The sequence below is a fragment of the Rosa chinensis genome, chromosome 1 (genome assembly GCF_002994745.2).
Source record: "Rosa chinensis cultivar Old Blush chromosome 1, RchiOBHm-V2, whole genome shotgun sequence".
NCBI lineage: Eukaryota > Viridiplantae > Streptophyta > Magnoliopsida > Rosales > Rosaceae > Rosa > Rosa chinensis.
Genome location: NC_037088.1, coordinates 61118992 through 61185207, shown reverse-complemented (window position 1 = coordinate 61185207; position 66216 = coordinate 61118992). Strand labels below are relative to the sequence as shown.

At 40.1% G+C, this 66216-nt stretch overlaps 8 protein-coding genes, 1 long non-coding RNA gene and 1 pseudogene across 9 annotated transcripts; 2 read left to right on the top strand and 8 right to left on the bottom strand.

Annotated features, from left to right (window-relative positions):
* Positions 1 to 18467: 18467 nt before the first annotated feature.
* Positions 18468 to 19923, bottom strand: LOC112188514 (probable WRKY transcription factor 38). Its single transcript, XM_024327676.2, has 3 exons — positions 19650 to 19923; positions 19442 to 19546; positions 18468 to 18949 (listed from the first exon to the last, which is right to left on the bottom strand). Exons 1-3 carry the CDS (start codon positions 19895 to 19897, stop codon positions 18676 to 18678), a joined length of 627 nt encoding a protein of 208 aa, XP_024183444.1. The 5' UTR covers positions 19898 to 19923; the 3' UTR covers positions 18468 to 18675.
* On the bottom strand, positions 19915 to 21047 carry LOC112171273 (disease resistance protein RPP2B; the record flags this gene model as incomplete). Its single annotated transcript, XM_024308482.2, has 2 exons — positions 20499 to 21047; positions 19915 to 20400 (listed from the first exon to the last, which is right to left on the bottom strand). Coding segments are annotated over exons 1-2 (576 nt in total), but the record flags the coding sequence as incomplete, so codon positions are not given.
* Positions 21048 to 29676: 8629 nt separating this feature from the next.
* Positions 29677 to 38774, bottom strand: LOC112188339 (annotated as a pseudogene).
* Positions 38775 to 38868: 94 nt separating this feature from the next.
* Positions 38869 to 45680, bottom strand: LOC112188115 (TMV resistance protein N). Its single transcript, XM_024327195.2, has 9 exons — positions 45288 to 45680; positions 44040 to 44524; positions 42401 to 43490; positions 41973 to 42320; positions 40844 to 41872; positions 40027 to 40748; positions 39824 to 39925; positions 39374 to 39505; positions 38869 to 39279 (listed from the first exon to the last, which is right to left on the bottom strand). The coding sequence occupies exons 2-9, from the start codon at positions 44522 to 44524 to the stop codon at positions 39120 to 39122; spliced, it is 4068 nt and encodes a 1355-aa protein (XP_024182963.1). The 5' UTR covers positions 45288 to 45680; the 3' UTR covers positions 38869 to 39119.
* Positions 45681 to 45813: 133 nt separating this feature from the next.
* On the top strand, positions 45814 to 46418 carry LOC112188653. Its single transcript, XM_024327850.2, has one exon. It carries the CDS (start codon positions 45840 to 45842, stop codon positions 46329 to 46331), a length of 492 nt encoding a protein of 163 aa, XP_024183618.1. The 5' UTR covers positions 45814 to 45839; the 3' UTR covers positions 46332 to 46418.
* Positions 46419 to 46607: 189 nt separating this feature from the next.
* Positions 46608 to 49021, bottom strand: LOC112188421 (transcription elongation factor TFIIS). Its single transcript, XM_024327569.2, has 2 exons — positions 48472 to 49021; positions 46608 to 47843 (listed from the first exon to the last, which is right to left on the bottom strand). The coding sequence occupies exons 1-2, from the start codon at positions 48625 to 48627 to the stop codon at positions 46872 to 46874; spliced, it is 1128 nt and encodes a 375-aa protein (XP_024183337.1). The 5' UTR covers positions 48628 to 49021; the 3' UTR covers positions 46608 to 46871.
* A 1693-nt stretch (positions 49022 to 50714) lies between these two features.
* On the bottom strand, positions 50715 to 52707 carry LOC112187000. The gene is made up of 2 exons (XR_002930958.2): positions 52257 to 52707; positions 50715 to 51011 (listed from the first exon to the last, which is right to left on the bottom strand). It is a non-coding gene; the product is annotated as an uncharacterized LOC112187000 (long non-coding RNA).
* A 538-nt stretch (positions 52708 to 53245) lies between these two features.
* On the bottom strand, positions 53246 to 56119 carry LOC112187908 (rhodanese-like domain-containing protein 7). The gene is made up of 5 exons (XM_024326907.2): positions 55682 to 56119; positions 55050 to 55301; positions 54854 to 54952; positions 53956 to 54249; positions 53246 to 53860 (listed from the first exon to the last, which is right to left on the bottom strand). Exons 1-5 carry the CDS (start codon positions 56054 to 56056, stop codon positions 53495 to 53497), a joined length of 1386 nt encoding a protein of 461 aa, XP_024182675.1. The 5' UTR covers positions 56057 to 56119; the 3' UTR covers positions 53246 to 53494.
* A 2704-nt stretch (positions 56120 to 58823) lies between these two features.
* On the top strand, positions 58824 to 60839 carry LOC112187818 (probable WRKY transcription factor 70). The gene is made up of 3 exons (XM_024326798.2): positions 58824 to 59354; positions 59495 to 59596; positions 60143 to 60839. The coding sequence occupies exons 1-3, from the start codon at positions 58963 to 58965 to the stop codon at positions 60699 to 60701; spliced, it is 1053 nt and encodes a 350-aa protein (XP_024182566.1). The 5' UTR covers positions 58824 to 58962; the 3' UTR covers positions 60702 to 60839.
* A 716-nt stretch (positions 60840 to 61555) lies between these two features.
* Positions 61556 to 64310, bottom strand: LOC112177052 (WRKY transcription factor 55). Its single transcript, XM_024315235.2, has 3 exons — positions 63554 to 64310; positions 63088 to 63219; positions 61556 to 62288 (listed from the first exon to the last, which is right to left on the bottom strand). The coding sequence occupies exons 1-3, from the start codon at positions 64102 to 64104 to the stop codon at positions 61823 to 61825; spliced, it is 1149 nt and encodes a 382-aa protein (XP_024171003.1). The 5' UTR covers positions 64105 to 64310; the 3' UTR covers positions 61556 to 61822.
* Positions 64311 to 66216: the final 1906 nt, after the last annotated feature.

The window sequence follows — 66216 nt, the reverse complement described above, 5'->3', positions numbered from 1 at the left end:
ATTGACCTTGCCTAAAAGATTGCTACGACAGAGTCAATCTATTATTGCTTACGATAGTTATCAAAACTATTAAGAGTTTTGATTTGATTCAAGGCCAATAACTGTGGCCTAAAATATAGTATTTCATTCATATTTGGAAAGTGAATCTGCAGCAGCCTATATATAGAGGCTAAAGACGATACAGAAGAGACCTCTCTCTAATCAATCAATCCCAGCGATTACAAAGCATCCCCGGAGCAAACCTTCAACCTCGTTGAAACCCGGTGACCGCCCGCCAGTCCTAGTCTCCTCGCGAGCCAACTGTCAGCATCACCAGATCAACCCGGCGACCGTGCTTCCAGTCCTAGTCTCCTCGCGAGCCGACTGCCAGTACTACTGCCACCGACACACCCAGCGAAGCAAGGGTAACGCCCTCGCAACCCAGCGAAGCTAAAGTCACGCTTTAGCAAAACACGTGCTTTCTCCAACTTCCCAGTGATTGCTCTGCTCAGCCTTCAACGTTGAGTATCGATACGGTGAACGCAAAGAGACCACAACCAAATCCCTTACCCGCGTAAGGCAAGAAGTCCTTTTCCGAAAGGCAAGAGAAGAACCCTGTGACGAGGTTGGTGCTCTCCTCGTCCACAGCGCTTGAAGAAGAAGTCAGGTCAAGGGACTACCCCAACGACTGCACCCCGCGGTGCTGGCACGCCTGCGCAATCACACGCTCAAAAGAGACTGTTTGCACACCAACTGATTTTGGAGCCAAACATTTTGGCACGCCCAGTGGGACCAAGCTAGAGTCTTTTGTGTTCACCATCATTGGGATGCCAGGGGAAAATATTTACCAAAGGAGATTCCTAAAGTGAAAAGATGGCCAATGTTGCCACCAATGATGACACTACAACAAGAGAGGCTTTCGTTGCGAAGCCTATTCCAGAGGGAGCGACATTCGAGGAAAGGTGCGCGATTATCATGGAAAATATCGAGAACCATCACAAGAAGATGGATGCTGATTTTGCCAGAGAAACTACGAAGACGAATCGGCTCACACGCGAATTGGACGAGAATGCTCAGAAAGCTAAAGAGCAAAGGGAGCAGCGCGATCGAGAAGCTGAACAACGCAATCGAGAGCTTACCCAGCGGAGGAAACAGGAAGACCAAGAGTGGGAAAGACAATATCAGCATATCCTGGATTGTATAGCGATCTCACGCAAGGAAGATTCCATCTTGGCTACTCAGGTCAGTTCGCATCAAAGCGAATTGGAACCCGCATGCAAAGAGGTGGTTTTTGAGACTGAATTGCCTATAAGTGGCAATCAACCTAAGGGTCTCACTGGTGAATCACAGCCTTACATAGAGGCTGTGCATGGAGAAGATGATCCACGAGATTGTTCTTCTGACAATGTAATTGTCTCATAACAAACATATGATTTCTCCACTGATCAAGCCAAATACGTGGCTACTGATCAGATGCATGGGGGGCAAGATGAAGCCCAGGTTCACCCCCTTGATAGCCAGAAGCAGATGCATAATCAATTTAATTATGGTTATGCTACTGGACGTCATCATAACCAAGGTGGTAATCAAGAACATGACCCACTCAATTATGACCATGTAGGGGATCAATTAAAGCATGGCCCACCTTGCTATCATCAATTAAGCCTTGGCCATGCTTCTGGACGTCATGGTAAGAGTGATCATAATCATGGCCAACTTAATTATCAATTAAGTTGTGGTCTTGAAAAGCCAATCTATGGCTTTATTAATCAATTCTACTTCAATTTCTTCATCAGTGCTTCAAGGCCAAGAGGTGGCTTTGATATATGTGGAGGATACATCTGCGACCCACCTTGCAAGAATGGCCAGAATAATTATTCTAGTGGCCAATTTGTCCTTCGCGACTGTAAGTTTGAGTATTATCAATACAAGTTAACTCTTGTTTACAGTTATTCAAATTTCTTGCAAAAGAAATTTTTCTATGATGATACTAAACAGTCCATTGAGGCGTCTCAATATGATGCCTGGAAGGAAAATAGAGGCAAACAAATATTTGATATGCCTATTTTTGAAGAAGAGATCGATTCATCAAATTTTGGTGATTCTAAATATGATCTCAACATGGAGCCAATATATGATGAGTATGATGATAATTATAATTTAATTATTGGTTCCAAAAGTCATATGCAGGAGTTCAAGTTCTTTGAAGCTCTTTATATGGAGAATTTAGACCAACAAGTGGTCGAATCCAAAAGCCAATTTGTGGCTTATTCTAGAGACACCATGTTCTATGACATGGTAGTTGGCGACAAAGCCGATCTTAGGACACCGTCATCTCCAAAATTGCAATTGAAGATCATGCTTCGTCAACCAAAAAAGATACTTGGGGGGCAATATTACTCCTTCTACGAGCCAAATTTCTTTCAAGTGTTCGACGCGAAGTATCTTTGTTTTTTTCTTACAAGCTCCCGCGAGAGGGATTTTCGTGCCATAAATTTTGATGCATCAGAGCTTGGAGTGAAGCATAGATGGCCTCCCCCGTGGCCTTCTAGAGGTTAGCCAAACGCACTGATGCTAGCTTCTTTATTTGCTTCTAATTTTTAGTTTGCATCTTTCTTTTAGTTAGTTTTAAAAAAAAAAATAGAAAAAAGAAAATACAAAAAGAGAGTTATGCGGCGCATAAGCGAGCGACCGCTAAGCGAGTGGCCGCGAGCGAAAGCAAGCGACCGCGAAGAGCGACTGGCCGCGAGCGAAAGCAAGCGACCGCGAAGAGCGACTGGCCGCGAGCAAGTGACAGCTGAGGAATGGCCGCGAGCGAAGAAAGGGCCGCGAGCGAAAGCGACTGGCCGCGAGAGCGAGTGGCTGTGAGCAAGTGACCGCGAAGCGAGTTCTAGAGAAGAATACTTCGCGAATGCTTTTCTAGCGAGCACTGATCAAGTGAAGCAAACGCTCGCAAGGAACATTATCACCAGAGGCAGAGCTCGCTGAGTGCACTTGGCCTAAGTCTCGTCAGCAAGATAAGATCCGGCGAAGCACTGCGCCAGAATTTTTCCAACAAGATTCACTCTGAAGCGAAGTCGATCTAAAGGCCAGCGAGTGGTCTTCAACGGACAACCTTCTGCCAATCACTGTGGCAGACGCTGAGGTAGAACCAAGCGGAAGGCTTTCAAGCGAATTCCGGAAGAGTTTCCTCTGGCAGCGAGACGAAGACAAAACCGAACTGTAAGGTACTCCATATCCAAGAGTTGATTGATGGTAACAGTCATCTTCTGGAGGCTATTCTCTTGAGCATTCGTCAAAAATATGAGAATCTGAAATATGCCCACCAAGTGTTTGATGGAATGCTTGAGAGAGATTCGGCTTCATGGGCTTCTACAATTGCGGGGTATGCGATGTAGCGCCCAGCTGGAGGTGCATCAGAGTTGTTGGGTTGATAAAATTTTAGAACGCAGCACTCGTTTTCAATACAGTTAAGCATGGTAGCAGCTAATTGTTTCTTCTCGCCAAGGCAGAATTCTGAATTGCAACGGTATAGTAATGGCTAGTTAATATAGGCCAACCCATGTGGCTTTTGAGTTTACTTGCTCATCAAGGGATTCATCTTCATTGTTATCAGAGACATGATGGAGAACTGTTCACATGGAGGAGACAAGTTGCAGGGGAGGAAGGCATGATTGATTGATATTTCTTCTTTGTCAAAGGGATGTGCATATGTAGTGAAGAGGTGATTTTTGGCTTCATGTGCTCAATATGTGGCTCACCTGTGGGTTATGTGTCGGCTAGTCAAGTTAGTGGTTAAAAGCTTTTAATCAAAGTCGTCAAACTCTTTGCTATTAAATAAAGATATGCAGGAATAGAGAGAAATGTAGACTTGATGGGGATTATTCTTGCCAGCTTGTGGCATAGAGGCAAAAGTTCTGTGAGGTCATCATGATTCATGGATATGATATGAAGCATTCTTCTCAGCAGCGAGAAGCAGTTTACAAAATATATGTTTCCTAACACTGGGGGGGGGGGGGGGGGCATAGCTGGTTGCCTCCATGCTGTATGAGATTGTGATTCATCCACATGACCTGAATGTGGTCTCCAATATTCAAGGCCAGTACATGTGGCCCTCTGTTGTCATGTCCAAGTTTTGAAGCTGTCAGAAATGCAAGTGTTCATACCAATGGTTACACAAGACCTTTTTGTGCAAGCATTTATTATTTTCTTCACAACCTTGAGAGGCAATTAGTGGAACTCCTACACATTTGGAAATTCATTAGAGATATTTCATAGCATCTATGGTCAAGCTATCATGGGCATGATCATGATGTTTGAGCCACATAATTATTCATGATCCATTCAGAGGCAACGAAGGAATTATGCTTCCCATCGTTTTTGATCAGTTCATCATTTCCTGGTGCCTGGGCACATATACAAGAGGCATTTAATATGCCTATTTGGGTATCAGTAATGGATGAGGCCAAGTTAACATTTTTGCCAATACTTGTGGCAAAAAAGTTGCAGAGAAGTGGTGTGGCCTCATGAATGAATGGTTTACGAAGGAAGATTGGTGATTAATACATGTATGTTTACGTATGTTACCAAGAAGAGAAGAGGCGATGCAATATACATATCAGCAGTAGTGGTGTGCATGTATTGTGATTCCTAAATATGTGGCCATAATTCATTTCGTCAGAAAGTACAATTGATGTATATCAATCTCCTGGTGATAAGAAGATGTTAGAGGGCCTGACTAACTTGGCCACGTATCAAGAAGTTGATAGCCATGATTCAGGCATGATCATCAGGCCATATATTTGGTATATATATTCGCTTTTTTGCTTCATAATCACCACCATGCTCTTCAGCGAGCAGTTCGCGGTCAAAAACAGCTAGCCTTATTCACTTGGGGGGCACGTTGATGTCCTGAGGTCCCATACTTTTCAGAGTTCGCCAACCCTTAGCTCACCTCGCTTCATTAAAGTTGGGGGGCACATAGCGCATGTTTGTGGCATGAGTTTAATGCCAAACTGTACAATTAAGACTTGTTTAAGTGTCTTAATCCCAACAAGGCCAATAACTGTGGCCTTTTATTGGTGAAAGCATCTCTGTTATCTTAACATAAGATGACATTCGTACTGCATGGCCTAATTAAGAGGCCTATACTTAATCAGTCAAGTGATTTCAGTTTTGTACTTATCAATTAAGCCAATTCAAGTGGCTTTAGAACAACTTAATTGCAAGATTAGTGTTGACTCAAGACCTCTTCAGTCAAGACGGGGAACTTTGACTTCGAGGTCTGGGGGGCAATGTTTGAACCCAAAATAACATTTTTTCCCGATAAGGGGGGACTCGAAGAAATCCGGGCTAATATCCGTGGCCCAAGCTATTTATTTGCGACAAGTTCGAAATATATTGTTTTGAGGCTAATGAAAGCCTACTTGGAGATCAAGCGATCTTGAGGCAAATATGGATATTCATTGATTTAGTATTAATTATCAAATATTTGATAATTAAGGAGATGTGTTGGCTTGATTACCAAGTATTGCCCAAGAAAAGAGGAGGTTTGACGTGCAAGCTGCCACTGGTAATTGAAAATAGTTGGTCTACATTGAAGGTTCGTAATGGACGTGGGCTAGCCTCATTGTGGATAGCAAATACGTTCGCAATTAAAACATTTGCGAAAGGATAGCGAAGCGTGGTGCAAGAATCAAGGCTACACATATATATTTCAATTAAGTCTTGCTCGCGAAGGTCAATAAATGAGATATATATATATATATATATATATATATATATACACATACATATATATATATGTATGTAAGTCAATTATGCAAGCTGCATGAGTATGTGGGCTATATATATATATATATATATATATATATATGCATGCAAGAAATTAAACATGTTGGACGTACAACATAGAAGGACATAATCATATATCCTTATTAGTTGTAACCATATATATATAGAAGTGCGCGGAGGATCATATATGTATATATGATGGGTATATGCAATTAAACATGGCAGACAAGTTGTCCTCTTCTACTTCGAGGTAGTCCACGCAATTAAGTCCTATAGTGGACCAATTAAGCAGAGAATCAAGGGCTCCCACATACGTGGCAATCAGGGAATGAAATTGGATGTACGTCAAATGGAAGGGACACCATCACCTCTTAATTGCAATAATATATATATATATCATTTCTGATTTGCATGCCGCCGCGGGCTACGAGAGTCCGCGCAAAGATATATGAACATATATACGTGCATATCTTACTGCATTTAAGAGGAAGATTATGTCCAGGACTCCAGAAGGTAATTGACCTTGCCTAAAAGATTGCTACGACAGAGTCAATCTATTATTGCTTACGATAGTTATCAAAACTATTAAGAGTTTTGATTTGATTCAAGGCCAATAACTGTGGCCTAAAATATAGTATTTCATTCATATTTGGAAAGTGAATCTGCAGCAGCCTATATATAGAGGCTAAAGACGATACAGAAGAGACCTCTCTCTAATCAATCAATCCCAGCGATTACAAAGCATCCCCGGAGCAAACCTTCAACCTCGTTGAAACCCGGTGACCGCCCGCCAGTCCTAGTCTCCTCGCGAGCCAACTGTCAGCATCACCAGATCAACCCGGCGACCGTGCTTCCAGTCCTAGTCTCCTCGCGAGCCGACTGCCAGTACTACTGCCACCGACACACCCAGCGAAGCAAGGGTAACGCCCTCGCAACCCAGCGAAGCTAAAGTCACGCTTTAGCAAAACACGTGCTTTCTCCAACTTCCCAGTGATTGCTCTGCTCAGCCTTCAACGTTGAGTATCGATACGGTGAACGCAAAGAGACCACAACCAAATCCCTTACCCGCGTAAGGCAAGAAGTCCTTTTCCGAAAGGCAAGAGAAGAACCTTGTGACGAGGTTGGTGCTCTCCTCGTCCACAGCGCTTGAAGAAGAAGTCAGGTCAATGGACTACCCCAACGACTGCACCCCGCGGTGCTGGCACGCCTGTGCAATCACACGCTCAAAAGAGACTGTTTGCACACCAACTGGTTTTGGAGCCAAACAATGAGTAAGAAACTCTGGACGAAATTTCTATGAATTGCTCCCGGAGTCCCAAGCATTAGAATACTAGAGATGGCAACTTCGCTGAAATGACTTAAATGAGTAAGAAACTCTGGACGATATTTCTATGATACTCCCAAGCATTAGAACTCTGGAGATGGCAACTATTAGATTACACAGTGTTTGCAGTGTGCCCCAGTCTCACCTAATAAACTAATCTATGATTTTGGACTCCGGAGCACATTAGACAACTTGAGCCTCTTCAAGTTTGAAGCAATGCAACCAGACACGTTCACTTACTAAGAATGGGAGAGAATGATTACGGTTTACGGGGTAAAAATATTATTGCGTTTACTAACACATAAAAGAATCGGAATGATTCCTGATAAAAGTATTCATCCGTTTACAAACACATGAAGGAATCGGAATAGGTGTAGGTCTCACCTCATTGTAAGGAATAGATTCCTGAATACTCTGGAATTTGATTACAAAGGAGGGAGATGGGTTTAGGAATCAAATCCTCCGGAATCAATACCAATTCTTTTCTTCTCTCATTCTAGTTGTCTCCGATTCATATTATTTTCCATTTCAAGTAAGTAAACGTGCCATCAATTTTTAATTTTTTTTCACCAACAGTGTCTAGACAATTATGGGACTTTTAAGATGATACATGAGCTTACAATGTTATCAACATAGTACCTTCGTTCAGTTTCGGTCACAGTGCCGTTAATCCGAACACATGTGACACACGTGAATCATTAAATGACGACAAAAAGACTGATTTGCCCTAAAAAAAAAACTTTTTCCTTTTTTAATCTCTCTCTCTCTCTCTCTCCATTTTTGTTTCTTTTTTCATCAGATGGGATTACAATTAACCACGTGAGACTTTTTTTCAATCAATGCAAAACTCAAATCAACTCCTAATCCAATTAACCAAATGGGACTAGGTTCCCTAAATATCCAGAAGTAAAATAAAATCCATTGCAATAAACAAAAAAAAGGTGAGAGGAGAATGCGCCTGCACTTGCTTGAGAGCAGAAACTAGTGTTTCCTTCATGTCCAGCGGCGTGCCCTTCCGCCGTCATCGGGCGGGCCATTGTTGTCTCCGTTGTGAGGCTTGTGCGAGACCGGATTCCACGATTGACGTTCTCGTTCTGGTCAAGGAGTTTGCAGTGGATGTCTGGGAGGTGAAGGAGGGGAGTTCACTGCAGTTGGCTGCAACTGGTTTGCTCCTCGATGGCATGGTCAACGGTTTGTATTGTAGGTTCGAAGGTGGCTGGGCAGTGACGCTTTAGGGGCAGCGCGGCCTGGGTATGATCGGAATGACCAGATCTGGTTTGGGTCGGACAATCTCGATCTAGGATCGGTGTTCTCCACGACATATTATGATTTTGTCGAGTGGACTTCCCTGTTGATCTAGGAATAGTAATGTTGATTTTCGATACGCACTGTTTCGTGCTTGTTAATGTTAGAAACTGAAGCTCTAATTAATGTTAGAGAAGAAAGAGTGAGAAAGAAATAGTAAAAAACACAAGACAGATAGTGGTTCATCTCCCACTTTGGGGGAGACTATATCCACTTGAAGCTTTTACTATGTGTTGGGCCTTGTGGCCCAAGTTGATTACAACATGTGGAGGATGTAATGGGATGGATGTTTAAGTGGGAGGAGTGGTCCCTTTTATAAGGGGATCCACTCTCCTTTACATTTTCTTCAATGTGAGACAAAGAGTCCCACTTCTAGTCTTCAAAGCATGTTGTGCATGCAAGTTGGCAAAGCGGGAAAGGTGGCTTCCCGGCTAGGTATTGGTTGCCTCCGACTACCGTGGCGTAGCTTGGACATCGGGCTACGGGATGCATGTCGCGGTGGGTCCCACCATGGCTTATGGGTCCCCCAAAGAGGGTGTTACATATGCTTGGTGACATAGTGAATCCTCTATAATAGTGGAGGTATGTACAGTGCTTAAGCTTGGTTTGTCTTCTTTTTTATCGTGCACATGTGCTGCACATGGCTATAGCAGATAGGGTTTTGTTGCTTAGAGTTTTCCTTTAATCATTCGATCACTGACAAGTGTCATGATTTGCTAGCTTCCATAGTAGTATAAATTGAAAATTGATGTAATGAGCAGCTATCTATGAAAAACCTTTTATTCCTTCTTCGTTTCAGTTTGCATTTCTTACATATTAATTGTTAGGGCTACTTCCCTAACAACTGGTATCAGAGCTCTCGATCTTGAGGGCGATGGTGAAGCAAAAGGGTGGCGGAGCTCATCCTGCAGTTTCAAGTGAACTTTCTCATGTCGAATTTGACCTACAAGTTCACAAAGATGAAACTACGGCTAGGATTGATGCACTGGCTAAGAATGAGCAAACGGGGGATTCCCCCGCCCCCGCCTCAAGTTTCCCCCGCACCCCCGTTCCCCATCTGGGGATATTTTCAAATGGGGGATTCCCCGCCCCGCCCCCGCATTTGCCATTTTCTCTATATGAACGTTTTTGGTTTTCTATTTTGAAAAAAAAAAAATTATGTCTTTTTAGATTTTTTTTTTCCTTTCCTTTTTTGACAAAAAAATAATTCACAAATCACAATTATACGACGATCCAACGGTCGGATCCTTACAGATCACCTAGAGGATCATCTTTACCAATTTATACGATGATCCAACGGTCGGATCCTCACGGATAGCCCTTAGGTTCATCCTCTCAAAATTATACGAAGATCGAGCTGTCAGATCCTCACAGATCACCTAGAGGATCATCTTTACCGATTTATACAATGATCCAACAGTCAGATCCTCACGGATCTCACTTAGGTTCATCCTCTCAAAATTATAAGAAGATCCAACGGTTGGATCGTCCCGGACCGCCCTTAGAATCATCCTCACAAAAATTATATGATGATCCAACGGTCAGATCCTCACGGATTGCCTTTTGAATCATCTTTTCACAATTATACGAAGATCTAACGGTCGGATCCTCACGAATTGCCCTTAGGATCATCCTCTCAAAATTATGTGAAGATCCAACGGTTGGATCATCCCAGATCGCCTTTAGAATTATCCTCACAAAATTATACGACGATCCAACGGTTGAATCCTCACGGATCTCCTTTTGAATCGTCTTTTCACAATTATACGAAGATCCAACTGTAGGATCCTCATAAGGAATAAGAAAAATTATAAAAATGCCCTGGTTGAAGAAAAAAATAATAATAATAATGGGGAACCCACATGGGTAATACGGGCCTTCAATGTGTTTGGAGGCCCGTACTTGATGCCTAATTCCCAACCATTGCATATGGCCATGGGGGCTTTAATGGAGGGGACCATTTTACTATGAGCTACTCAGGCCCCTTCTCATACACTCCAATTAATTTCAACAGTGTACCACAACCCCAAACTCTACCATTTGCCATCCCATATTACCAAAGTGATGCAACATTGGGTCATGCCCACCCCATATTTGCCACAACAACCACACCAGTACCACATAATACTCAGCCCCCAATGAATCCTCAAAATTACACACCTGTGCAACATCCTCATCTATACCCTCAACATCCTCTAGTCCAAATGAATGTTTATCCTCAATTGGCAATCTCCCTACAATGAAACAAATGAAGCTTGAGTTTGGGGTGTTCAGTAGAGGTGACCCGGTTGAATGGTTGAACAAAGCAGAACAATATTTCGAGTTTTATCAGATTCCGGAAGATAGGAAATTGGCCATTGCTACTATGCATTTGACTGAAAGGGCAACAGACAGGTGGTACATGTTTCGAGGTGAATTTCCAAACACTTGGCTGGGGCTATCCGATCTTCTTATGCTGGAATTTAGTGGCCACAATGTGGTGGACTATCAAGCGGATTTAGTAAGAATGTCACAAGTAGGGACTGTTGATCAATACATAGATCAATTCACCAAACTCTCTAGGAGAGCTCCAGGCTTCTCACAACAAGTATTACTGTCTTGTTTTTTAGGAGGGTTAAAGGATAATATCCGAGCTGATGTGAAGGCCCTGAAGCGAAGAACCTTGTATGATGCATGTGAGTTGGCCAAGGTTTATGAAAAAAGAGAGATGAACCACAGAAGCCATCCCAAGGGATCATTCGTCAACAGAAATGCCCCAACTGGCCCTCCTCGAACTAGCTACACAATCACGGGTGGTGGTGGACAGTTTCATAATAACCCACAAGCTATTCCAGCCAGGCCACCTGCTGCTCCTATGGTAGCAAATCAAGTAGGAGGGAACAGAAAAGAGGAGAGCCCGAAATCAATGTTTTTTCTATGACGATATATTCCGACCTGGCCACAACTGTAGGAGAGGCCAAGCTATGATGATTATGGAGCTTATGCAAGAAGAGTTAGCGATGCAGGATACAAATAACCTAGAAGAACATGACGAAGTGGTTTCGGAAGTGGGTGAAAATGCAGATCAAGAATTACATCTTCAAATGTTGGGGGACAACAACCTCAGCACCATGCAACTTAAAGGATGGTGCAACAAAAAGAAGGTACATTTGCTTATTGACTCGGGGGCCTCCCATAATTTCATGGACCCAAGTTTACTGAAAAATGTTCATGTCACGATTAAGAATATCAAGCCACTGAGGGTGAAGTTAGCCAATAGAGATATCCTACAAACTAGTAGGCAAGCCACTTTACAAATGGAGTTGCAAAAGTACACTTTCACTAGAGACTGCTATGTCTACCTATTTTAGGCTGTGAAGTTGTGTTAGGGGCTGTGTGGCTCAAAAGCTTGGGAGACATAATTTGGAATTTTGAGTTTATGACTATGAAGTTCTTCAGTTCAGGGCAGCAACACATGTTACAAGGAGAAACAGAAACTAAGACAGCTATGATAAGCTGCAAATCCATGACTAGATTATTAAGAAGGGAGAGAGAAGTGGTGATGGTGCAGCTTAGCTCCATAGCTGAAAGGGGGTCATCAACAGAGGTTCACCCGGATATTCAAGATCTAATTTGCAAATACTCTGAGGTATTCGAAGCTCCTACATAACTACCTCCTGCAAGAAGACAAGATCACAAGATTGAACTTCTTCCAAGCACAACTGCCATTAGTGTCGGACCCTATAGATACCCTCATTCACAAAAAGAAGAAATAGAAAGGATTATTTGTGAACTGTTGGATAATGGAATAATAAGACCTAGTGTAAGTCCATTCTCATCTCCTGTTTTGTTGGTCAAAAAGAAAGATGGGACATGTTGACTTTGTGTGGATTATAGATCCCTAAATGTTGCAACTGTGAAGGATAAATATCCCATTCCAGTTGTAGATGAGTTGATTGATGATGTTTATGAAGCTTCCATATTCACCAAGTTGGACTTGCGATTGTGGTACCATCAGATAAGAATAGATGAGAGAGATATCAACAAGACAACTTTTAGGACTCATTCAGGACACTATGAGTTCTTGGTCATGCCATTTGGCTTAACCAATGCCCCGTCAACTTTCCAATCGGTGATGAATGATGTTTTAAAGGATTATCTCCAGAAGTTTGTATTGGTATTCTTCGATGATATACTCGTTTACAGCTCCTCATTAGAAGAACACTTGAAGCATTTGGAATTGGTCTTCAAAATATTACAACAACATTCCTTGAAAGTCAAAAAGAGTAAGTGCAGCTTCGGAGTACACAAGGTTGAATATTTGGGACATGTGATCAGTGAAAATGGGGTGGATGTTGACCCTGCCAAAATTGATTGCATCAAGCATTGGCCTCAACCAAAAACTCTTAAAGAATTAAGAGGGTTTTTGGGGCTAGCAGGATACTATAGGAAATTTGTTAAGGGATTTGGAATGATCACAAAACCCTTAACTGATATGCTTAAAAAAGATGGCTTCCAATGGAGTGAAAAGGCTATAGCTGCTTTTGAAGAATTGAAGCAGACTTTGATCAGTACACCAGTGTTAGTAATTCCTGATTTTTCCAAAGAATTTATTGTTAAGTGTGATGCTTGTGATAGAGGTATAGGAGCTGTACTTTCTTAGGAAGGCCATCCTATTTCTTTCATGAGCAAAGCACTAGCTCAAAGGCACTTGGCTCTACCAGTGTATGATAAAGAAATGCTAGCTGTGGTCTCTGCTGTGCAACATTGGAGACCCTACCTCCTTGGCAATCATTTCAAAATTTTTACTGACCACAGGACTATTGACCATTTCCTAAATCAGAGGATTACTACTCCTGCACAACAAGAATGGCTTCTTAAATTATTGGGGTATGACTATACAATACACTACAAGGCTGGAAAGCATAATGCAGCCCCAGATGCACTTTCTAGAGGTGCTTGTTTAACAGCAGTCATTGGAGTCCCTCAACCTGTGCATGATTACATGCTAGAGATCAAACAGGCTTGTGAAAAAGATAGTGAAAGCCAGGAAATCATGCTGGCACTACAGCAGAACCCCACAGGTAAGAAGCATTTTTCTATCAACAACTCTCAGCTACTTTATAGGAATAGACTTTTTGTACCTCAAGTTAATGAGTGGAGAAAAAGAATAATAGCCGAGTTCCATGAAGGCTTGTTGGGAGGACACACAGGGAGGTCTAGAACTTACAAGAGAATACTAAGGACTTTTGCTTGGCCAAGAATGCACCATGACATCAAGGAGTTTGTGTCTGCATGTGAGGTGTGTCAGAGAAACCATTATGAGTCTACAAGACCTCCTGGGTTGCTGCAGCCATTACCCATCCCAGAGAAAGCATAGAGTGCTATCTTAATGGACTTCATTGATGCTTTACCAAAATCTGAAGGTAAAACGGCTATTTGGGTGATTGTTGACACCTTGACCAAATATGCACACTTCATCCCTCTTTCTCATCCATACACAACTGCTTCTTTAGCTAAGGTGTTTGTGCATGAGATTTTTAAATTGCATGGCATGCCCGAAAAGTTAATCTCTGATAGGGACCCCATATTTTTGAGCTTGTTTTGGGAAGCTTTTTACGAAATGCAGGGCTCCAAATTAAGCAAATCCTCAGCTTATCATCCCCAATCAGATGGTCAGACAGAAAATCTAAACAGGACACTTGAACAATATCTCCAGTGTGTGATTGGTGAGAAACCACATCAGTGAGTGCAAGCTCTTCCTTGGGCAGAATGGTGGTATAATACTACCTACCATTCTGCCATTGAGATGACTCCATTTGAGGCACTTTATGGCTACCCCCCTCCTACAATCATTCCCTATCTACCGGGCTCCACAGTTGTTGCACAGGTTGACCAACAATTGAGAGCAAGAGATGCACTGATGACTGTCCTAAAAAACAACTTGGTGAAAGCTCAGTCAAGGATGAAAGGGTTCTATGATAAAAAAAAAAATTATAAAAAAAACATTTTGAGAGAGCATTCGTGATGGGGGGGACTTAGTCTACCTCAAGCTGTAGCCTTACAAGCATAACTCAATGCACTCCTTCCACAAGTTATCTACTAGGTACTATGGTCCCTTTGAGGTCATTGAAAAGATTGGACAAGTGGTCTACAGACTAAAGTTGCCTCCTACCTCCAAAATTCATGATGTGTTTCATGTATCCTTGCTAAAAAAAGAAAGTGGGTGACTCTGTGAGGATTGAGGATCAGCTACCCTCTATCAGTGATCCAACAAGTACTAAATGGGAACCTACTGCTATCCTACAGACTAGAATGGTCAAAAAGAGAGGCTCTGCAGCTACTCAATGGCTAATTCAGTAGGTAGGGACCATGCCTAAGGAGGCCACATGGGAGTATGTTGAAGATATTATGCACAGGTACCCGGACTTTGATTGGAATGCATGAAACTTGAGGTCAAGTTTCTTTTGCAGAAAGGAGTAATGTTATGATTCTGCCGAGTGGACTTCCCTGTTGATCTAGGAATAGTAATGTTGATTTTCGATACGCACCGTTTCGTGCTTAAGCTTGGTTTGTCTTCTTTTTTATCGTGCACATGTGCTGCACGTGGCTATAGCAGATAGGGTTTTGTTGCTTAGGGTTTTCCTTTAATCATTCGATCACTGACAAGTGTCATGATCTGCTAGCTTCCATAGTAGTATAAATAGGAAACTGATGTAATGAGCAGCTATCTATGAAAAACCTTTTATTCCTTCTTCGTTTCAGTTTGCATTTCTTACATATTAATTGTTAGGGCTACTTCCCTAACACGACACTTCTCCTTGGCTTGAAGAAGTGTGTGCTTCTCCATGGTTTGAATGCTATCTATGATACTGTTTCTCTATAGCGTGAAGGCTATGACGGGTCGACGAAGGAGGTGGGGCAGAGAGGGTAGAGCGGCGCGGCGAAGGGATTGGCGATGGGTGTTGTGGTGGGCTGGGCCAAGTGTGGTTGGAAGTTGGTGGGCCTCCTCTCTCCTGGTTTACTACTTGGGTTTGGTCCTTTCTATTGGGCCCAGCCTAGGCTAGCTATTTTATTTATGTTTATTGTTTTATTTACATTAGTGGCTTATGTTTGTCGCGTCTTTGGTGTGTAATAAATCCTTGCATGCTTCTGATAGGGCTAGTGTGGTTGAATGCCTGTGTGTGCACTCTAAGTGCCTTATCTGGCCTAGAGAGACGGTGTTCCATTGTTAAATGGTCGCATCATCCTAGTGGCAGGATGAAACTGAGTGTCATCGAATTTCTTCATAGGCGGCAACATATATAGTGGGAAAGACGAGTTTTTGGTAATTATGCTTCGTTGTAATCAAGTTATCTTTCCGGTATATCACCGCTATGTCAAAGTAAATGGAGTAGTCAATAATGCACTCTTTGCTAATTGGTGCTTGTTTGAATACATGTATTTTATAGAGACTCGTGATATCATTTCGGGACGTACTCTAGATGCTTATTGTAATCAGGGGTTTAGGCTCAATGTCCCCCCCCTCCCTTTGTATTTAGCAGTTTCATTAATAGAGGCTTGTGAACAGCCGCACCGCACCAAATGGGACTTATTACCTCTCTTCTTTCTCTTTTTAATCAAGCTGCATTATCTCAATTGAACAATTGGAGAGGAAGATGAAAATGTTTGGGATTGTGGGATTGTGGGATGTCTTCATTGAACTGTGGATCTCATGTTATCGGTGCTCTGGACCTCGAGAGTGATGGGTTTTGATATTTGCTGGATACCAAGGCTAAGATCCTTGGAAGATGAGTGATGGAAGATGAAAACCCAATGTTTTCCGGGTTGAAGAACTATAACATAATTTATTTACGAACTCGTATTTAACATCAACTCACTCACCGCCGATCGTACTATAATTTCTCATTCTCCAAGTTCAAAAACTCATCCACTCTGCTCCTCCGCTCTGGCGCCACCGACCCATTAATCTTGTAGATCATCTTATGATTCTCTACACAAAACCATCATCAAAATCAACACCAAAACAATCCAACTGGGAGAACAAAAGACTGAAGCTTTTTTTTTGGGTCAATAAAGACCGAAGCTTTTAACAACCCCAAAACTCCGTCGTACCAAGCAGAGGAGCAGTATTGAGCTCGTTGTCGCCGACAAAAGGAGAAGAAAGTTTTCCATTTTTCACCTTGTCACGCCGCCGCATCTCGAGAAAAAGAGCGAGCACTTCGTCTATATCTTTGGCATTGACCACATTCGCGAAGCTTCTTTCCATTTAGTCTAATAAGTCCCAGCAAGCAATCAACACAGAGGTAGGAGAAGAGGACTCTCCTTAATTCTCGGCCCAAATTTCAAAAGGCCAATGAGCAACCGTGAATGGACTCAGCCCTCAGACTCGCAGCAGCGACGATGACTTAAGGTTTGGGTTGGCGACAACCCTCAGACCAGCCCACACAGCAGCTTCGGATTCAATTTCTGATATCATGTAGATTTTTTTTCCCGTAAAGTGTAATAAGACAATTTTGTCCTTAAAAACCAAGTCACATGCGTAGCATGTGCTTCTTTTGAACGGCTCTGTTATTGAAATTGGACAGAGATACAACGTTGATAAGGAAAAATAAGTTAAGGTTCATGTATCATCCTAAAAGTCTCACAAGTGTTCAAACACTGTTGATGAGAAAAACCGTATATAAGAAGAAGAAATAGAAATAAATCAATTATTGAAAACTTCAAAACTTAGATTCATTATAAAGCCATATGGGTCGAGCAACTATCAACTTCCTTTTCTAATGATATAACTCCGAGAAATGCTTAAAGCTGCAAAGCACTGCTCTCATTCATTTGTACTGGAAAACAACATCTTTCATTAGTTAAGACAGACTTCATCTCTCTCTATGGTTTTCTGAACAGGCAAAGGGGCTTTATATCATTAGTGAATGAAGAAGTTTTGAAACAAGACATACTCCGGGTCTAATATGGGATAAAAGCCACAACTTTCCAGAATTTTGGTTACATAGTGAAGATCCTAGAAGGAGCCTATAGGGGGGTGATAGGCTCACAACCAATTTTTTCATTCAAAAATTTCTCAGGGATTGCAAATAGATGATCAATCCTGAGTACTGATATTGAACAGAATGTATGTAAAATCAAACAAGCCAACTAAAGCAGTATAGAACACATGTTTTGTTGAAGCTGTAAAACTCTATCGAGGGAAAACATCTGCGTAACCTTTAACTCTCGAAAGACCATAACCAAATCACTAATGAAAAACATATTACAAGTTTACAACACAAGGATTGCACTGAACGCAGCAATCCTTCCTAGATTGACTCACTAGGCTGTGTGTAATCGCTCCTTGCTAAATGTTTATACTAGTGATATATTTAGAAATCTCAAGCTATGAACACAGCAAGTTCTTCTTGGAGATTTCACCTTTGAAGCTTGCAGAACCCAAATGACCTCATGGGATGCAAGAGATAAATAAGCATGAATGAGTGGTTTGTGTTTTTCAAATTGTTTTCAACATGGAATAGGACACTTTAAAAAATAGAAAACTCATTACTTTTGAGTAGCAAATGGATTAAAAACCAAAACTATTTTCAATACAAAAGAAGGAACAGAGTTTCAATATATATAGAGAAGGAAGAAAATCAGTTCACAGGAGGCTCCTTAAACTCAGTTGGAGTAGATAAAGCCACTCTCTTAATTTCATATTACAAAGGTAAACCCATACCCCTTAATTTCAATTCGAAAAACCAATTTTAGAAGCCAACCCCCAAATCTCTTAATCATGGCTGACACAAGAATGGAAGCCATTGAAAAAACCATAACTTTGTAACAAATTAGGACCAATAGATGCCATGCATGAGCTTAGTGTGAAGGACAACTTTTGTTCTTTAACCTTGATCTTCCACAGCAAGACAACCATAATAGAGGTCTTGGGCTTCAAATTTGGGCTTTTATGGGTAGAGTTGTTTTGTTAAAATAAAGGTATACTAACACATAGCCTCTGTACATTCCACTACAAAAGCATGCAATATCTGGGAATATGTCCTGTGAAGAATCCAATCCATCAAAGCCTGTTCTAATTAAGGTATTATGATCAACATACAATAACAGTTCTAAATCAGTGGCTATTTCACATGATAATGACGATAGATATTGCCCGAGTCTTCTTTTGGATAATGTGCATGGCTCATTCTTACATTAGTATAACTGCAGAACCACATGGATAAGTGACCGTCATATGACTCAACGTTGTTCCTCCTTACTCTTCTTTCTCCACCAGTCAGTGGAATCATCTACGATGAGCTAGAGAAATGACTACCCTGATGATCCTTCTTATTGTAATTTGTGATCGACCCAGCTTCTGAGCTAACAGTAGTTTGATGATTAGGTATCCACCAATATTTATGAGGGTCGGAGGCGCCCATGATAAGTTGTGGACCCTTGATTATGTCTCTGCATGTGTGGTTTCCATAATAGGTGGTTTTGTACATGGTGTCTTGGAGTTGTTGAACATGTTTGGTTGCCTTGCAACCCTGATCATACTTGTGGGTACACCTGAAGTAACATCTGCCAACCAAGACAAATTAGATAATGAATGTTAGATTGATAGATTCACTACTAAATTGTGTCTGACATAGTATATCACTCAATTGTCAGTAACAGTCCTTTTTAAGAAAAATAAAGGCTACAGCACGAGTACATCATAAATTACTCATGATATGTTGCAATATACAGAATCAGAGCGTACTAGTATTTATCCCTCCTAATTACAAAATTTTTACCATGTACATACTCCCATTTTTTTCAACCATTCTGCTCACATGTCGGAAGCATAAAAATCTCTCTGGGAGGGGGGGTGTTGGGAGTGAGAGCAAAACGCACCAGAACAACACAAACAACAATTAAGCAGAAAAACTCTATACCTCTGTAGTTGGAATGGACTTCCTACATTCATTAACTTCTTTAGGTTTGATTATACTTTAGCAGTGAAACAAGCCTAAAGAAGAAAAGACCAATTTATATTTATTTCCATTTTCTTGAAGAAAAAAATACACAAACCTAGGATGTCGAGAATTCAGATTCATCTTCTGGCCATATTTTCTCCAAGCCTGACCGTCGTCAGTTAGTTCAGGTGAGACCACTGTCCATGACTCTGAATTCTTTCTGCAAATCAAGAACACAAAACAAACAGCCAAACATTGAAATGACGGGAATATAGTGGTCGTGATCAATAATCAGTGATGGTGACAGAGTAACTATAATTGACCTTCTCTTGTAGGAATTGCTCTGATCCTTCAAACCTGGCCTCTTCTTGCTCTCGCTGGCAGAGCTCCGGTCCACTTTCGGGGGCCATTCCCACCTCGAGAATGCTTCTACCCCAGGAAGCATCACCAGTGCCAGAGACTCCTCCAACTGCACCCCAGCGCCCTCCTTTCCTGTCCTACTGACCGAAAGGATGTCACAGCTGTCATGATGAGATTTGGTTTCCGTGATGCTTACATTATGCTCCTCCATGTAATTACTATGAAAGAAACAAACTCCACAACTAGACAACTAGTGATGCAATGGCGGTTCATTACTGTCCCGAAAACATGTCTATCAACTCTATTTTCTACTACAATCTCAAATGTGGCCTCAGTGAAATACTGTTCATTGACCAGCTTTCCCTCTTCAGTGAAGCGATATTCAGACCATGGCAAATATGCCAGGAACATATGATCCGCCTCGAGGATTCTGTCAGTAGTGAAACCCCAATCAAGCAAAGTAAAACTGAAACTGCTCTCACCATGATTTCCTTTTAAGCCACAATGACATAGAGCGGATAGATCAGATGCATAATTCTGAGAACCCTTGAAGTCGCTAACAGCACATATAGCGAACCCCAAAAACTTATCATCGAACCAATTTGGGGGTAGCTGTACAGTTAGTGAGGATCCCCTACATTGATAATTGAACCAATCAGGAATTTCACTTCCGGGAAGAGACATATTAAAGGAAAGTGGACGTTGATAATTACCCTGAAACAGAGAAACAAGCAATGGTTTACTTGTTTAACGGTGCTTTTGTACATGTTAGTATGTGAGTCAATGGGTGTTTTTGAGTGGAAGATCGGAACCTGGTAATGAGAATGAGTTTCCACAATATCTCTGAATAGATTCGTTTGTACCAGCTGGAGGCAATTAGAAAATGTGAAGCAAAGATTCATAGAGCAACGAGTATTTGGTTTTGCAACGGTTTCCAATGCGCTGCAGTCATGAGCATCTATCTAATTTATAGTTGATGGAAGCTCTGGTACTGATTTCAGCCTCTTGCAAGCTTCCAATTCAAGACGCGTCAAACAGCGCAGTTGATTCATCGTTGCAGGTAAGCTCTCCAAGTTGGTTCCGCGCAGCTCTAAGGTTTTCAATGAGGACAATTGAGCAATACCATCCGATAATTCCCAAAGATTACTGTCACTTAAATCAAGATGTAGCAGACCAGAGTAACTACAATATTCTTCAATTGATGATGACCATGATGAAAAGGGCATCGTCATTTCTCTGCATCCATCACATGATAATGTTTTCAGCCTTTTCAAGCATAAGACAGAAACTGGGAGTTCTCTTATACCGCTTCCTTCTACTTCAAGGCATATCAAAGATTCTAAATTACCCAAGTTCTCAGGCAAATGATAGAGCTTTGAGCACCCAGAGAGAGTGAGATCTTTAAGATATACCAACTTGTTGTAGGAGAATAGAATTGTGTGTTATCATTGATAATAGGAGCCCTTTAAATAGGGAGTTACAAGGTACCCAAAAGGTAATCGAATCCGATTACAATTGAATACCTAAAACACATTCCTATTACAACTCTAAACCCTAGTTTGTAGAGGCACACATTATGTCGATATCCTTCAACACTCCCCCTTGTGCCGCTCAAACTTGGTGATGACGCTTTAATTGTTGCCTCGTTAAAAACCTTGCCAGGTAACAAAAACCCTGTGGGACAAAAATAACCCTGGTCGAAGGACAAAAAGAGCACAACACGTCCTTCACTCTTCGAGATCGAACATGTAGACATCATGCCTCCCCCTGATGTCAATATCTCCCCCTGATTGCTACAATCATGGGAGTTCGGATAACTTTCTCAATCCGATGCTCTTTACATGTTTCTCGAAAGTGGATTTTGGTAACGACTTAGTAAATAAGTCCGCTACATTATCCTCTGATCGGATTTGGTTCACTTCAATATTTAGAAATGCTTGTTGTCATTTCGATGGAGGGGAGGAGGAGCACGGAAGGTGGCATTTTGCCTTGTGGGGTCCGATCCCACACTTCCGTCGTCTCTTTTTCTGTAGGGATAGAACAAGCCCATATCAATCGTACCTCTCAAATATCGAAAGATTGTCTTTATACCATTCTAATGGAGTTGCGTTGGCGCGGGGCTATATCTAGCCAACAAGTTCATAATAATTGAGGTGTCCGGTCTTGTATTGTGCTAAGTACAATAATGCGCCTATTGTACATAAATAAGCACTTCTGCTATTAACACGTCTTCGTCATCATCCCTGGGACGAAATGGATCCCTTTTAGGGCCAAGACTACTGACGACCATGGTGCATCTTTGACTTTATCAAAAATGTCTCTTGACACGGTATACAAGTTCTGAATTTAGACAAAACCGTGTTCTCCCAAGGTCATTCCTCTCAAACTCGGATTTCAGGTGTTCAGCGGTTTCCCTAAACTCTCAAGGGTTCCAATTATGTTTATCAACATAAACAGCGACAATTGCAAATCCGGAACTTGTCATGGAAACGCGTGGGCATAGTTCATCATATCACTTCCCAATCAAGTAGTCATTTTAGTGAGCATTTCAACCTCGTTGCAAATGCGCTCCGTGGTCTAGAGCCACTTGACTTGGGTAAATAAAGTCCACAAGAACCTTAATTATATTCCGTATCTAGATCCCCATAGAGATACGTAGTGACCACATTCGTAAGCTGCATGTTCAGTTATTTGGAAACTACCAAACTGATAAGGTAGTGGAGTGCAATGACATCCATTACGAGAGAATATGTCTTATCGTAGTCGATTCCAGGGCGTTGTGAGAAACCTTGCACCATAAGGCGAGATTGCCATCTCTTTTTCTCATCACGCTATCTAACGAAGACCTGTTAATGTCAATAGATTTTATGTTAGGAGGTGTTGGCATCTCAGGCAGAAATCCTTCCTCTTCGTTAGTGAATCCAATTCAACCTGGATCGCATCTTTCCATTTAGGCCAAGTTTCTCTACGTTGGCATTCTTCAACGGAGTAAGGTTCGATGTCATTGGTCTCAATAATTCCACGTCCTCATGTACACTAGTGTAGTTCGTAGAGATCTCTATATTCTTAGGAATTGGTTCTAACATTGAGGCGTCCCCCAACGATGTCTCTTGGACATAACCACAATCCAAGATATTCTCATGAGACGGATTTTGAGTATCAATGATCAATGGATCAAGTTGTGCCAAACTCGCTCTCTTCTTAGGGCGAGAATCCATCGAACCTATGGGTCTCCTACTCTCTCTAGCGGAACCCATGGCCTATGACGCAATTATGCCACCTTTGTGGCGTCACCATACTACCATCCATGGTAGTGGTGCAGTACCCATCTTCTCTGGGTGGCACCATGTCCTCTTGTGAGGACATCAATCCTTGCAGGCATGTTTGCAGCAGGTATATGTGATCTCGTCACTTTTAGGGGATCAAGATGAGACATAGTGGGGACAGACCACGACAATTCCTGTCGTTCTTGTTAAACATTGACGTTCTAATCTCCCCCTAACGACGGGAAGACTGTCTCATCAAAGTGACAATTCGCAAATCCAGCGAAATAGAGATCGCCTGTCAAGGGTTCTACATAGCGGACTTATAGTTGGAGGCTCATGTCCAACAAATATATATATATATGCATTCGTTGCAATGACTCATGTTGATGCGCTGTGGCGACGCAATTGGCACATGAACTGCATACTCAAATATGCATAAATACGAGATATTAAACTCGAACCCAGTCACTAGCTGTAACGCAAATAAAAGTTGAGTGACTGCTATGAGTCGTAGACGAATTAGCGTAGCTGCATGCGTTATTGCATAACCCAAGCGGAAATATTGGCCGCATTACCAATGTCCGGGCTACCATTGTAGTCGTTTAATGGTGGCTTTTCCTCGAGACCAATTGGGTGTGTACATGGGAACATGATACTTGATATCAATACCCAATGATATGCAATAGTCATCGAAAACTGTCGATGTAAACTCTCTAGCATTATCAAGTCAAATTGACTGAATGAGATGATCTGGGTAGTGAGCCCATAGCCATATGTTATGTGCTAGGAGTGTAGTATAAGCAGCATTACGAGTGGATAATGGCACAACACGTGACCAGCGTGTTTGCGTATCAATCAACACCATATAACATCTATATGGTCCCCAAGTTGGTTGATCAAATCCATAGAATTCCCTTAGATTCTTTGTAAGAATGGAATTATTTCCTCAATTTCCTTTGCATAGGATGGTCTCAATCCTAAATAACAGGCTTTACAGAATGAAACATGGGCTTTATAATCAACCAATAAAGGTTTTGGTGAAGCCATAGTGTCACAATAGACTTGAGAAGTAGAGAGAGGAGTTTATGGCGTCAATGCCATGTATTTGCCGCAGGGGGTAGGCGGCACTGGCCATGTATGGCCTGTCTTTGCACAATCATGGCGCCATGAGGCGCATGTGCAGCTCCTCAAACCAATTCTTGGTTCTTACTTTTCTTCATTCTGAAAATGGATGTCCGTGTAAAGTCTTTAATACACGGGTCATCATGTCAAAGCTTATATGTGTCAAAATCTCATAAGTCGTCTCTCATGACATAGTTGGATTCAATAACTCAAATAGTGGTTGCATACAACCCACTAGAGCGACACATAAGTTTCTCTAATACTCGTTTATGTCCGTAGTCATTAGAGGTGATGCAAAGGAACTCTGTCCATTCTCATAATGTGTTTCCACATGAAAACCATTGGCTCTATAAAGTTCGAATTAAGGTATGTCCAAGACATTAAGTAAAAGAATTGACACTTTATTAATAGCCAATGATTACATCAAAGTTTCCAAAGTCTAATCCAAAATCAAATCAAAGTAAGACACATTGTAGTCACTCTATCCGTTTGGTAACTCCAATCAAATATGACCAGGAAAGTAGAGAGGGATGTTGGTGGAGCGAGGCTCTCTTAAGTACCAAGAATCTCAATGACTTTCCTAGACATCACATTTTATTGGGTCCGCCACATAAGAAAGAGTTTAAGACAATTGTCATTTATTGACTAAGGCAAATTGCCATTACAAAAGTTCTTGGAAAAATAAAAAGGACTAATCTAATCAAAGTCTGTTGCATCCATGTGCACTTCATCTTCAGCTTTGAAGTCCTCTATGGTGAGATTGACATCTCCACCATCTTCTTCTTCTGCAAGGTACACTTCTTGCTCTCTCATGTCCCTATATGCCTTGTAGCTTGCAGCTAGTACCTCACTTGCCTTACATTGCTTGAACCAATGCTCAATTGATCCACATCGATGACACTCATCATTGCGGTTGCCTCCCTTTAATTGAGGTGCACGTTGTGCACGTTGCGGGCGTTCCCTAGGAGGGTTGGTGCCACCACCACGACCCATTAAGCCACCATTACGACTAGGGATACCACGACCCCCTCTCCCACGTGTGGCATTACCACCACGTGTAATTACACCAAACTTGCGGTTTCCTTCCTGGTTAGGGCGGTTATATGGGCTCATACGTCCCTCATGTCCCCCATTCTTAGGGTACCGCTCCTTGCGCCCTCCTTTGGGTGCATTATAATTCGCCTCATGAACGCTCTTAGTTCCAATGGGCCTTGAATTATAATTCCTCACGAGTATGTTGTCATGTTTCTCAGCAACTGATATAATATTGATAAGTTGATGAAACCTCGTGATCCGTCTAGCATTGACTTCAGTACGGTATTGCTTTGATACCACAATGGCTGAAACGGGGAAGGTGGAGAGAGTTTTCTCAATTAGCTTTTGCTCTGTGACAGGTTGTCCACAAAACCTCAACATGGACTGTATGCGAAGAGCTTCTGAATTATATTCAGCAACAGACTTGAAGTCAGCAAAGCGCAGATTGCTCCATTGAACCTTCAAGTTAGGGAAGAGAGAATCTTGGACATTGCCAAAGCGCTCTTCTAGCGCTACCCATAGCTCTCTTGCATCCTTGATCGACATATACTCCAATCTGAGTGCCTTGTCCATATGGCGTCGCATCAAGATAACTGCTTGAGCATGCTTTGTAGATGTTCGGTTGAACATAAGATCCGGGTTAGGTGACAGGACCCGCCCCGGATTTCACCCTGAAATCTGAAGAGGCCCTGCGGGGCCCACCTTAGAAGAAATTCTACCAAAAATTTGACAGAAGTTCCCCTAAAAATGGACAACCCAAAACCTGTAGAAAAGCATTTACACTTCTAAATCATTCATCCTTATTCTCCTGGAGCCACCCTGCTCCCTATATCACAACATCTCCTATTTCACAAACAATTCTGATACTTAAGAATATTAATCTCAAGAGTTATCAGAGCAATCTATTTTTTAGGCGTACAAGAAGGTAGAATACAAGATAAACGACCAATACTTTTATAATGCGGAAGCTATGACAGCTATGCCTCAACCCCAAGTACGCTCGATCTCAAGCTAAACTGGCCTGCAAACTGGGCATTTAAAACCGAAGGGCCCAGGGAAAAACATTTAAAAACCGTTAGAGTGAGTAGACGAAAAATAAGTACTTTCGAATGTATAAGTAAAACATAATGCTTTCCCAAGTTATTCTCTAAAATCTCGCATGCAGTAACAATCTTGAAAACACTCTTAATCATCCTCTTTACTGAAATCTCAATCACGTAACAAGAACATCTTGAAATCTCTTAAAATCTCATCCTCAATCCTTATAAAAACATCATTTCCATGAGGCTCGTTTGATGACTAGAAAGGACTGCTGTCTAGTCATCTCATGCCATCTAGGAGGGACTGCCACCCAGATGACGCATCGGAAGGGACTGCCAACCGGAATAGGAGGCAGTGGATAGAAGGGACTGCCAACTAGCCACCGGTAGTAGACGGGACTACCGACTAACCACAGGTAGTAGACGGGACTGCCGACTAACTACCTCATGTCATCTGGAAGGGAATGCCAACCAGGTGACGCATCGGATGGGACTGCCAACCGGGCTGTAGTCTGGAAGGGACTGCCAACCAGACTATTACCTAGAAGGGACTGCCAACTAGGTAAGATACGCATGCGCCAAAACTGGCCTCCTTAATAAACTGAATAGCCTCCTCAAGAAACTGAAAATAACCTCAAAATCTCAATAAATCCTCGAAAGCGTCCTCGAAAGCATAAAATCAAATACCATGTAAATCAATAAATGCTTTCGGAAAGAAAACTCAATCTAACTTCAAGGTTGATAAGTACGGAGCTCAAAGCTCAATAAATTTCGATAATTCAATCATGCTAAAAAATTCAATGAAACATTTGTACTCGTGAATCCTCATAAAAACCGATATTCGAAATCCATAATTCTCATAATATTTTCTGAATCAGTCACTTCCCGAAAATCATTCCTCAACTCAATAACTCATGAATGACTATCTCAAAAATCTACTAAAAGCCCTCGGGAAGGAATTTCAATACTAATCTCGTAATCCATAAATAAATCTTGATAAACTAAATCTCATAAAACCATAAAACTCAATAATTCAAATTATAAATTAAATCTCAATCGGAAAAATGCTAATATACTGCATGCACAATTAATTTAAAATAAATGTCCACTCACAGTACTATTTAGGGGACCACGCTACCGGTTTCCTACGTCGAGCAGTAGCTCGGCACGTCGCCCTGTACACAATTATAATTCGCGAATAACAATCCAGAAATTAAATACAATTCCCACATCAAATCCTCATAAATCAACATTTTCATTTCTTCTCCAATTTAACCCAAACTTCACCATTAGTACCAATTCATTAATTGAAGGTTTCTAGGGCAAAGCTGAGAGAAATCCGATTGTGGAATTCTCATAAATCAATAACCAAACTATTGAACTTATTTCAGAAATTTCGATTAATATCCAAACCCCCTCCAATTTCCACCAAACACTTATCCATAAATTAGTAACAATATATACTATCCAATAGACCAAAACAACTCACCAGGAATGGCCGGACGCGCCCTCACGCGCCGCCACAGGCAGCTGCGCTGGGCCCCACGTGCCACCGGTCAACCACCATATCTGGCTACCAAATTTTACCAACATCATCAACTCAACATTCTAAGCGTCTTTCATAACTGTGGCCAAGTCAGAAAATACCTCTAAGTGGCCGAACAATTAAGCAAACCGAAGTAGTGTAAAATTTTCTAATTATGCTTTCTTCCTCCACGCTGCAAATCGCTTCAAGATATTTGGGGAGCTTCAAGTACGCCTCAAGACGCTTCTAAAAAGCCTGGCTTTGTCGCCGGAGGTGGCCGGAATTGTGGTCAACAGTCATTTGCTACAGTAAACTTCTCGGCCTTGGTTCGCCATTTTCCGACCAAGACTCGACGAGCTACCACCGCAGGCGTGTCCAGGAGGAGGAGAGGAAGCCAACGGTGGTCGCGGTTCGCTCCCAGGTGGCCGGAATTGAAACGTGGCCGGAGGTGCAGAGGAGAGAGAGAGAAACGGAGAGGAGAGAGAGAAAGTGGTAGAACTGATCTACCACAGTAAATTTTTAAATATATATACTAATTTACCATAAACAGTAATCTTATATTTTCACTTATAAGTTTCGCATACGAACTCCGATTTTTACGTACCACATATGCACGCGCTCGGTTTAACGTCCACTACAACTTTCATGAAGGAAATTTTCTCAAATTTTGACCCGAACAAAAAGTCAACTTTTAGGGCCCCCTAAAATGTCGAAACGAAGCCAAAAAGTAAATGTAAATGTCGTTTACCTATCGAAAGACTTGTAAACTGGTAAATTTAGGTTCGGGACGTTACATTTGGTGCCTGAATTATGGGTAATATTCCCTTGGAAGTGAGATGATTCTCAACATCGGTTACCCAACTGTGGTAATCCGAGCCTGTTGAGTCAAGCATAGGAAAGTCGAGTCTAGGTTCATTCGACATCCTGAAAATAAGAAGCGAAGATAAATTAGTTTCGGAGCTAAACTTCCACGAAAACTAAAATAATAAGATTTCCGAGCTATGCTACCAAGAAATCAATTTCCAAGAATCTCTTTTGGATTAGACCAACAATGATGTTTTAATATGGTCACAATTTGATGCTTACGGACGCTCTTAGTCCAAGCATTGTGAACGCTCTTAGTTCACATGAACACTCTTAGTTCGTTTAATTATGAACACTCTTAGTTCATACGAACACTCTTAGTTTGTTAAGCGTGAATCCCCACAATTCCGCTTTATTAAATACTCAAAAATCATTTGGCAACATATATTCCAATATTATGCAGAAAATAAAAGGAATTTAAATACAAGAAAGCAGCAACCTTAATTATAAAAACTTACGTGATTGTTCTTAGCTTGAAGACACGCGCGTGTTGATGCAGGCGTGTAGTTAGAATCTGGTCGAAAATTGGCAGTTGGTGGCTGCCCTTCTCCCTTCCCTTTTTTTTTCTTTTTCTTCCTCCTTTTTTGTCTTCCTTTTTTTTCTTTCCGGGCCCAAGCCCGCTCCTCCCCCTTTCCTTTCCCTTTTTTTTTTCTTCTTTTTTTTTTTTTTTTTGGCCGGGTCCCTCTTTTTTTTCGGTTTCTTCTTCTCTTTTCTTCTTCTGGTCTTCCTTTCTTCTGGTCTTCTTCTGGGTGCAGCGATGGGAGGTTTGCAGGTGAGGTCGCAGGGCGCTGGCAGATGGGGAGGCACGGAGGTGTAGGTGGGAAGCGCTGGAGTGGGCTGGTGCTGCAGGTGGGTCGAGATCGGGTCGGTGCTGTGGAGGCCTGGTGCCGGACGGATGTGCGGGGGGCTGCAGTGCTTGCGGCTTCTGCTGCTGGTCGGTGGCCTGGGCTGCTGCTTCTGCAGTTCGGTGGCCAGGGCTGCTGCTTCTGTAGTTCGGTGGCCTGGGTTGCTGCTGCTAGTCGGCCTCTCCTTTTTTTTTTTGTTTTTTTTTTTGTTTTGGGTTGGCGGCAGAGAGAAAAGTTTTTTTTTTTTCTGAAGCTAGGGTTAGAACTCGTACTGATAACGTGTTGTAGGAGAATAGAATTGTGTGTTATCATTGATAATAGGAGCCCTTTAAATAGAGAGTTACAAGGTACCCAAAAGGTAATAGAATCCGATTACAATTGAATACCTAAAACACATTCCTATTTTCAACACTACTTACATATATTGTCTGGAAGATGGACAAGGCTTCTACAGTTTCTCAAATGTAGTAATACAAGCCCCTGAAGTCGTTCAATTGATGATGGCAATTCTTCAATTGCAGTATCATTTAAATAAATTTCTGATAGGTCCTCCATGATCCCTGAAATCTCTGGAAACTTTACGAGACTTGAGCAGCCAGAAAGATTAAGAGACTTCAAACAAATGCTGCTTGGAAGACTCTTAAGTTCTTTGCATCCTCTTAGACACAAGAATACAAGGTTTTTAAGAGCTGAAATGGTTGAGTTAACATCAAGTAAACTCGAACAACCTTCAAGAACTAGTGTTTCAACATTTGTTGCTTCAGTGAAGTTGGGAGTTGTGGTAAGGTAATGAGAATGACTCAAATTGACGAATTTCAACTTTTTGAAGGGCTGCATGTTAGAACAACCAGGGAGAGCTATTCAATAATAATCATATATAAGAATCTGAAAATGTAATTACCATTTAAAAGATATGCAAATGATTACTGTACCTTGATTTCTTCCCAAAGTTGTTCAATATGGCTACAACGCATGTCAAGGTCAACAAGATTCTTCGGGTGAAAATTGGATGGCAAAGACTTCAGGGGGCATCCATACCACATGAGATACCTCAAGTCATGAGAAAGAAACTTTACGTCCCCGCTTACATGTTGTTTACACTCACCTCTTGGATGGTCCGACTGATTCGATTGAAAATCTTTCGCATTCAAGTCTGTGGAGTGGTTATAACCAATTCTGAGCAGTCTTAATTTCGTCATTCTAACAAAAGCTTCAGCATCTATGTAGACGTCTTTTGACTTTGACAAGTCTAGCATTATGCATTCAACTGCATCTGTAGCCTGGAAAAGCAAAAGTGGAAATTAAGTCAGTGAAATAGCCATAACCTTGAGAAAGAGCTAGAGGTTACAACTATATATCTCACCATATTTTGAGTTAATACACGAGCAACATCTTCATAAACCCACAACCTACTGCGCTTCCCAGGCTCTTTAATAGACTGTTGGCGGATAATCTCCCAACCCATATCCTTTATTAAATCATGCATTTCCAACCTATTGTCATCTGAAATAGTTACAAGAGCTCTATCAATTAGCACTCGCAATCCACTATGGGGATAGAAGCCACAACTTTCCAGAATTTTGGTCACATAGCCTTTGTCCATTCCTCTAAAGAAGCATGCAATATCTAGGAATATGTCCTTCTGTGAAGGATCCAGACCATCAAAACTTTTTTTAAGCACACCCTGAATTTCTACATGTGGGATTTCCTTTATTTTCTCTAGCTCATCTTTCACTCGCATATACTTTTGTTATCAAGAAAAGCTCCCAAAACTTTGAGTGCTAGAGGCAGACCATGAGCATATTCTATGGCACGCCTAGGGAGAGGATCATACTCTCTTGAAGGTTCGTTTGTTCTGAAGGCATACTGCATAAAGAGCTCAAGAGCTTCATCATCACTTAGAAACATGGGACTATATCTCGCATCAACTCCACTGAGTGATTGTATATCTCTAGTGGTTACAATGATTCTACTACCACCACCAAATGAATGCTGGTTTCCAAGTAACGCTTCAATTTGTGCAAGTTTTCTACATCATCAAGAACAAGCAGAACTTTTTTCTTACTCAGCCTTTCCATTATGATCTTGGATCCTTTACTCAAAGTGCCTAGACAGCGCACTCTTTTCTCAAATATTCTAGATAGGAGTTCTTCCTGCATGTGTATTGCACCATTGTTCTTGAAACCATCCTTGACATTTTCAAGAAAGCAATAGTGTTCAAATTGACAAACAATTTCGTCATAAACAGCTCTAGCAATAATGGTTGTTTTTCCTATACCAGGCATTCCACATACTCCAACAACACGAACATCATCCTCACCAAGACATAATAGCGAACACATTTTTTCTACGTGGGAATCCATTCCAACCAAGTCATTGACTTTATTAGACGAGATGTGGACCAATTTTTCAGAAATATCTTCTACAATTTTTTCAATAAACTTAGCATCATCCCTGCCATATTTGAAGAACAACATTCTAAAGGGTAAGAGCAAGACCCAACTCATTACAGTTGCTATATATAAATATACTTGGTGACATTAAACTAATCTAACAAGACCAATCTCTTAATGTACTAATGTACTATAGATGCTCTCCCACTTCATCTTTCATCTACTTATATTTTCTAATTCCTTATTGTTATTAATTATTATCAAGTACACATGTAGGTAGAAAGAAATGAATATAGTAGTTGCAGACTAGTTAACTACATTATGAACTGCGAAAGTCAGTTTGAGGTAAAGTTAACCTACAGTTTGTTTCAGCTTACTCCATTCACTGCAAAATACAAAATACTAAGGATTTGCAATTAATAAATCAGTCTGCTCAATGATAAATAATGAAAATTTTATGTAGCTTTATGTTTAAAGCTTTTCCATTTTAGTTTTTTTTCTTTATTTTAGTCATGAACAAAGTATTTACCAACTAATTAAAGCTTGGAGAAAATATCCCCATAAAAAAAATTAAATAAATAAAAAAGGAGGAAGAAGCTCAAAATTGAGAAGATTATAAAGAAGCATTACGTGTAATTTCGTGAATCCCAGCCAGATAGATTGCTGGCTTCAGTTAGAGCAATCTTCCACCTATTCACCTCTTCCATGTAGGCATTAGAATCCTGCTCATGTTTCGCAAAAGCCTCGGCAAAGCTTCCCATCAGTTTGTGGATATCAGATGGATCTACTTCATAGAAAATGGGCACCACTAGCTGCTTCTTCACAGCCACGCATTCAAGTATCTTAACCAGTTCTTTCAAACACCATGTGGAAGAAGCATAATGTTGGGAGAAAACTACGATAGAAAGCCTAGAGTCTTCAATAGCCCTGAGCAATTCTGAAAGGTCGTTGCCTTTGCAGAGATCTTCAGAGTCTATGAATGCGTTGATTGCTTTCAGATCAAGAGCTTTGTGGAGATGGCCTACAAAGATCTTGCGAGTGTCCTGACCTCTAAAACTGAGGAACACATCATAGTTCCAACGGCCACCAGATGAGAGAGATGAAGAAGCAGCCATCTACACAAGATCAAAGAGCAATGGTGACAAAGACATTGAATGGTTGTTCATGATTATTTGTACACTATATTAAGGTCGAGATCAAGTCAAGACAAGGCCGGCCACTTGTTCCACATGCACGGTCATTTAAATATAGGAAGATGGTCAGTGACCTGACACGGTGCGTTTTACTTTTCAATTTACAAATAGATGGACACCTTTTGAATCTAAGCACATGCTTAAGCAGAAGTTTCTCATATGTGTTCACATTTTCTTTACTGATTGATGTTAATGGCCCATGATTTCTGTTATCCCCATTACTCATCTCTGTGGTGCTTCAAAACAGTAGTAGTAGGTAATGAGGAAATTTCGAAGCAAGGAGGAAGATAACCAAGCAGAGCACAAAAATGAAAACTACCAAACCTATTGATAAATGCAGAGAGCAAGTTATTTTAAAAGATTTCAGGTGGAGTAATTCAGAAATTGTTCTCAACACGAAAGTATCTATACTAGTTCAGCTTATAACAAAGAGCCCTGCACACTGAAGACTAATCAAATCATACCCATATATATTGACAATAACACAACACCTGAAGCTCATCCACCAGCCTAATATTCAGATACATAAAATCGGCAAGAAAATGCCCAATTTGGAGGAGCACTTCAAAGCTGGAGATGAAGTGCACAAGGATGCCGCAGATTTGATTAGAATAGTCCTTTTATTTTTTCAAGAATTTGAAATGGAAATATGTCTTAGTCAATAAATGACAATTGTATTAACTCTTTCTCATGTGGCATACCCAATGAAATATGATGTCTAGGAAAGTAATTGAGATTAATAGTACTTAAGAGAGCCTCGATCCACCAACATCTCTCTCTACTTTCCTGGTCATATTTGATTGGAGTTACCAAACGGACTGAGTGACTACAATTTGTCTAAGTTTGATTTTCTTTATTTTGGATTAGACTTTTGGGACCTTTGATGTAATCATTGGCTATTTTTATTAATAAGGTATCGTACTATTACCCAATGTCATGGACATGTTTTAATTCCAAACTTTATTATTTTTCAGTATGTTTCTTGGAGAGTTGGAATGCCTTGTTAATAGTGACACCACACATACTATATTGCAACATAGGCAACTATTTCTATAGATGACGCCTAGTCGATCTTCTGTGACTACGATGGCTGGACCATCACAATTAATTCATGGTCGAGGACCAACTCAATTTATGTTACCAAATGGCACAAGTATTAATGTCATAGAAGCTCTAAATGCTCCTAGGGCTGGAAGAACCCTATTGAGTTTTAAAGATATAAGAGCCAATGGTTTTCATGTGGAAACACATTGTGAGAATGGACAAGCGTTCCTTTGCATCACCTCTAATGACTACGGATATAAACGAGTATTAGAGAAACTTATGTGTCGCTTTAGTGGGTTGTATGCAACCACTATTCGAATTATTGAATCCAACCATGTCATGAGAGATGACTTAAGGGATTCTGACACATATAAGCTTTGGCATGACCGTTTGGGACATCCAGGTCGTGATATGATGATCCGTATATTAAAGACTTCACACGGACATCCTTTTTTCAAAACGAAAAGAAGTCAGAACCGAAATTCAATCCAAGGTAGGTCTGGCGCTGCCTACCCCTTGTGGCCCAAAAGTGGTATTGACGCCACCAATGCCTCCTTGGTTCCTTTTTCTACTTCTAAAGTCAATTGTGACTTCGTCGCTCAGCCAGATTCTTTCCTGGTTGCTTCTAAAGCCCATTTTTCGTTTTGCAAAGCCTACTCTTTAGCAAAATTAGGATCGAGATCATCCTATGCAAAGGACACTAAGGACAATATTCCATTCTTGCAAAGAATCCAAGGTGATATTTGTGGACCTATTCAACCAACTTACGGACCATTTAGATATTTTATGGTGTTGGTTGATGCATCGACACGCTGGTCACATGTCATGCTATTGTCTACAAGAAATGCTACATTTGCTAAACTCCTAGCACAAATCATTAAATTAAGGGCTCACCACCCTGATCATCACATTAAGTCAATTCGTCTTGACAATGCTAGAGAGTTTACATCAAAAACGTTTGATGACTATTGCATGTCCATTGGGATTGAGGTTGAACACCCTGTTCCTCATGTTCACACCCAAAATGGTCTCGCAGAAGCTGCCAATAAAAGACTTCAAATGGTCGCTAGAACATTAGTTATGCGCACTAATCTCCCTGTTTCTGCTTGGGGCTATGCAATATTGTATGCAGCTGTGCTCATTCGTCTGAGGCCTACTGTCACTCAACCCTTTTCTGCGTCCCAGATGGTTACTGGATATAAGCCTAATGTCTCACACTTGCGCATATTTGGGTGTACAGTTTATGTGCCAATTGCGGCGCCACAGCGCACCAAAATGGGTCCTCAAAGACGATTAGGCATTTATGTTGGATATGACTCTCCAACCATTATCCGCTACTTAGAACCCTTGACAGGCGATCTATTTACCGCTAGATTTGCGGATTGTCACTTTGATGAGACAGTCTTCCCGTCGTTAGGGGGAGAAAAGAACAATAATGTTCAACAGGAACGACAGGAATTGTCGTGGTCTATCCCCACTTTGTCTCATCTTGATCCCCGAACCGCACAATCCGAAATTGAAGTGCGGAGAATTCTCGATCTTCAGAACATAGCAGATTCTATGCCTGATGCGTTTTCTGATATCGCTAAAGTGACAAGATCACATATATCTGTTGCAAACGTGCCTGCAAGGATTGATGTCCCTAAAAATCATGGACATGGCGCCACCCCTAGGGGTATTGGGCATGGCGCCGCCACCACTAATGGTGATGGCAATGTGGCTCAGGTCGGGCTCCCAACAAGAAAACGTGGGAGGCCCAGAGGTTCGATGGATTCTCGCCCAAGAAAGAAAGCGAGTTTGGCACAAAAAGATCTATTAATCATCGACATAAATAACCCGTCTCATGAAGATATTCCAAATTATGGTTATGTCCAAGAGACATCATTGGGGGACACTCCAATGTTAGAACCAATTCCAGGGAATAGGGAGATCTCCATGAATTACACTAGTGTACATGAGACGTTGAATCGAGATTTTATTATCCTTGATGACATGTTTGCATATTCTATCGCTCAAGGAATTATAGAACACGATGATATCGAACCTCGCTCCGTTGAAGAATGTTAACGAAGAGCAGATTGGCCTAAATGGAAAGATGCGATCCAGGTTGAATTAGATTCACTAACAAAGAGACAGGTATTTTGGCCTATAACGTTGACACCCCCAAGTATAAAGCTTGTTGGCCATAAATGGGTCTTTGTTAGAAAACGTAATGAGAAAAATGAGGTTGTTAGATACAAAGCCCGCCTTGTGGTGCAAGGTTTCTCACAACACCCTGGAATCGACTACGAGGAGACATATTCTCCCGTAATGGACTTTATAATGTTCCGCTACCTTGTCAGTTTGGTAGTTTCTGAAAAACTTGACATGCAGCTTATGGATATGGTTACAGCATATTTCTATGGGGATCTAGATTCAGAGATATATATGAAGGTTCCAGATGGACTTCAATTACCCAAATCAAGTGGCTCTAAACCACGGAGCGAGTTTTCAATAAGATTGAGACGCTCACTATATGGATTGAAACAATCCGGACGGATGTGGTATAACCGTCTAAGTGACTACTTGATTGGGAAGGGATATGTCAACAATGAAATATGCACATGCGTGTTTATAAAAAGGACAAGTTCCGGATTTGCAATTGTAGCAATTTATGTTGATGACACGAACCTAATTGGAACTCTAGATGAGTTAAAGGAAACTGCTAAATACTTGAAATCCGAATTTGAGATGAAAGATCTTGGGAAAACACGGTTTTGTCTCGGACTAGAACTCGAGCACCGTAGTAATGGGATTATGATCCATCAGTTAGCATATACTCAAAAATTACTAAGGCGCTTTAATGAAGATAAAGCGAAGCCTGTGAGTACTCCCATGATCGGCCGTAGTCTTGAGCCCTGAAAAGATCCATTTCGTCCAAGGGATGAGGACGAAGACTTATTAGAGGCTGAAGTGCCCTATCTAAGTGCAATAGGCGCATTATTGTACTTAGCTCAATGCACAAAACCGGACATCTCGTTCGCAGTAAACTTATTAGCTCGACATAACTCTGCGCCAACAAGCCGCCATTGGATTGGTATAAAGATAATCTTTCGATACTTGAGAGGTACGATTGATATAGGCTTGTTTTATCCCTACAGAGAGAAAAGAAATAACGGAAGTGTGGGATTGGACCCCACAAGGCAAAATGCCACCTTCCGTGATGTTGACACCGGTGACACCGTCCATGGTGGCCGACGTCCTCCTCCTTGTCTCCATCAAAATGACAACGATGTCTTGATGGGTTTTGCTGATGCAGGGTATCTCTCTGACCCTCACAAAGGTCGCTCACAAAGGTCGCTCCCAAACGGGTTATGTCTTTACCATGGGAAGCACAGCGATATCTTGGAGGTCTACAAAGCAAACCTTTGTTACTACTTCCTCAAATCATGCAGAGATTATTGCTCTACATGAAGCCGTGCGAGAATGCATATGGCTAAGGTCTATAGTTAGACACATTCGAGAAACTTGTGGTTTGAAGTCTACCACAGATGAACCTACATGCATTTATGAAGATAATGCAGCTTGTATTGAGCAAATGAAATTAGGTTTCATCAAGGGCGACAACACCAAGCATATATCGCCTAAGTTCTTTTACAATCAGCAACAACAAACACTTCTAAATATTGAAGTGAACCAAATCCGATCAAAGGATAATGTAGCGGACTTATTTACTAAGTCGTTACCAAAATCCACCTTCGAGAAACATGTGAAAACATCAGATTAAGGTTATCTGAACTCCCATAATTGTTGCAATCAGGGGGAGATATTGACATCAGGGGAGGTATGATGTCTACATGTTCGATCTCGAAGAGTGAAGGACGTGTTATGCTCTTTTTGTCCTTCAACCAGGGTTATTTTTGTCCCACAGGGTTTTTGTTACCTGGCAAGGTTTTTAACGAGGCAACGATCAAAGCGTCATCACCAAGTTTGAGCTGCACAAGGGGGAGTGTTGAAGGAAGTCGACATGATGTGTGCCTCTTCAAACTAGGGTTTTAGTCGTAGAGTTGTAATATGAAAAGGTTCTAGATTCCTAGTTATGTTCGGATTCTATTCCCTTTCATGTACTCTGTAACTCCCTATATAAAAGGGCTCCTATTATCAATAATACAACACAATTCTCTCTGCAATTCCATTTTACTTAAACATAAAGAGATATATTTATAAAAGTATAAATGAACCAACAGAGGGTGTAAGATGATGCTTGCCTTTTGATTTTGATATATGACATTGCCCAATTTGCATAAGCTACGGCAGTTGGAGATAAGGCATTGCTTCTTGAATAACTTCCTTAAACTTGTTACTGATTAAAATACTCATTTCCTACAAATTAAAAGACAATGGCACAATGAAGATTGAGAATTTGAGATTGACCGAATTCTTGCGAAACAGCCTCAATATAACTACAGCAGAATACTATAAATTCCTACCAAGTCTTTTTAGGAAGCAGTATCTAGAAGACTGTCTTCAGAAGTGAAACTAGTAATTCCAAAATCTGTTGTTTTCTGAAATGGCAACAGCATTAGGAAATGCCAATCAATAACATATTGAAGAGAAGAGTACCACCATTTTAACAAAAACAACATAACCATAAGCTGAGTGAAAACCAAAATTCACCACTAACTACAAGTCTACAATCATGCATCAGAATTCACTTACAAACCCAGAGTGACCCAGTACTTTTGATTACCCTGTTCTGTGAAATGATAATTGAAGACTGCGAAATCCAGCATATGTAGTAACAGCACATGTGATATTTGGACAAAAAAGGACAGAAGTCCTCTCACACAACTTAATGTTTTATGGAAGTGTAATCTGGACAATGCAAATTCAATAACCATGTGAGTGAAAATACTTGAATCAACAATGCAAATGCCCACATTCGATCTCAAACTCCACACACTAGAAAACCCCGTACATCAAAACCCAGCAAAACAAAGTAATTAAAACCTGAAATCTGGAAACACTAGTAGCAAAACAGAAATTCAATTTGACTATACTGAGTTACTAAACTGGGTGGATAACGAATACGAAGCGGTCAATCACCCAATGTCGATGGAATTACTTCTAGGCCGGAGGACTATTTACTGTAACGGAGGCTGCTTGAGTACAAGTGTGCCTTCCTTGGTAAGTAATTTTGACGATCATTGGGTCCTCATCGGCGCGTTGCACTTGCTTTGTGGCCAAACAACCTTGAATATTTCGATTAGTGCATCTGTAATACCCTCTGCAACCCAACAGAAACATTAAATAATGACATAATGTTAAGGGAAGAAACATAGATTAGTTTCGTAAGAAGAACATATCCTAAATATAGGTACCTCGGATATTTGGCTCCCAAGATGTCCTTTTGGCCATACTTCCTCCAGCTAAAGCCGTCATCAAGAGACCCCTCATCAAGCCTGATATCTGGTGTTACTCTTACTTGTTGTGACCACCGTGCTAGACCTTCCCTGCATCCATTTAGCAATTTAACATCGATCAGATTTACTTCTATAGCTATAATATCTACGGTCTGGTTGTATACTAAAATTTCCATTTCATTGTCTCAGTATCTCAACAGTCAAAGACAAATTTATTTCAATTTCATTCTCTCAGTACATTCGTGTCTTGGTGCATTCTAGAACCCACCGGGAAATCTGGAATGCACCAACCCAACCAAGGTTGTCCTTGGTAGTTGGGGGACTCTCCAGCCCTTTATCAACTTACTCCAACCCTTTAAAAACAACAATCTATTTTAATTTTCATTTCTTGGAGAAGAAAACACAAACCTTGGATATGGAGCATTGGGGATTTCCTTCTGCCCAAATGTCTTCCAAGCCTGACCATCTTCAACTGTGGGTGAAACCCCTGTCCATGACTCTGAATTCTTTCTGCAAATCAAGAACACAAAACAAACAGCCAAACGTTGAAACTTCGGGAATATAGCTCTTATCTATAATCAGTGACAGTGACAGAGTAACTACTAATTGACCTTCGCTTGTAGGAATTCCTCTGATCCTCCATTGAAACTTCGCTTGTACTAATTGAGCTCTGGTCCGCTTTCGGAGACCATTCACATCTCGAGAATGCTTCCTCAGGGAGTATCACCAGTGCTGGATTTACCTCCAACTGCACCCCCACCCCCTCTTTTCCTCTCCTACTGTCACAGCTGTCATGATGAGATTTGGTTTCACTGATGTTTAGATTTTGCTCTTCCATGCAACTACTATGAAAGAAACGAACTCCACAACTTGTGATGCAATGGTGGTTTTTTACTGTCCCGAAAACATGGCTATCAGCTCTATTTTCTACTACAATCTCAAATGTGGCCTCAGTGAAATACCGTTCATTGACCAGTTTTCCCTCTACAATGAAGCGATATTCAGACCATGGCACATATGCCAGGAACATATGATCTGACTCAAGGATTCTCTCAGTAGTGAAACCCCAATCAAGCAAAGTAAAACTGAAACTGTACTGACCATGATTTCCTTTTAAGCCACAATGACATAGAGCGGATAGATCAGATGCATCATTATGAGAAACCTTGAAGTCGCTAACAGCACATATGGCAAACCCCAAAAACTTATTATCGAACCAATTTGGGGGTAGCTGTACAGTTAGTGAGGATCCCCTACATTGATAATTGAACCAATCAGGAATTTCACTTCCGGGAAGAGACATATTAAAGGATAGTGGACGTTGATAATTACCCTGAAACAAAGAAACAAGCAATGGTTAACTTGTTTAACGGTGCGTTTGTACATGTTAGTATGTGGGATGGGTGTGTTTGAGTGGAAGATCGGAACCTGGTAAGAAGAATGAGTTTCCACAATATCTCTGAATAGATTCGTTTGTACCATTTGGAGGCAATTAGAAAATGTGAAGCAAAGATTCATAGAGCAACGAGTATTTGGTTTTGCAACGGTTGCCAATGCGCTGCAGTCATGAGCATCAATGTAATTTATGGTTGATGGAAGCTCTGGTACTGATTTCAGTCTCTTGCAAGCTTCCAATTCAAGACGCGTCAAACAGCGAAGTTGATTCATAGTTGCAGGTAAGCTCTCCAAGTTGGTTCCGCGCAGCTCTAAGGTTTTCAATGAGGACAATTGAGCAATACCATCTGATAATTCACACAGATTACTGTCACTTAAATCAAGATGCAGCAGACCAGAGTAACTACAATATTCTTCAATTGATGATGACCATGATGAAAAGGGCATCGTCATTTCTGTACATCCGTCACATGATAATGTTTTCAGCCTTTTCAAGCATAAGATAGAAACTGGGAGTTCTCTTATACCACTTCCTTCTACTTCAAGGCACATCAGGGATTCTAAATTCCCCAAGTTCTCAGGCAAATGATAAAGCTTTGAGCACCCAGAGACAGTGAGATCTTTAAGATATACCAGATTACATATAGTGTCTGGAAGACAGAGAAGGCTTCTACAGTTTCTCAAATGTAATAACACAAGCCCCTGAAGTCGTTCAATTGATGAGGGCAATTCTTCAATTGCAGTATCATTTAGATAAATTTCTGACAGGTCCTCCATAATCCCTGAAATCTCTGGAAACTTTGCGAGACTTGAGCAGCCAGAAAGATCAAGGGTTTTAAGAGACTTCAAACAAATGCTGCTTGGAAGACTCTTAAGTTCTTTGCATCCTCTTAGGCACAAGAATACAAGGTTTTTAAGAGCTGAAATGGATGAGTTAACATCAAGTAAACTGGAACACCCTTCAAGAACAAGTGTTTCCACATTTGTTGCTTCAGTGAAGTTGGGAGTTGTAGTAAGGTAATAAGAATGACTCAAATTGATAAATTTCAGCTTTTTGAAGGACTGCATGTTCGAACAACCAGGAAAATCTATTCAATAATAATCATATATAAGAATCTGAGTATGTAATTACCGTTAAAATATATGCAAATGATTATTGTACCTTGATTTCTGCCCAAAGATGTTCAATATGGCTACAACGCATGTCAAGGTCAACAAGATTCTTTGGGTGAAAATTGGATGGCAAAGACTTCAGGGGGCATCCATACCACATGAGATACCTCAAGTCATGAGAAAGAAACTTTACGTCCCCACTTACATGTTGTTTACACTCGCCTCTTGGATGGTGTAACTGCTTCGATTGAAAATCTTTCGCATTCAAGTCTATGGAGTGGTTATAACCGATTCTGAGCAGTCTTAATTTCGTCATTCTAACAAAAGCTTCAGCATCTATGTAGACGTCCTTTGACTTCGACAAGTCTAGCATTATGCATTCAACCGCATCTGTAGCCTGGAAGGCAAAAGTGGAAATTAGGTCAGTGAAATAGCCACAACCTTGAGAAAGAGCTAAAGGTCAACAATATATCTCACCATATTTTGAGTTAACACACGAGCAACATCTTCATAAACCCACAACCTACTGCGCTTCCCAGGCTCTTTAATAGATTGTTGGCGGATAATCTCCCAACCCATATCCTTTATTAAATCATGCATTTCCAGCCTGTTGTCATCTGAAATAATTACGAGAGCTCTATCAATTAGCACTCGCAATCCACTATGGGGATAGAAGCCACAACTTTCCAGAATTTTGGTTACAAAGCCTTTGTCCATTCCTCTAAAGAAACATGCAATATCTAGGAATATGTCCTTCTGTGAAGGATCCAGGCCATCAAAACTTTTTTTAAGCACACCCTGAATTTCTATATGTGGGATTTCCTTTATTTTCTCTAGCTCATCTTCCCACTCACATATACTTTTGTCATCAAGAAAAGCTCCCAAAACTTTGAGTGCTAGAGGCAGACCTTGAGCATATTCTACGGCACGCCTTGAGAGAGGATCATACTCTCTTGTAGGTTGGTTTGTTCTGAAGGCATACTGCATAAAGAGCTCAAGAGCTTCATCATCACTTAGAAACATGGGACTATATCTCGCATCAACTCCACTGAGTGATTGTATATCTCTAGTGGTTACAATGATTCTACTTCCACCACCAAATGAATGCTGGTTTCCAAGTAACGCCTCAATTTGCGCAAAGTTTTCCACATCATCAAGAACAAGCAGAACTTTTTTCTTACTCAGCCTTTCCATTATCATCTTGGATCCTTTACTCAAAGTGCCTAGACAGCGCACTCTTTTCTCAAATATTCTAGATAGGAGTTCTTCCTGCATGTGTATTGCACCATTGTTCTTGAAACCGTCCTTGACATTTTCAAGAAAGCAATAGTGTTCAAATTGACAAAGGAGTTTGTCATAAACAGCTTTGGCAATAGTTGTTTTTCCTATACCAGGCATTCCGCATACTCCAACAACACGAACATCATCCCCACCAAGACATAATAGTGAACACATTTTTTCTACGTGGGAATCCATTCCAACCAAGTCATTGACTTTATTGGAGGAGATGTGGACAAATTTTTCGGAAATATCTTCTACAATTTTTTCAATAAACTTAGCATCATCCCTGCCATATTTGAAGAACAATATTGTAAAGAGTAAGAGCAAGACCCAATGTTATTACTGTTGCTATATATAAATATGCTTAGTATTATTAAACTAATGTAACAAGACCAATTACTATAGATGCTCTCCCACTTCATCTTTCATTTACTTATATTTTCTAATTCCTTGTTGTTACTAATTATTATCGAGTGCACATGTAGGGCTCACTAGAAAGAAATGAATATGGTTGCAGACTAGTTAACTACATTTCAAACTGTTGAAAGTCAGTTTGAGGTAAAGTTAACATACAGTTTGTTTCAAATTACTCCATTTACTGAAAAATACAAATTACTAAGGACTTTTCAATCAATAGTCTGCTCAATGATAAATAATGAAAATTTAGGTGGCTTTATGGTCAAAGCTTTTCCATTTAAGTTTTTTCTTTATTTTTGTCATGAACAAAGGATTAACCAACTAATTAAAGTTTGAACAAATATCCGAATAATTGAAAAAAAAAAAAAAAAAAAAAAAAAAAAAACTCAAAATAGAGAAGAGTGTGAAGAAGCATTACTTGTAATTTCGTGAATCCCAACCAGATAAATTGGTGGCTTCAGTTAGAGCAATCTTCCACCTATTCACCTCTTCCATGTTGGCATTATAATCCTGCTCATGTCTCGCAAAAGCCTCGGCAAAGCTCCCCTTCAGTTTGCGGATATCAGATGGATCTACTTCATAGAAAATGGGCACCACTACCTGCTTCTTCGCTGCCACGCATTCAAGTATCTTAACCAGTTCTTTCAAGCACCATGTGGAAGAAGCATAGTTTTGGGAGAAAACTACGATAGAAAGCCTAGAGTCTTCAATAGCCCTGAGCAATTCTGAAAGGTCGTTGCCTTTGCAGAGATCTTCAGAGTCTATGAATGCGTTGATTGCTTTCAGATCAAGAGCTTTGTGGAGATGGCCTACAAAGATCTTGCGAGTGTCCTGACCTCTAAAACTGAGGAACACATCATAGTTCCAACGGCCACCAGATGAGAGAGATGAAGAAGCAGCCATCTACACAAGATCAAAGAGCAATGGTGACAAAGACATTGAATGATTGTTCATGATTATTTGTACACTATATTAAGGTCGAGATCAAGTCAAGACAAGGCCGGCCACTTGTTCCACATGCACGGTCATTTAAATATAGGAAGATGGTCAGTGACCTGACACGGTGCGTTTTACTTTTCAATTTACAAATAGATGGACACCTTTTGAATCTAAGCACATGCTTAAGCAGAAGTTTCTCATATGTGTTCACATTTTCTTTACTGATTGATGTAAATGGCCCATGATTTCTGTCATTACTCATCTCTGTGGTGCTTCAAAACAGTAGTAGTAGGTAATGAGGAAATTTCGAAGCAAGGAGGAAGATAACCAAGCAGAGCACAAAAATGAAAGCTACCAAACCTATTGATAAATGCAGAGAGCAAGTTATTTTAAAAGACTTCATAGGTGGAGTAATTCAGAAATTGTTCTCAACACGAAAATATCTATACTAGTTCAGCTTATAACAAAGAGCCCTGCACACTGAAGACTAATCAAATCATACCCATATATATTTACAATAACACAACACCTGAAGCTCATCCAACCTAATATGCAGATACATAAAATCGGCAAGAAAATGCCCAAATTGGAGGAGCACCACAAGCATTAGTGATAACAACAACAGCAACAAAATAACAGCAATATCTTCCCATTCTTTGCATCAGCACAATAGATCATACACTATCATAGTACAAAAACCAGGACATGAAGATGGAGAGATATATACCTCCTTGTGAGGCTTTCACTAGGCTTAATTATTGTTGAAGCTCGAAAGTGATCCGGGCCATTCTTGTTAGCTGAGGTTATGGATGCGGCCACATCCAGAATTCCAATGATTGCGAACATCGGATTCATTATGCTTTGTGAGACCGGGCAGTAATTTGGTTAAGAACGTGTTTTGATTATTGTTACTGTGCTACATCTCCATGGTATCTCTGTTCATTCATCATCATATCATGTAGATGAAATTCTGAGACCAGACAAAAGTAGTTGCTTCCGATGTTCATACTAGGATTCTCATTCAAGCTAAGCTCAACCAGGAATCTATGGACGGAAAGAAAATTCAACCATGACAAGCTAGAACTGGTGGTGACGTGATAACCTAGTTTAGAGACGCGTGCACTCTTGAACCTACTTTGGATGGCCAGTCTACACGTTCCTTCCTCCACTGTCACGTGTCAGAGCTGGACACGTGGAGCATCCACGATAGTGTCATCTTCATCATGGAACCTTATATATAATGGATAGGGGAACGCACCCGCCAATACAAACCATAACCATGGAATTTTCTGTGTGTCACAAGAATGCACAATACTTGTGCTATTCTAACCCCATATGCAAAACCAAACGCCCTTCAACTCTACCATGCCAAATCAGCCCTCGTCGGAATGTATCGAGGACCAGTTCGGGATTGAGAACTCCGGCATCGAGCTTAATGCAGCAACGAGTGCATGACCATAGGAGATCAGCTGTGGTAGTAGGATGCGCAAACAAGGGTTGTTCAACAGGGATGGCAGGCGAAATAGAAAGAGAACTGGAGGCTGAGATGCGACCGGAAGAAGGAGCTGAGTGGTTGGGAGTAGGCAGGCTGAGAGACAAGTGTGGAGGAGGCAGAGGAGGAGCCGTGGAGCTGTTGGAGTGTTTGGAAAGGGAAGCAATTATGGGTGAAGACGAAGGCAAAGAACCAAACGACTACAACAGGAGGGCTCAAATCTTCTACAAAAGTGCAAGAGTTTTCCAGGCTCTTAGAGAGAGTGCTAGTAATGAGTAATATACAAGTCTCAACTCTCAAGCAATTGTAACACTATTTCTGATGTATGATCTTATCCAATAAATCAAAGATGTTCTTTTTCTCTGAGTATGGAATTATAATCAGTCATGGAATTAATTTGCAAAGAAAGTGAGAAGTTAAAGAACCTACCTCCTTTGTTTACTCACTACACTAATAGCATCACCTCCACCTACAGATCCATCATCAACTGAAAAACATTGCAGGGTTGATGATCAGGTCACAATCCCCGAAACAACATCCACATAAACACGAGAATATGGCAATGGACTATGAAATAAACGCTTCAACAATTCATTAAAGTTGTCCAAACAAATTATGCCTAACAAGACTAGAAGAATAACAAAACACAGATAAAAAATTATTAAAAAAAATCCTACATATGACAATACTGACTTGGGAAACTTCCCATTCTAGACTGCCCTAATGCTAGTGCACAACCAGAGTGAGAAAGAAGCTTTACACTCTTTAACTTGCGAAGTCAATTGGCAACAAATGGCCAGAGCTCCTACAAGACTCACTCTAACAGAACTTCCAGCGGTTATTGCAGTTTACACATGTTACATATGTTGTCATAGGTTCATCAGCACTCCGCGTCTGCATCTGGTAATAGGTGGTCTTGCGTTTCCCACATCGACCACATTTGAATTGATCAGTTGAAGCCGTTTGTGCAAGTCCACGCTCACACTCAAACAATGCCTTTTCTTCGAGCTTTTTATTCTCTGATTGCCTCTCATCACTTGCCATTTCAGCCGTGGACATGTCTACAAGCCTCTCTGCCTCGATATCTCCAAGAAGAACTTTTCTGCGAAAATCTGGGTTCTTTTGGTCCTTCAGGTTAAAAATTAGTGATCGGTACTTGGCCTTCTGGGACCCATTGGAACCACCCCAGTTCTCAAACAGCACAGACTCCACTGTAACAGCAACTCTAATAGGGTCACATGCATTCACTGAATCCATAAATCTTTCATTAGCCTCAGACTCCTGGGAAACCTTGGACAAAGCCTCATGCAGCATTCCCCTTACTTTGTCCCTTGCCTGATCATTAGACTTTGGTATAGATGTCAACATTGGGGGACCAGACACAGGTTTCTTCACTTCTCTGGCTACTTTTTCAACCTTGACATTATCTCCTTTCTCAGTCTTGACAGCATTATGATTTTCAACCTTACTATCCGTTGTCCCACTTTCAGAACTATATGCTTTCTCTGAGCTTGGTTTAACATCACGATCAACCTTCTTAATGCCACCCTGTTCAGCCTTGGGGACCTTCTCAACCTTCACAGCAGCAGTTTTCTGAATCTTCACAGGCCTGGGACTATTGGGATTTGACTCACGCTTTAGCGAATCTTTTCTTTCATACCTGCCATTCTTCACATCGTTTTTTGATGTTTCCTCAATGACAATTTGCTTCCATGATTCCATCAGGCTAAGCGCAAAAGTCTGGATTTTCTTTCTAGGATGTTTTGTGAGATTCTTAAGACGCTTCCCAACCTGAAAAATCCATATTCAAAGCTCAGAACAACACTCAGATCCTATTTTTCAAGAAAGCAAGTCAAGATAGTTTCAGTATACTAAATTCGACATCTACTTTTCAACAATGAAACACTACCAGCCAATCACATTCATCACCCACATAAGAAAAGTGCAATGTTTTATACAACTCAAATCCTAAAGTACACATTTGTTCCAATGAGACGAAAGACCCAACTTAACAGAAAAACAAAACACAAAAGGGTTTCTTTCCACGTTTTGATAAAGAACTTCAATTTCAATCCAAATTCTCTCAATATGTCTCTCAAAAAAACTAATATTGCATACAGTGTTAGCAAACAAGGTCAGCAACACAAAAACTACCAGAAAACAATGAATTCAAAAGCCAATCAGAACACTAAAATCCAGCTCCTGGTAATGAAATTGTGATTTCTAATCCAAAAAACACAAAATAACAAAAAAAAAATTCCCAGATCCAATTTCTAGTCCTACAGTAATAAACTCGTTCACACATCAAAATTGGGCAAAATCGAAACACACATCCCATAAACCAATACCAATGCTAACAACAAAGAGAGAGAAAATTAAAATAAATAAAAAATGAATAAAGCCAAAAGAAAAATCTTACTTGGGTTGAGACGAGAAGCTGATAAGAGACGGGAAAATTGTTAAGGCGGTCCAAGGCCTCAAGACAGAGACTTTCCTCGGCGCCACCGTCACACGATTTCGCGGCGTCGGCCGCCTTCGTCACGTCGTCAAACACCTCCAACAGCTCCTTCTCCATCGCCTCCAATTTTCCCCAAATCGAATCCACAGCCAGAAACACCAGCCCTTAAATCACAAAATTGAAGGCAGATTGGGGGGCCGGAAACCCCACCAGAAAGAGATCGGCGGAGTTAAAATACGAGCAGAGAGAAAAGGAAGACTCTGTCAGCCAAGCTCCGATAAATTTTCCTAAATTTTCTGGTAGCGAAAAAATAGGGTTTTTGGACTAATTTATCCGAGTCTCGTCGGAGATCACACGGCTGGCGTGGGCGCACGTGGACTTGAGGACAGCATCATCAGTCATCGCACACAGGAGGAGGAGGAGAAAGACAAGGTCTTGTATTTCTATTAGGGTTTCGGATTTTGGGGGTGTGTGCTTTCCCCTTTTGGTGTCTTGGATTTCGCGCGTGGCTTTACGCGCCTTCCTTTCCCAACTACGGATCTAGGGATAGATTGACAGTTTTTCTTGTTGTCAGAGGTTGGTGTGCACACTTCATTTGTTTTTTTTTTATCTGTTTTACTTTTACCGCTCTTTACTCTGTTTTGAGTTTTACCGTTTCTTACTCTTTCACATTAACTATTTTTAGACGAGATACTCGCTAACACTAGTGGTACGTTTACTTATTTGGAATTGAAAACAATAATGAATCAGAGACAAATGGAATGAGAGAATAAATGAATCGGTATTGATTCCTAAACTCATCTCCCATCTTCGTAATCAAATTCCTAAATATTCAGGACTCAATTCCTGATAAATAGGTGGGACCTACACCAATTTCGATTCCTTCATGTGTTAGTAAACACAAGAATTCTTTTACCCAGAATATTTATTTATGTGTTAGTAAACACATGGGTGTTTTTACTCCGTAATCATTCAATTCCATTCCATTCCAAGTAAGTAAACGTGCCCTAGAATTCAAATCGAAGTCGAACGAGAGTATTCCGATAAAGCCAAACTAATCCCCTATTGTGGGACGACGAACTCAAAACCCCCTCAAACTTGCTGCTTATAAATTAGTTAGAGTTGAGACTCAAACGCTAGACATGAGAGTTTCACACAAAAAAATAGCAAATTGAAAGAAGGAAAACTGAGATTCATTCATCATTCAAAACATGACCATAATTAGTCTTCAGTACAGCATATAAACTAGGAGAATGTGCACAAGACAGTCAGTAGAGTAACATGGGTCATGGACCACAACCAAGTGTTGGGCCAACTAAGTGGGCTGCTACTAGTGGGCAAAAGGCTGGACTAGATGGGTGCAGAGAGTAATCTGTCTAGCCTGTCCTCAGATGCAAAATGCAGGGAACCTTGCAGCAATGGCCCGAGCATCTTCCCACGTAGCATCTTCGATTGGCATGCCTTCCCATTGCACTAGCCAAGTGGTGATGTTATGCTTCTTCTTGCGACGAACTCCCATGTCAAGCACCTTAAGAGGCCTCCAATTAATTTTACCATGTGCATCAAACTGTGGAAGAGTAGTGGAAGTAGGAATGCCCTCTCCAACTCGTTTCTTGAGCAACGAAACATGAAAAACTGGGTAGAGTTTGGAGTTTAGTGGTAGCAAGAGGCAATAAGCAACAGTGCCAACTTTGGCTGCAATCTGGAACGGCCCGTAAAAACGGGCAGAGAGTTTGTGTGTGGGTCGTTTCACCAAGGACTTCTACCGGTAAGGATGGAGCTTAAGAAAAACCCAATCACCTTGGAATGTATTCGATCAGCATATTCCATACTAGGCCGCTCAACCAACCGCTTTAGATTTTACCCATTCTGAACAAAAGAACAACTTTTACGTTTACCTTTTGAGTTGTGGTCAAGGATACTGTATTACCATTTGTACATTCTTTGAGTTCTTGTTGCCACTTAACTGTATCCAAACACAAAATTTGTAGAGCCAGGGGACAGAAACCGCGCAAACTTATTATGTTAAAAGAAGCGAAAATATCAAGATGTGGAATTTGATTACAGAATAGAATGGCTATGGAGGGACTTTATGGTCGAGCAGCTGAATAGGGCACACATACGCCTTCTCTTACTTAGAAAGGTGAAAGAGAGAGGAGTTCATAAGTTTAATTCCCTCGTCAACATTGGAACAGGAAAAGATGTAATGATGAAATACCCACAAACATAGATTGAGCAAGTAAACTGAAAGAGTGGCAGAGGCAGTACTCAGGAATTAGTTCAAAGAAAGGCCATCATGGTATGTGATTAACCACGAATACCAGTACAAAAATACATAATTATTCCCATGAACTCTGAAAATGTAGTCTCATAAAAAAGAGTATTGCAGTGGCAATCTTATACCACACACAGAACCCAAAAGTTTGACCATAACGCTTCAAATTACTTCACTTTTCTGGTTCTGGAGTCTCGAAAAAGGTCTTCTTTATCCAGTTGAATGGCTGCAAAAGATTCATAGAATTACAAGATATCAGACTCTGTTATTAGATTATTGTCTTCAGACGGTAAAGTAACATTGATATACATATACACATGAATTCTGTGAAAGTGCAAAACACCATCAGAACAACTGCCAAAATCGCAGAGTCAGGGGAGTTTTAATATCAAAAACTTTGTGGCATTGTCAACATAAATTCCCCCTAAGCTCTCCATAAATGAAGCACACATGTATCTATAAACATTTGTGTGTGTGTATGTGTGGAACTATAAACAAGGTTGCAATTCAATAACATTGACTAGTTGAGCAGCCTAAATAGCTTATTGAACGTCAAGCTTAGATGGGAATATTTATCTAAAAGCAACTCACAGAAGAAGTAACCATCAATCAAAAGTTAAAAGAAAAGTCAAAATCTACCAACATATCTAGAAGCTGTTTTGGTTGCCCAAGAACCGTTGCTGAACAGGTCACCATTACATCTTCTACGACAAGAAACACTCCAAAATACAATTTCTTATTCCATAACATCCAAAACATCTTTAGTTCTCAGTTTGAACGATTCAACCTACAACTGCACTCAGATTTCACATAGCGATCACAAATCAGCCCCTCCCTCATCAACTCTTACATACGTTCCTATCCACAAAGGAAGATTCGTTTCCTAAAAAAAAACAGTATGAGCTCCTTTGCCAGCCAGTGAACCAATGCAGCAACCTGCTCTATCTGACTATCGATGTGGGATATGGATGAAGAGAATCCAATTATCCAGTTCCATTCATCCCTCAACAGAGGCCCTAATAGCAAGAGGATACAAGCCTCATTGGTGACATTCATCATCTAATTCTTATGAGAAACAATTACCCAAAATAACCATAAAGCCAATCAAAGTCTCAGCAACAGAAAAACTATTCAACTAGAAAAACAAGTGAATCAGAGCCTGAAAGCCCTGAACCACACTTAAAACTCAAGCTACAAAAGTTCAATACAGATTATAACTAGAGCTTTACCTTATCTCAGAATCAATTTCAACCCTAACAAAACCTAAAAACCAACCACAAAAAATTCAAAATCCCATAAAACACCCATCTGCACCTCAATCCTAGCTTATCATCAAAATCAATCCAACATGGCCAAAAAAGATACATACTTTAATCACATCTAAGCCCAATAAATGTTCCATCTAATTCAAAAACGAAAACCCAAAAAGTTACAGATCCAAAATTGGCAAAAAGATGAGAGCTTTACTGACCTGGACGACCCAAAGAGCCGTGGTGCCTGCGGCGACACCCCACAAGGCAGCGGCTTGGATATCCACGGGGTGAGGACGACTCTTGGGCTTCAGGAACTTGAACATACCCACTTCACCGGCCATCTCCGATTTCAATTTCTCAACCCTAACCCTAATTCCCCCAATTAATGATCGGATCTTTGTTTTTCCGGTTCAGCACAAAATGTCAAATCAGTCTATGTCAGAAAGCGCGATGTGTGTAACCTATAAACCTTCTTACCCAGAACTTTCCGCTGCGGTCAGGTCTACTGTAGTACAAATAAGTACCAATCTTCTACAGTTACTGTGTAGTTGTGGACCCCACTAACATGATTCCCCGCATTTTTTTCTAATCGGGGGATAAGGTTACAAGCACCCTCGATTACGTTACCGAGTTAATAATAGACTCACTCAATAATATTTAGATCGAAGTCCATAGGGATATCTCAGCAAAGTCAAGACTAATCTTTCGCCGTAATAAGTGCACAAACTCAAAGGTCTCTCAAATCTATTCACCACAAACTAGTGAAAGTTGAGACTTGAATCGTTAAATATAACAGTTTCATGTCAGGTCACTCGAGCAACTTTACTCCACATTTTTTCTTTATGAGATTATTCTATTTTTCATTTTTCTGATTTTATCTTGAATTTTATTTTTGTAAATAAAAATAACGTTGATTATTCTGTTGATGTGGATTGTGGAATTTTTTTGTTGGGGTTATAAACCATAATTTGGGCTACAACACGATACAAAGATAGTCAAAGTCGAAGGCATCCCTCTAAGAAGTCAGTTGAATCGATTACCATCACCTTGAATGAGTCATGTACCAACATAAATATTTGTTTCATGACAAGTATAGTTATGGACCCTGCTATTGGTATGATAGATAAGTAGGGTTTATGGTGAAGGAAAATAAAGTCCACAAGTGGCAACTGGCAAGAAAGAAACAAAGAAAAAAAAAGGGCAGAAATTCCATGGAAGTTTAAGTGATGGTGTTGTTGTAAGACTTGGAACAGTGCCTATGGGTGTACATACATATCAACTTTGTCATGGTTTAGAATCAAATACAAGCAGATAGGGGGAACCAAATCATAAGTTGTCGAAGTCCAACTCATCACTAAGTGCAGCTACGAAAATTCCAGGTCAAAAACACATGCTTGGATTCCTCATTGACGAAATTCAAACTGTTGACACAAGATTCCAATTTTTAAGTCTCCATCTAAATTGAATTTGACAGTTGAGTAGGCCTCTGTTTGATAGTATCTTGCTTACGGCCCTTGTCTGGACCGCCAATGATACCCCATGTCTCAAACTGCCTCTGTCGAGCTCTTGCCCTTTCCTTTTCTTCGATGGTTTTTGACGAGTAACAATAGGGACATGAAACCCCGTATTCCCACTGAGGAGACTCCATATCAGCATCACTGACTGGTTGCTTACACCCATAGCATAACTTGTGATTTCCTTGTACTAAACCGTGCTCAACAGAGACTCTCTTGTCAAAGACAAAGCACTCTCCCTCCCACAGGCTCTCTTTCTCTGGAACTTCCTCGAGGTACTTCAGAATCCCACCTTCTAGATGATAAACCTGGAGAAAATAGGTATACAAATTAATAAAATCAAATGATCCAGCGACTTAAGGTTTTAACTTTCACAAATTAATAGAATACAAGAGTTATTTACCTCTTCAAAACCTTTGCTAAGGAGATAACTAGAAGCTTTCTCACATCTAATGCCCCCAGTACAGTACATGGCAACTCGTGGTGGTGTTTTTGGTTTTGAAATCCCTGGCTGAATTTTGGTGCTTCCATCTGAACTGTTGCCATTTGTTTCTGTATGTCCATTCTCCGGTTCAGAATGTTGGAACTGATCCTCTACCCAAGACGGGAACTCCCGGAATGCTTTAGTACACGGATCAACTGCTCCCTTAAACTTCCCAATTCTAGTTTCATAGTTATTGCGCACATCAATTACAACCTGGATATGTGCATGAGTCAGAGTTCAGACGCTGTAGTTTAGTAAATGCAATTATTTGTGAAACTCCATTTCTAGAGGCATAGTTCACACGTCAAATGTGAATAAAACAAACACTTCATATGTGTATTGAGTCAGAGTTCAGATGCGGTAGTTTAGTAAATGCATTTATGTGTGAACTCCCTTCCGTTCACACGTCAAACGTCAAGAAAACAAACACTTCATACAGAAATGTGGAAAAATCTGCCTTGGCATAAAACTAGTACATTTTAATTGTTCATTTGAAATGATGTAACACTGTAGATACTAGAAATTAAGACAAAAGCCAGCTTTCAACAAAATTTTATACATAAACTTGTATTTACTAGGGTGTCAATGTCAAGTTGTTATAGATCATGTTTATTTAGGATAAAACCGAGTTGCCAGGGTTATCTTTTCACATGTATTCCGCAGAGCTAGCCAATACAGTTTTTTTGGTTTATAATAGAGTACAGAATATTCAAAAGAACTCAACTCAAAAGCAAAAAGACATGATTAGCCCGAGAATCAAGGAAAGTTGATAGAATCATAGTCATCAGACAGTAAGAATATCAGAGACATTACTCACCGTATCTGGATCACTAATCAGCTCATTCCATTCACTTGGACTCACATACTTCCCAACTTTTTCAGTAGGTGACACAGCAGGCATGCCAAGGGTAACAATCTGCTTAAACATGTGTAATGAGAAAATTACCACACCTCACAACTACGAAGAACAAAAAGTACTCCACAACAAAAGTTTGTATACTAATGACGAATACCTCCTTCTTCAACTTGACCCTCACATGATCCCATCGGAAGGGTGCATCCTCCCCTGCTGCCAGAGGAGAACTGCTACTGTGTCCGTGATGAATGGCTTCATCCTCCGGACTCACAGGTGACTCCAATCTTCTCAGCCCCCTTAGGCGCTCATCACTTTGAATGAACTCCAGAACTTTCTCCACCGACTCTCTGCTCCCGCATATGCTGCCATTGATCCCTTCCGGTGCAAGTATGATCCCACCTGAAACGCGCTGAACAGGATCAGCTTAGTGAGGTACAAACTACAAACCACATTAGCATTCAAACACTGTAATAGACTTAAACAAGACATGGACTGCATTATAACCCATCCAAGAATGCATTTGATGAAAATTTCCAAACTTCAACACTACATTGACCAAAAAAAAACACCCTTAATCAAAAACCAATCAGCCAATAAAATGCTATAATTTCCATAGTTCTAGTTCATGATATGAAGCAATTCCAAGCCCAACAATGCCTAAAGATTCAAACTTTAACACCTTAAGACACAAAAACACCACAGAAATTTGAAGCTCATGGAATTCAATAGCTCAAACTTCACAAACTAAAATGAATCAAATAAAGAACTGATAAATGAAAAATGGGGTACCAATTCCTCGCAGAGTTGCTTCAAGGGTTGCCGCAAACGAGCACAGTCAGGAAAATCAGCGAACTTGTAGAAGGAGACGACGACCAGAACTTTCGAATCCGGATCATCCGATTCGGGTAAGCTCGAAATGGGTACTGGGTTGGTCGACCCGGATGAGCATCTAGAAAGAGTCATACTTTGAGGGTTACAGTGTTTAAAAATCCCAATTGGGTTTGGAATTGGACTAGAGAAGAGTTGAAGACGGCGATTGGGGGAGGAATCGGGAATTGAAGAGGCGGGGTGTGATTTAGGGTTAGGGTTTAGGGAGTGCAGTGAGGGTGAAGAAGAAGATAGCATCCTCAGGGAGAGTGATGGAGGTGCTCTGTACCTTAGCATAGCGTGTGCCGCTACAAAGGGGCTGTGTTCGTCTACGGCGCTGGGGCTGCTGTAATTTTTTCTGCGGGTGTGAATGTACTATTATGTCCCGGGAATCTGGCGCGACCACGTGTCGGGTGGTTAGTGCTCGAGCTTCGAGGCTTATCCAGTTATGTCTGCGTTGGATATCCCATCAAGCTCAAGTCTTGTACCTTAGGTTCGTGTTCCTTAGCCCTTAGGTTAAGGTACGTTAGGTTAAGAATGTACCTTGGTTTTGGAGGGCAATTATCAGAAGGAACCAAATAAAGGAAAAAGAAAAGCCAGCTACACAATCTTGAGATGTAACTTTCAGTTTAGATATGGTATTATTGAGTGCAAAGTAGTGGCCACTATTCTTGTTCACCGAATCATTTCATGACAAAAGTACGCGTAATCACTTGAATATTGATAATAATTTAAGTTTACTTTGATTTAGAGACTTTAATTAATACAGAGATTTTATCTCTAATCGATTTGTTTGTGATTCTCTTTATCTTTGCATTATGATATAGTTTGTTTTTTAATGATGTAAAGGCGGTTGATATCAAAAGCAATGACCCTAAAAAACCGGTGAGCTTGGTTGAAATTTTCCTAATTTTCTATGAGTTATCAACTAGCTAGGGTAAATTCGATTATTGCAATTTGCAATCATATTCATTGGCTCCTCTCTTTAAGTAACAAGAAAAAGTACAATCCAAATTGCCTAGTCAATGGGAGGAACCATTAGGATATTAGAAATAAGTACATGAACCTCAGAGAGTTGTTGTTGTAACACTAGAATGGGAATCCATTGACATATTAGAAGACGCTCATAATGTAAGTTCATGAATGTCAAGCCAAGTTGTTGCAATACTACTGGTTTGTTCCCCGGTTTGATCGCCGTACCACTAATCAATTAACTTGTTGTATTCACTTGTTCTTAAATTAAACCATTTTCTAAAAAAAGGGATCATAGGCCAGTTTTATATACCATAGTCGAGAAACACGAGTTTCGCCATTGAGCAATAAAATATGCTTATATATATGCATGACAGGATAACATAGTTGCACGCATAAAATTTACGTACATTTCGAGTTCTATGATTGCAAACAGGATAGCATAGTTGATGATTGATGAATATGCTTATATATATATGCATAACCAATGAAAAAAAGTGCATTAATGCAAAGCAAGCGTCGGGTTTGTCGATGGTTGCAAAAAGATTTACGATCAAAACATAGATTATTACAAGCTACTAACTTTTCTTAAAGTTCTTCTAAAAAAAAAAAAAAACAACAACAAAAACTTTTCTTAAAGTTGTAGCTGATTCAGATATGCACAACGTTTGAGTTTTGATTACAGTGTTTACTCAATGATCGAGTATAAGCAGATTAATCAATACTTCAATTGAGGATCTAGACAACTTTATGTTAATGATGGTAGCTTATCTCATATTCTTCTAGACAAAAAAAACATTTATTCATAATTTGTAGAGATAAAACATAATTGACACTAAATTTGTATTTAAAAATTTTATGTACAGATGTATTTATGTTACTTTTTTTTATATATATATTTATTGATTTAAGATCTCTCAATAATCTTCATTGTAATTTATTCCGACTTGAGAAAAATAATTAAAGATAAATTAATAGAACACATAAGCTATAGCTAGAGCTGTCACTCGGTCGGTTCGAATCAGTTATAGGTATTACCAACTTCAAAATAAAAGTTTTCGGTTTCAAAACTGAGTTACCAATTACAAACTAAAATTTTCAGTTTTTAATTATATTTACTAAATTAGGTATTTCGGTTTTCGGTTTTCGGTATTACCAACTTTAGAACAACTAATTCTTTATAATATAAATTAGAATGAACAAAACTAAGTTGTTGAATTTTATAGTCATAAACTTTGTATTCATCTACTAATTATAGCTTTCTTTTGTATATATAACATCAAGTTTTAGCAATTTTCAATAAAACTAGGTTATTTAACCATCTTTGACTAGGTTACTTAAAATACATGTACTATTAATGTAGTATATATAGTAATGTTCATACTATTATAAAAGTTTTTATTTTTATTTCTTAATATACATGTATGTGTATTGAAAACTGTAGTATATAAATATAATATTCATATAATCGGTAAATTTGGTATTTACCAAAACCAAACAAACTTTTTCAGTAATTTTCGATTTCTGTATTATCGATCTCAGTTTCTAAAAAATTGGTTTACTAAATCTAAAACATCGGTTGATATTAAGTCAGTTTGTTAATTACTAAACCAAGTGGCAGCCCTAGCTATAGCTATAGGAGCCCCAGGATGCATTTGATCCAAATGAATCAAAATAGTACATATATCAATCTTAATTTATTTCTCACCCTGCCGGATGCATTATTGCACTAAATGATGAATGTGAAACCCTACGCCGACGTAGGCGATGCATCAGCGCACAACGTCACTGAAGCCCTTGTAAGCATTTGAGAAATTCTTAGGTAGGGTTTCCTATCACGTGGCTTTAGGCGGCACCAATCAGAAGAAAGAAAGTTTCTCTCTTTTCCAAAACTATCCCTGCTTTTTAAAGTGCAATATCTAAAATACCTCTTACTGATTCCTGATTGGTCAGCCGCACTGCCATTTGTGGTGTGGTTGACGTACGTAAGTTTATCTCAATTTGAAGCAATTTACTGGAATTTTCTCTCTTTCACTTTTCAATTTTATAATAATATATAAGGGGGTTTAGCTCCTTCCTCTCATCTTCCATAGAGTTGCTCCTCACTTTCCCATCTCCTCTCGTTTTCAAACTATTCAGAGCTTACCCTCATAAAAGGCAACCCAGAACCATTTCAGATTCTCACGCAAAAACGTACCACACAAAAAAAAATTCAGACAAAGCCCAAAAGCATGGCTACAACTTGGCTTGAAGCACTGCCGGTCGATCATAAAAAGGTCATCATGAAGAATCTGGTTCGCGGCCGGAAAAGCGCGACGGAGCTTCAGTCTCGGCTCAACAACCTCAGCAATGGCTCGACGTCGCTTTCGGCCCAGGAGCTTGTGATGGAGATCGTGACGTCTTTCACTGATAGTCTTTCTGTTCTGAGTGAGTCTTCCAAGTTGTGTGGCGGTGATGATGATCATCAGTACTCCGGTACTAATGGCTGTGGAGCCGGTGAGATTGTTAAAGCGGAGGCGTCCCATGTGGAACAGTCGCATTGCGGTGACCGGAGCTCTGAGGATTCCGGCGAGAGCAGGAAGAGGCCGGGTTATAAGGATCGGAGAGGTTGTTACAAGCGAAGGTAAATTAATATTCTCTATCCCATGGATCCAATTACAGATCAAGGCTATATGCATGTGTAACTTCATCAACTATGACAAGGTTGTAGAAGTACTATTCCACTGTCTAATTTGTTTGTTTCATCATGTTCTTGATTTGCAGAAAGAATTCAGAGTCATGGTCAATTGTTTCATCCACAGTTGATGATGGTCAGGCTTGGAGAAAATATGGCCAGAAGGAAATCCTCAATGCTCCATATCCAAGGTTTGTGTTTTCTTCTCCAAAGAAATGAAATTTAAAATAGATTGTTCTTTTAGGCTTCTTTCATTGCTAAAGAACAATCACATGGGGGTGCAGTTGATAAGGGGGGGGGCCTCCGAGTTGGGGTCCCCCCTTAACTACAAGTTGGGTTAACAAATCACTTTTAATAAGATGGACCAGCAATTATTGAATCGTTAGCTGTTCATTCTTATTAAAGAAATAAGAATAAAATAACTATCTCTATTTTTCAAAATTTCACTCAAAACGAAGTAGCTTCATAACACGTGATGTTTGTAATTTTTTGAAATTATGTTCAATGATTGAAATATATCGCAGTATGATTGTGGTAAAATTTTCTAACTAGAAAACGAGATAAAATAGAGTCAAATTGATTCCATATATGGTTACACATATACGACTAGTAGTTGGTTTCTCATTGCGAGACTATAAGCTAGTTCGTAATTTTTTTCTGACACTTCGAGTAATATCTGAATAAAAGGATATATTGCGTTGCGAATCTAACATTATCTGATTCATTTTGGTTGGCAGGGCTTACTTCAGATGTACCCGCAAGTATGATCAAGGCTGCCAAGCAACCAAACAAGTCCAACAAGTCCAAGACACCCCAAAAGTGTACAAAACCACCTACATTGGAAACCACACGTGCAGAAACATGATCAGGGGTCCACAGATGATCATGGGCTCCACCGATCCTCCTACTGGGGATTCTCATGCTCCTCCTCGATCTACTGTTAGCTCGGAATCTGGATCGACCCCAATTTGCAATAAGAAAGAACATCACGGTGTTCATGGTGGTCATCTCCCTAGCTCGTCGTCTATGATTCCCTTCGTTCCGGTGAAGAAAGAAGAGTGCAAGGAGGGGACGACGTCGAGTGGTCTGACGGACAATCTTAACGATACAAGTGATGTGTGGCCGGAGTTCAAGGATGATCATCATCATGATTTTGGGTTCCCCGAGACTACTGTAATGTCTAATGAGAATGCGGTTTCGAACATGCAGTTCTTGGACATGGACTTGGTGGTGAAGTCTATTAATTTCGAGAATGAGTTTGATTTTGATGAAGCTGCATTTCCTTTAGGCCCCTAGAGCTAGCAATGAATAGCTAAGCTAGCTAGGTCCGATTGTTAATCATGTCGCTTTTGATTTGTAGCTTAAATGTATCATTGTATTTGAAAAGAAGAAGATCCCAATAGCATTTAATCGTGTAATGTGTTCGGCACCGTATCCTCAATTCTCCCCACCTAATCATGAATAGCTGAATCTATAAAAGCAACAGTTTAAACCAAATAAAATCCTGAAAGAAAGTAATGAGTTGCTACTTTAACTAGTTTGATTTCCTAAGAAATACAAACGTGTTTCATAATGGATTCAAACTGCAGGTGCATGCTATTGTGCTAAATGAAGAAGTTGTTCGCATTGTTTATAGAGTCGTCAAGAGAATGATATTTGTCATAAATTGATAAACTGGATTACAGCTAGAATCAAACTTTACTGTTTCTTAAATAAATATTTGCATTATTAAGTATCTCTTCATGAAGCATTAAAATAACGCTCTAATAAATTAATAAAATACAATTAGATTCTGAGAAAAACAATATGTAAGTACTAAATTGCTTAATTATCAGCCCAAGCTATAGCTCAAATGGCATGGCACAAATTCTTGATAACTCAAGTCCAAGTTGTTCAGTAGGCGGATATATCTCTACTCAAAACAGTCACACTAGCTCAACTGAGTCAACTCGGTGTCACTTAAATTACAGTGATGTATCAATTCATGCGGTATCAATCAAATATTCTTAATTTTGAATTAGTTAGTCATAAGGTAATCAAAACGTAAGGTTAATTAGTTCCTTTCACTCAAAGATTAGATCCCTCTAGAAGTACATTTTCATAACTATTTATAGTGAGTGGGATAGCATTGCGACATGAAGATTCCAGACCGAAAGGTAAAGGTTGTATGCATTGAAAAATGTATATAATACAAAAGAACTAATTTTTGGTGTACAATGAAATTAAGATTAATTGTCCTAATGACAAATTCTCAAGTAAAGGAAATATCAGATTGATTACAAATACCTACCGAGCTTTAGCTAACCTTTCCTCTAGAAGTTTAGGATCACTAATTTAGATCAATTAATTGGTGTAATTAACACCTCAAGGAACTTCGGAACTTCTATATAATTCGCCTGTCATCCCCATGCATGCAATCAATTTTTCTTGTCCCCGGACTCCCATTTACTGTCCATAGATGAAGTGAACATAAAATCCATACTATTACTGCTGCTGCTCCCTGAATTAAACATTGCATCAGCCAAATCCACCACCGGAAACTCAACGTCTTTACCGTAACGAGTGGTCGTCGTGATTGATGTACCTACACCGTCACCGTCACCATCACCGCGGCCACCACTGCTGCTTCCTCCACCTCTCGCGTTGAAGTCCATGGAGAGCCATGTTCCTAAGGGTTGAGTGGTTACCGCATGAGTTTGGGTCATAGTCTCTTGCTTAATTTGATCAGATGGTGGTAGACTTGAGGGTGCAGTGGACGACATATGACATGTATGGTCACCTCTGTACATTACTTCAAATGTTAAGGGATCATTGTCAAGCCTCTGAACTTGCTTCTTGGCTGGGCAATTGTATAACTTTTGGTGGGTACACCTATAGTAGCCCCTAAATTCATTGAAACACATCATATAGTTAATTAATTTTACGCTTTGATCAATTCTTTGTGAAATACGTAGATGAAATAAAAATAAATAAGTAAATAAACAACAACAACAACAACAACAAAATTTTACTAAATAGATGATACTTAAATTTCAAGATTACGAATACATAATTTAACATCAAGTTGACGAATCCGTGGAAAGAACTAAACACAATATATCAGCTTTGGCTAAGTGCTCAAGAGATCAAAGGCAAGGACCGAAAATGCATGTTAGTATCCATTGATCAATTATAAGTTGGCTATATCCCAATTGAAGATTTAGACTAAAGAATACATATGATCGACTATGATATTGAGGTAGACATTGTCATTTGACCAATAGAACATTCTCAGGTCATTGCCTATCCTTGGACAGGAGTCTGCCCATTTACCAAGCATCTAGCAACTTGTGATCATGGGAATATATTAAAGATCATTTGCCAATTAAGTTCCGGTCAAAATTAATTGATGTTGCTGACCAAGTCAATTTCTGGTCAACTTTTGAATATTTCATAAGGTAAAAGCTAGCAGGAATAATATGACGCTCACCAACTTGAATCAAATTGGTAAGAGCTTAATCTTCTAGTTAATCACTGAAGCTATAACTAGCACACATAGCATTCCTGGTAAAACCCAAAAAGTTCTTTGTAAAATGTAGAAGCTTGCTTACTTTTCAACTGAAAATGTCAAATTAATTTTCCATTTTTGAAACCAATACAATAGAAGAAATCATAAATCTTTGTTACAAAGTGAATTACGTACCTTGGGAACCTGCAGCCCATGATCTCCTTCTGGCCGTATTTTCGCCACGTGAAGCCATCCTCCGGTGGGATTTCAGTATTCCCGATCCGAGGTGCCGGCACGGTCAATTTACGAATTTCCCCATCGTCCCTCCTACATGTTTATTTAAGTAATTAGATGAATGTAGGACCACTAATCCACAGTAGCTCAAACTATAGCCACAAGTACAATACATGCACACATGAAGTTGCTAAGCAATTTACAGCTAGCTAGCTCGTCTTGTACAGTAAAAGACATATGAACGTAGAAAATGCATTCTATGTTTAAAGTCGTTATCCCAGAAGCAGCATGGTAATGCTACTCTGCTTACCCAACATTTTCCTCAATTCTTGTTCGCAATTTACTAAAGCCCATTTTTTAATTAAACGCCAATAACTATTAGGTTGTGAAATTAATTTAATTCGATAAAAAATATTTAATTAATTACCTTCTTCGTGGTCTGCTTTGTGAGGACGAAGCAGCATTCAGTTCATGAGAAACGATTGCCTGATGGATTTGGCCGTGAAGTACGTCAGCTCCTGAATCCCTCATATCGGTTTGAGTAGCAGCAATACTCTTTTCGGATGCAAAACGCTGCGTTTGGATGTGAAGATCCTCCATTGCCTGTGTGTAATTACACCTCAGCCATTCGTGCAAGCTCGCATCGATCTGCTGCTGCTGCTGCGCTACATGAACGTATGAACTCATTGGATCATGTTGTGCAGCACTACTACTCTGCAGCCTCTCCCTTGCTGCACCGAAAACCCTGATTATCTCGTCCAAGGATTTCGAAACGGTTTCGGGTCGGCTTGGCAAGTTGGGAAGGTTTGATTCCAGGTCTCTAGCCAAGTTGCAACCACGGTGAATTAAAGAAACGGTTTCACTAATGTTATCCATGGTTTGCTTGGTTTGGCTTGTCGTATTGTTGAAAATGTTGTGGTGAAATTTAAAAGGGTAGCGAATGTAAGCTGTGGTGAGGCTTCTGTGCTGGTGCTCCATTAAAAGATAGAGAAAAACTAAAGGTTGATGGAAAGTATTCAAAGTATTTATGTTTCTTCTACACGGTACACAAGATTATTTGAAACTGGAAAGTATGCATGTATGACTTGGTCATGGTCTACTTGAGGGTTTCAGACTTTCAACCACTCTTTCTTCCGCTTTGGTCTAGAAGAAGACCTGCTAGCTAGCTTCTTCAATATTTTCAATTCCTTGAAGCCAATTTCGTTTGGACTCCTTTTTAGCTAGGTTTGAAGCTTTTACTATATTTAGATGTTAATTGAGAAAGTATCATTGGGTTTTATTAACATGACCATTGGGGGAACATGTTACTCAACAACCGTCTTTGAAACCCTTGCCCAACGTCTAGGGCACTCTGATATTGGTCAACTTTTATGTGAAGGAGAATGGATGCTGCCCAATCATCATGGTCAAGATTCCATGGAATTCTAGATGGAGTACCCACTTCCCGGACTCTCAGTTATTTCCATGAAAGAACATAGGACAAACTCGAACTTTAGATCGGGGGCGGGCTGCTGCTTGTTGCAGTAAGAAAAATATTTAATTAATATTTGAAAACCGTATCCTACCAAATACAATATCTCATTTAATGTGATCATGTCGTTTCTCTTAATCGATTAAGGATTCATCGATTAACCTCATCCTCAACATTTGCTATTCTATCCTTATCAACTACTTCGGCAGCAACAAACTCATTTAAAGAATCTCCTTGGCAAAATTTTGTTAAAATTTTTTTCACCATAATTGACATTTTACTCAACCGGACAGAAATGTAGTTAAATTTCAAAAGGGATCTATAAGATACCATTTGATTGGGTAAACAAGGAGATCCATGTGCCATAAGAAAATGTCCGCCCTTTTTAAACCGCTATTTATATAGAAAGGCTCCTATAATCCCACAAACATTTCATATGCCTCCTATATATGGAGTGTCTTCTCCGGCTTTAGATTAGTTGCAAGTCAAAGTCTCGTAACATGTAAGATTTTTTCTGGACTACTGGAGGAAACATCAAATAAACAACCCTATGGGATTTTTGGCATGCAGACGAATGACAATAAATATGACCCGGACAAATAGCAAACATAAATTAGGGACTTGGGGTATGTATGTGAAAGTTCCCTTCCCAAGACGTTTATGTTCATCAATTTCTATTTATTATTATTTTTTCTGATGAAAACAATAAAAGTGACATTCTGTCTTCACTTTCATAAATTGACCCGATCAAAAAAATATCATAGTAAGGTAAAATGTAAAATCTTGCAAAAGAAAATAACAACTGTATATGTAATAGCAACTAATTGAAAATTTGTTATCAAATTGAAGTAATTCTCCTCAATCACTTTGGACGTTGAATGCAACTCTAGGATCCCTTTAGGTTTTCCAAAGGATAAGTTTGATGATAATTCCAATGGCCTTTACTTTTGTGAGTAAAAGACTAGCACTATGCTCACAGCTACACCCGCCAAGAACAAATATCATGCATGCAAATTTCTTAAGCTCCGCTTCCGCCGGAACCGCCATCGATGATTACTGTTGCCCCCAACCGTCATCCTCTTTCTTCTTCTCATTCAGAAACAATGCTCGGTTTGCCAAGCTCTCAATTCTAGTCCAACGTCTCATTCGGTACCGATCATAACCATCAAATCAGTAAACATGGCAATGGCTACGATTAATGGTAGTGAACTAGTGAAGTGCTCATGGTCGCCGGCAGACCTAATTGCTAACAAGAGCTTGCCATCTGTCGACTCAACCAAGCAGAAAAAACTATCGCTATATATTTTTGTAAGATTGTCCATCATGGTCCATTTTTGAAATGCGACGTTGAATTTTATTTATTTATTTATTATTATTATTATTTTTTTATACAAATGCGACGTTGAAGGTAGCCAATCTTAATTTCACGACGAAGTGACAAACCCACCCACCCATAAAGACAATTTTATACTATATAGGCAACATCACCGTATCACATTCACTAGGTCCAATGATATGAATAGTAGCTAGCTAGAAGCCATGATTATGAGTAGGACTATGAGCCAATGATAGATTGATAGGTGTTCTCCCATCACGTTATTCATTAGATATAGCTTGTC

Coding starts and splice junctions, on each gene's coding strand:
- LOC112188514 (XM_024327676.2), bottom strand. CDS start 19,897: ATGGAGGAGCATAATGTAAGCATCACGGAAACCAAATCTCATCATGAC. Junction 19,547..19,649: donor AGCAATTCCTACAAGAGAAG/GTCAATTATAGT, acceptor CTTGATTTGCAG/AAAGAATTCAGAGTCATGGA. Junction 18,950..19,441: donor CTGAATTCTCGACATCCTAG/GTTTGTGTATTT, acceptor CTTGGTTGGCAG/ATGTTACTTCAGGTGTACCC.
- LOC112188115 (XM_024327195.2), bottom strand. CDS start 44,524: ATGGCTGCTTCTTCATCTCTCTCATCTGGTGGCCGTTGGAACTATGAT. Junction 42,321..42,400: donor GTGTGTTAACTCAAAATATG/GTGAGATATATT, acceptor TTTGCCTTCCAG/GCTACAGATGCGGTTGAATG. Junction 40,749..40,843: donor AAACTCATTCTTCTTACCAG/GTTCCGATCTTC, acceptor TCTTTGTTTCAG/GGTAATTATCAACGTCCACT.
- LOC112188653 (XM_024327850.2), top strand. CDS start 45,840: ATGGAATTTTCTGTGTGTCACAAGAATGCACAATACTTGTGCTATTCT.
- LOC112188421 (XM_024327569.2), bottom strand. CDS start 48,627: ATGGAGAAGGAGCTGTTGGAGGTGTTTGACGACGTGACGAAGGCGGCC. Junction 47,844..48,471: donor AGCTTCTCGTCTCAACCCAA/GTAAGATTTTTC, acceptor TGGATTTTTCAG/GTTGGGAAGCGTCTTAAGAA.
- LOC112187908 (XM_024326907.2), bottom strand. CDS start 56,056: ATGCTAAGGTACAGAGCACCTCCATCACTCTCCCTGAGGATGCTATCT. Junction 55,302..55,681: donor AGCAACTCTGCGAGGAATTG/GTACCCCATTTT, acceptor GATCCTGTTCAG/CGCGTTTCAGGTGGGATCAT. Junction 53,861..53,955: donor TTAGCAAAGGTTTTGAAGAG/GTAAATAACTCT, acceptor TATTTTCTCCAG/GTTTATCATCTAGAAGGTGG.
- LOC112187818 (XM_024326798.2), top strand. CDS start 58,963: ATGGCTACAACTTGGCTTGAAGCACTGCCGGTCGATCATAAAAAGGTC. Junction 59,355..59,494: donor AGAGGTTGTTACAAGCGAAG/GTAAATTAATAT, acceptor CTTGATTTGCAG/AAAGAATTCAGAGTCATGGT. Junction 59,597..60,142: donor CTCAATGCTCCATATCCAAG/GTTTGTGTTTTC, acceptor TTTGGTTGGCAG/GGCTTACTTCAGATGTACCC.
- LOC112177052 (XM_024315235.2), bottom strand. CDS start 64,104: ATGGAGCACCAGCACAGAAGCCTCACCACAGCTTACATTCGCTACCCT. Junction 63,220..63,553: donor CAAAGCAGACCACGAAGAAG/GTAATTAATTAA, acceptor ATAAACATGTAG/GAGGGACGATGGGGAAATTC. Junction 62,289..63,087: donor ATGGGCTGCAGGTTCCCAAG/GTACGTAATTCA, acceptor CAATGAATTTAG/GGGCTACTATAGGTGTACCC.